Below are 72,089 nucleotides of genomic sequence, written 5' to 3'. Positions count from 1 at the left end.
AGTACTGTGTTCAATCTGCATCCTAGATTCAGTTTAAACACTAAATCAGCACTGTACTCAATCCACATAACGGATCCAATGTATACAATAAATCAGCACTGTGTTCAATCTACATCCCGGATTCAGTGTATACACTAAATCTACGCTGTGTTCATTTTACATCCCAGATTCAGTGTATACACTAAGTCACCACTGTGTTCAGTCTACATCCCGACTTCAGTGTATACACTAAATCAGCACTGTGTTCAATCCACATACCGGATCCAGTGTATACACTAAATCAGCACTGTGTTCAGTCAACATACAGGATACAGAGTATACACTTAATCAGCACTGTGTTCTATCTACATCCCGGATTCAGTGTATACACTAAATCAGCACTGTGTTCAATCCACATACCGGATCCAGTGTATACACTAAATCAGCACTGTGTTCAGTCAACATACAGGATACAGAGTATACCCTTAATCAGCACTGTGTTCAATCTACATCCCGGATTCAGTGTGTACAATAAATCAGCACTCTGCTCTGACTGCATCCAGGTTGGAATGTATGAACTAAATCTGCACTGTATTCAGCCTACACGCCGGATTCAGTGTATACGCTAATTCTGCACTGTGTTCAGTCAACATCCCGGATTCAGCGTATACGCTAAATCAGCACTGTGTTCAGTCTACATACCGGATATAGGGTATACACTAAATCAGCACTGTGTTCAATCTACATCCCGGATTCAGTGTATACACTAAATCAGCACAGTGTTCATTCTGCATCCCGGAATCAGTGTATACTCTAATTTAGCACTGTGTACAGTCGATATCCCAGATTCAGTGTATACGCTAAATCCACACAGTGTTCAATCTGCACCCTGGACTCAGTGAATATGTAAATCAGCACTGTGTTCAATCTAGATCCGGGATACAGTGTATGCACTAAATCAGCATTATATTCAGTCTGCACCCCGGATTCAGTTTATACAATAAATCAGCACTGTGTTCAGTCTACATCCAAGATCCAGATTATACACTAAATCTGCACTGTGTTCTTACTACATCCCACATTCAGTGTATACTGTCAATCAGAACTGCGTTCAATCTGCATCCGGGTTGGAATGTATACACTAAATACGCACTGTATTCAGCCTACACCCCGGATTCAGTGTATTCACTAAATCAGCACTGTGTTCAGTCTATATACCAGATACAGTGTATTCACTAAGTGAGTACTGTGCTCAGTCTACATCCCGGATTCAGTGTATACGCTAAATCAGCGCTGTGTTCAGTCCACATACCGGATCCAGTGTATACACTAAATCAGCACTGTGTTCAGTCAACATACAGGATACAGAGTATACACTTAATCAGCACTGTGTTCAATCTACATCCCGGATTCAGTGTGTACAATAAATCAGCACTGTGCTCTGACTGCATCCAGGTTTGAATGTATGAACTAAATCTGCACTGTATTCAGCCTACACGCCGGATTCAGTGTATACGCTAATTCTGCACTGTGTTCAGTCAACATCCCGGATTCAGCGTATAAGCTAAATCAGCACTGTGTTCAGTCCACATCCCGGATTCAGTGTATACGCTAAATCAGCGCTGTGTTCAGTCTACTTCCTGGATTCATTGTATACAGTCAATCAGTACTGTGTTCAATCTGCATCCTAGATTCAGTTTAAACACTAAATCAGCACTGTACTCAATCCACATAACGGATCCAATGTATACAATAAATCAGCACTGTGTTCAATCTACATCCCGGATTCAGTGTATACACTAAATCTACGCTGTGTTCATTTTACATCCCAGATTCAGTGTATACACTAAGTCACCACTGTGTTCAGTCTACATCCCGACTTCAGTGTATACACTAAATCAGCACTGTGTTCAATCCACATACCGGATCCAGTGTATACACTAAATCAGCACTGTGTTCAGTCAACATACAGGATACAGATTATACACTTAATCAGCACTGTGTTCTATCTACATCCCGGATTCAGTGTATACACTAAATCAGCACTGTGTTCAATCCACATACCGGATCCAGTGTATACACTAAATCAGCACTGTGTTCAGTCAACATACAGGATACAGAGTATACCCTTAATCAGCACTGTGTTCAATCTACATCCCGGATTCAGTGTATACAATAAATCAGCACTCTGCTCTGACTGCATCCAGGTTGGAATGTATGAACTAAATCTGCACTGTATGCAGCCTACACGCCGGATTCAGTGTATACGCTAATTCTGCACTGTGTTCAGTCAACATCCCGGATTCAGCGTATACGCTAAATCAGCACTGTGTTCAGTCTACATACCGGATATAGGGTATACACTAAATCAGCACTGTGTTCAATCTACATCCCGGATTCAGTGTATACACTAAATCAGCACAGTGTTCATTCTGCATCCCGGAATCAGTGTATACTCTAATTTAGCACTGTGTACAGTCGATATCCCAGATTCAGTGTATACGCTAAATCCACACAGTGTTCAATCTGCACCCTGGACTCAGTGAATATGTAAATCAGCACTGTGTTCAATCTAGATCCGGGATACAGTGTATGCACTAAATCAGCATTATATTCAGTCTGCACCCCGGATTCAGTTTATACAATAAATCAGCACTGTGTTCAGTCTACATCCAAGATCCAGATTATACACTAAATCTGCACTGTGTTCTTACTACATCCCACATTCAGTGTATACTGTCAATCAGAACTGCGTTCAATCTGCATCCGGGTTGGAATGTATACACTAAATACGCACTGTATTCAGCCTACACCCCGGATTCAGTGTATTCACTAAATCAGCACTGTGTTCAGTCTATATACCAGATACAGTGTATTCACTAAGTGAGCACTGTGTTCAATCTACATCCCGGATTCAGTGAATACACTAAATCAGCACTGTGTTCAATCCACATACCGGATCCAGTGTATATACTAAATCAGCACTGTGTTCAGTCAACATACAGGATACAGAGTATACACTTAATCAGCACTGTATTCAATCTACATCCCGGATTCAGTGTTTACACTAAATCAGCACTGTGTTCAATACACATACCGGATCCAGTGTATACACTAAATCAGCACTGTGTTCAGTCAACATACAGGATACAGAGTATACACTTAATCAGCACTGTGTTCAATCTACATCCCGGATTCAGTGTGTACAATAAATCAGCACTGTGCTCTGACTGCATCCAGGTTGGAATGTATGAACTAAATCTGCACTGTATTCAGCCTACACGCCGGATTCAGTGTATAAGCTAATTCTGCACTGTGTTCAGTCAACATCCCGGATTCAGCGTATACGCTAAATCAGCACTGTGTTCAGTCTACATACCGGATATAGGGTATACACTAAATCAGCACTGTGTTCAATCTACATCCCGGATTCAGTGTATACACTAAATCAGCACAGTGTTCATTCTGCATCCCGGAATCAGTGTATACTCTAATTTAGCACTGTGTACAGTCGATATCCCAGATTCAGTGTATACGCTAAATCCACACAGTGTTCAATCTGCACCCTGGACTCAGTGAATATGTAAATCAGCACTGTGTACAGTCGATATCCCAGATTCAGTGTATACGCTAAATCCACACAGTGTTCAATCTGCACCCTGGACTCAGTGAATATGTAAATCAGCACTGTGTACAGTCGATATCCCAGATTCAGTGTATACGCTAAATCCACACAGTGTTCAATCTGCACCCTGGACTCAGTGAATATGTAAATCAGCACTGTGTTCAATCTAGATCCGGGATACAGTGTATGCATTACATCAGCACTATATTCAGTCTGAACCCCGGATTTAGTTTATACAATAAATCAGCACTGTGTTCAGTCTACATCCAAGATCCAGGTTATACACTAAATCTGCACTGTGTTCTTTCTACATCCCAGATTCAGTGTATACTGTCAATCAGAACTGTGTTCAATCTGCATCCGGGTTGGAATGTATAGACTAAATACGCACTGTATTCAGCCTACAGCCCGGATTCAGTGATTACACTAAATTAGCACTGTGTTCAGTCTACATACCGGATACAGTGTATTCACTAAGTGAGCACTGTGTTCAATCTACATCCCGGATTCAGTGTATACACTAAATCAGCACTGTGTTCAATCCACATACCGGATCCAGTGTATACACTAAATCAGCACTGTGTTCAGTCTACTTCCTGGATTCATTGTATACAGTCAATCAGTACTGTGTTCAATCTGCATCCTGGATTCAGTTTAAACACTAAATCAGCACGGTACTCAATCCACATACCGGATCCAATGTATACAATAAATCAGCACTGTGTTCAATCTACATCCCAGATTCAGTGTATACACTAAGTCACCACTGTGTTCAGTCTACATCCCGACTTCAGTGTATACACTAAATCAGCACTGTGTTCAATCCACATACCGGATCCAGTGTATACACTAAGTCAGCACTGTGTTCAGTCAACATACAGGATACAGAGTATACACTTAATCAGCACTGTGTTCTATCTACATCCCGGATTCAGTGTATACACTAAATCAGCACTGTGTTCAATCCACATACCGGATCCAGTGTATACACTAAATCAGCACTGTGTTCAGTCAACATACAGGATACAGAGTATACCCTTAATCAGCACTGTGTTCAATCTACATCCCGGATTCAGTGTGCACAATAAATCAGCACTCTGCTCTGACTGCATCCAGGTTGGAATGTATGAACTAAATCTGCACTGTATTCAGCCTACACGCCGGATTCAGTGTATACGCTAATTCTGCACTGTGTTCAGTCAACATCCCGGATTCAGCGTATACGCTAAATCAGCACTGTGTTCAGTCTACATACCGGATATAGGGTATACACTAAATCAGCACTGTGTTCAATCTACATCCCGGATTCAGTGTATACACTAAATCAGCACAGTGTTCATTCTGCATCCCGGAATCAGTGTATACTCTAATTTAGCACTGTGTACAGTCGATATCCCAGATTCAGTGTATACGCTAAATCCACACAGTGTTCAATCTGCACCCTGGACTCAGTGAATATGTAAATCAGCACTGTGTTCAATCTAGATCCGGGATACAGTGTATGCACTAAATCAGCATTATATTCAGTCTGCACCCCGGATTCAGTTTATACAATAAATCAGCACTGTGTTCAGTCTACATCCAAGATCCAGATTATACACTAAATCTGCACTGTGTTCTTACTACATCCCACATTCAGTGTATACTGTCAATCAGAACTGCGTTCAATCTGCATCCGGGTTGGAATGTATACACTAAATACGCACTGTATTCAGCCTACACCCCGGATTCAGTGTATTCACTAAATCAGCACTGTGTTCAGTCTACATACCGGATACAGTGTATTCACTAAGTGAGCACTGTGTTCAATCTACATCCCGGATTCAGTGTATACACTAAATCAGCACTGTGTTCAGTCAACATACAGGATACAGAGTATACACTTAATCAGCACTGTGTTCAATCTACATCCCGGATTCAGTGTATACACTAAATCAGCACTGTGTTCAATCCACATACCGGATCCAGTATATACACTAAATCAGCACTGTGTTCAGTCAACATACAGGATACAGAGTATACACTTAATCAGCACTGTGTTCAATCTACATCCCGGATTCAGTGTGTACAATAAATCAGCACTGTGCTCTGACTGCATCCAGGTTGGAATGTATGAACTAAATCTGCACTGTATTCAGCCTACACGCCGGATTCAGTGTATACGCTAATTCTGCACTGTGTTCAGTCAACATCCCGGATTCAGCGTATACGCTAAATCAGCACTGTGTTCAGTCTACATACCGGATATAGGGTATACACTAAATCAGCACTGTGTTCAATCTACATCCCGGATTCAGTGTATACACTAAATCAGCACATTGTTCATTCTGCATCCCGGAATCAGTGTATACTCTAATTTAGCACTGTGTACAGTCGATATCCCAGATTCAGTGTATACGCTAAATCCACACAGTGTTCAATCTGCACCCTGGACTCAGTGAATATGTAAATCAGCACTGTGTTCAATCTAGATCCGGGATACAGTGTATGCATTACATCAGCACTATATTCAGTCTGAACCCCGGATTTAGTTTATACAATAAATCAGCACTGTGTTCAGTCTACATCCAAGATCCAGGTTATACACTAAATCTGCACTGTGTTCTTTCTAAATCCCAGATTCAGTGTATACTGTCAATCAGAACTATGTTCAATCTGCATCCGGGTTGGAATGTATAGACTAAATACGCACTGTATTCAGCCTACAGCCCGGACTCAGTGCATACACGAAATCAGCACTGCGTTCAGTCTAAATCCCGGATTCAGTGATTACACTAAATTAGCACTGTGCTCAGTCTACATCCCGGATTCAGTGTATACGCTAAATCAGCGCTGTGTTCAGTCCACATACCGGATCCAGTGTATACACTAAATCAGCACTGTGTTCAGTCAACATACAGGATACAGAGTATACACTTAATCAGCACTGTGTTCAATCTACATCCCGGATTCAGTGTGTACAATAAATCAGCACTGTGCTCTGACTGCATCCAGGTTTGAATGTATGAACTAAATCTGCACTGTATTCAGCCTACACGCCGGATTCAGTGTATACGCTAATTCTGCACTGTGTTCAGTCAACATCCCGGATTCAGCGTATACGCTAAATCAGCACTGTGTTCAGTCCACATCCCGGATTCAGTGTATACGCTAAATCAGCGCTGTGTTCAGTCTACTTCCTGGATTCATTGTATACAGTCAATCAGTACTGTGTTCAATCTACATCCTAGATTCAGTTTAAACACTAAATCAGCACTGTACTCAATCCACATAACGGATCCAATGTATACAATAAATCAGCACTGTGTTCAATCTACATCCCGGATTCAGTGTATACACTAAATCTACGCTGTGTTCATTTTGCATCCCAGATTCAGTGTCTACACGAAATCAGCACAGTGTTCAGCCTACAGCCCGGACTCAGTGTATACACGAAATCAGCACTGTGTTCAGTCTAAATCCCAGATTCAGTGATTACACTAAATTAGCATTTTGTTCAGTCTACATCCCGGATTCAGTGTATACACTAAATCAGCACAGTGTTCATTCTGCATCCCGGAATCAGTCTATACTCTAATTTAGCACTGTGTACAGTCGATATCCCAGATTCAGTGTATACGCTAAATCCACACAGTGTTCAATCTGCACCCTGGACTCAGTGAATATGTAAATCAGCACTGTGTTCAATCTAGATCCGGGATACAGTGTATGCATTACATCAGCACTATATTCAGTCTGAACCCCCGATTTAGTTTATACAATAAATCAGCACTGTGTTCAGTCTACATCCAAGATCCAGGTTATACACTAAATCTGCACTGTGTTCTTTCTACATCCCAGATTCAGTGTATACTGTCAATCAGAACTGTGTTCAATCTGCATCCGGGTTGGAATGTATAGACTAAATACGCACTGTATTCAGCCTACAGACAGGATTCAGTGATTACACTAAATTAGCACTGTGTTCAGTCTACATACCGGATACAGTGTATTCACTAAGTGAGCACTGTGTTCAATCTACATCCCGGATTCAGTGTATACACTAAATCAGCACTGTGTTCAGTCTACTTCCTGGATTCATTGTATACAGTCAATCAGTACTGTGTTCAATCTGCATCCTGGATTCAGTTTAAACACTAAATCAGCACTGTACTCAATCCACATACCGGATCCAATGTATACAATAAATCAGCACTGTGTTCAATCTACATCCCAGATTCAGTGTATACACTAAGTCACCACTGTGTTCAGTCTACATCCCGACTTCAGTGTATACACTAATTCAGCACTGTGTTCAATCCACATACCGGATCCAGTGTATACACTAAGTCAGCACTGTGTTCAGTCAACATACAGGATACAGAGTATACACTTAAACAGCACTGTGTTCTATCTACATCCCGGATTCAGTGTATACACTAAATCAGCACTGTGTTCAATCCACATACCGGATCCAGTGTATACACTAAATCAGCACTGTGTTCAGTCAACATACAGGATACAGAGTATACACTTAATCAGCACTGTGTTCAATCTACATCCCGGATTCAGTGTGTACAATAAATCAGCACTGTGGTCTGACTGCATCCAGGTTGGAATGTATGAACTAAATCAGCACTGTATTCAGCCTACACGCCGGATTCAGTGTATACGCTAATTCTGCACTGTGTTCAGTCAACATCCCGGATTCAGCGTATACGCTAAATCAGCACTGTGTTCAGTCTACATACCGGATACAGTGTATATACTAAGTCGCCACTGTGATCAGTCTACATCCCGAATTCAATGTATACACTAAATCAGCACTGTGTTCAGTCTACATCCCGGATTCAGTGTATACACTAAATCTACACTGTGTTCATTTTACATCCCAGATTCAGTGTCTACACGAAATCAGCACAGTGTTCAGCCTACAGCCCGGACTCAGTGTATACACGAAATCAGCACTGTGTTCAGTCTAAATCCCAGATTCAGTGATTACACTAAATTAGCATTTTGTTCAGTCTACATCCCGGATTCAGTGTATACACTAAATCAGCACAGTGTTCATTCTGCATCCCGGAATCAGTCTATACTCTAATTTAGCACTGTGTACAGTCGATATCCCAGATTCAGTGTATACGCTAAATCCACACAGTGTTCAATCTGCACCCTGGACTCAGTGAATATGTAAATCAGCACTGTGTTCAATCTAGATCCGGGATACAGTGTATGCATTACATCAGCACTATATTCAGTCTGAACCCCGGATTTAGTTTATACAATAAATCAGCACTGTGTTCAGTCTACATCCAAGATCCAAGTTATACACTTAATCAGCACTGTGTTCAATCTACATCCCGGATTCAGTGTGTACAATAAATCAGCACTGTGCTCTGACTGCATCCAGGTTTGAATGTATGAACTAAATCTGCACTGTATTCAGCCTACACGCCGGATTCAGTGTATACGCTAATTCTGCACTGTGTTCAGTCAACATCCCGGATTCAGCGTATACGCTAAATCAGCACTGTGTTCAGTCTACATCCCGGATTCAGTGTATACGCTAAATCAGCGCTGTGTTCAGTCTACTTCCTGGATTCATTGTATACAGTCAATCAGTACTGTGTTCAATCTGCATCCTAGATTCAGTTTAAACACTAAATCAGCACTGTACTCAATCCACATACCGGATCCAATGTATACAATAAATCAGCACTGTGTTCAATCTACATCCCGGATTCAGTGTATACACTAAATCTACGCTGTGTTCATTTTACATCCCAGATTCAGTGTAAACTGTCAATCAGAACTGTGTTCAATCTGCATCTGGGTTGGAATGTATAGACTAAATACGCACTGTATTCAGCCTACAGCCCGGATTCAGTGATTACACTAAATTAGCACTGTGTTCAGTCTACATACCGGATACAGTGTATTCACTAAGTGAGCACTGTGTTCAATCTACATCCCGGATTCAGTGTATACACTAAATCAGCACTGTGTTCAATCCACATACCGGATCCAGTGTATACACTAAATCAGCACTGTGTTCAGTCTACTTCCTGGATTCATTGTATACAGTCAATCACTACTGTGTTCAATCTGCATCCTGGATTCAGTTTAAACACTAAATCAGCACTGTACTCAATCCACATACCGGATCCAGTGTATACACTAAATCAGCACTGTGTTCAATCTACATCCCAGATCCAATGTATAAAATAAATCAGCACTGTGTTCAATCTACATCCCAGATTCAGTGTATACACTAAGTCACCACTGTGTTCAGTCTACATCCCGACTTCAGTGTATACACTAAATCAGCACTGTGTTCAATCCACATACCGGATCCAGTGTATACACTAAATCAGCACTGTGTTCAGTCAACATACAGGATACAGAGTATACACTTAATCAGCACTGTGTTCTATCTACATCCCGGATTCAGTGTATACACTAAATCAGCACTGTGTTCAATCCACATACCGGATCCAGTGTATACACTAAATCAGCACTGTGTTCAGTCAACATACAGGATACAGAGTATACACTTAATCAGCACTGTGTTCAATCAACATCCCGGATTCAGTGTGTACAATAAATCAGCACTGTGCTCTGACTACATCCAGGTTGGAATGTATGAACTAAATCTGCACTGTATTCAGCCTATACGCCGGATTCAGTGTATACGCTAATTCTGCACTGTGTTCAGTCAACATCCTGGATTCAGCGTATACGCTAAATCAGCACTGTGTTCAATCTACATCCCGGATTCAGTGTATACACTAAATCAGCACAGTGTTCATTCTGCATCCCGGAATCAGTGTATACTCTAATTTAGCACTGTGTACAGTCGATATCCCAGATTCAGTGTATACCCTAAATCCGCACTGTGTTCAATCTGCACCCTGGACTCAGTGAATATGTAAATCAGCACTGTGTTCAATCTAGATCCGGGATACAGTGTATGCACTAAATCAGCATTATATTCAGTCTGCACCCCGGATTCAGTTTATACAATAAATCAGCACTGTGTTCAGTCTACATCCAAGATCCAGATTATACACTAAATCTGCACTGTGTTCTTACTACATCCCACATTCAGTGTATACTGTCAATCAGAACTGCGTTCAATCTGCATCCGGGTTGGAATGTATACACTAAATACGCACTGTATTCAGCCTACACCCCGGATTCAGTGTATTCACTAAATCAGCACTGTGTTCAGTCTACATACCGGATACAGTGTATTCACTACGTGAGCACTGTGTTCAATCTACATCCCGGATTCAGTGTATACACTAAATCAGCACTGAGTTCAATCCACATACCGGATCCAGTGTATACACTAAATCAGCACTGTGTTCAGTCAACATACAGGATACAGAGTATACACTTAATCAGCACTGTGTTCAATCTACATCCCGGATTCAGTGTATACACTAAATCAGAACTGTGTTCAATCCACATACCGGATCCAGTGTATACACTAAATCAGCACTGTGTTCAGCCAACATACAGGATACAGAGTATACACTTAATCAGCACTGTGTTCAATCTACATCCCGGATTCAGTGTGTACAATAAATCAGCACTGTGCTCTGACTGCATCCAGGTTGGAATGTATGAACTAAATCTGCACTGTATTCAGCCTACACGCCGGATTCAGTGTATACGCTAATTCTGCACTGTGTTCAGTCAACATCCCGGATTCAGCATATATGCTAAATCAGCACTGTGTTCAGTCTACACGCTGGATACAGTGTATATACTAAGTCGCCACTGTGTTCAGTCAACATCCCGGATTCAGTGTATACACTAAATCAGCACTCTGTTCAGTCTACATCCCGGATTCAGTGTATACTCTAATTTAGCACTGTGTACAGTCGATATCCCAGATTCAGTGTATACGCTAAATCCGCACTGTGTTCAATCTGCACCCTGGACTCAGTGAATATGTAAATCAGCACTGTTTTCAATCTAGATCCGGGATACAGAGTATGCACTAAATCAGCACTATATTCAGTCTGCACCCCGGATTCAGTTTATACAATAAATCAGCACTGTGTTCAGTCTACATCCAAGATCCAGATTATACACTAAATCTGCACTGTGTTCTTACTACATCCCACATTCAGTGTATACTGTCAATCAGAACTGCGTTCAATCTGCATCCGGGTTGGAATGTATACACTAAATACGCACCGTATTCTGCCTACACCCCGGATTCAGTGTATTCACTAAATCAGCACTGTGTTCAGTCTACATACCGGATACAGTGTATTCACTAAGTGAGCACTGTGTTCAATCTACATCCCGGATTCAGTGTATACACTAAGTCACCACTGTGTTCAGTCTACATCCCGACTTCAGTGTATACACTAAATCAGCACTGTGTTCAATCCACATACCGGATCCAGTGTATACACTAAATCAGCACTGTGTTCAGTCAACATACAGGATACAGAGTATACACTTAATCAGCACTGTGTTCTATCTACATCCCGGATTCAGTGTATACACTAAATCAGCACTGTGTTCAATCCACATACCGGATCCAGTGTATACACTAAATCAGCACTGTGTTCAGTCAACATACAGGATACAGAGTATACACTTAATCAGCACTGTGTTCAATCAACATCCCGGATTCAGTGTGTACAATAAATCAGCACTGTGCTCTGACTACATCCAGGTTGGAATGTATGAACTAAATCTGCACTGTATTCAGCCTATACGCCGGATTCAGTGTATACGCTAATTCTGCACTGTGTTCAGTCAACATCCTGGATTCAGCGTATACGCTAAATCAGCACTGTGTTCAATCTACATCCCGGATTCAGTGTATACACTAAATCAGCACAGTGTTCATTCTGCATCCCGGAATCAGTGTATACTCTAATTTAGCACTGTGTACAGTCGATATCCCAGATTCAGTGTATACCCTAAATCCGCACTGTGTTCAATCTGCACCCTGGACTCAGTGAATATGTAAATCAGCACTGTGTTCAATCTAGATCCGGGATACAGTGTATGCACTAAATCAGCATTATATTCAGTCTGCACCCCGGATTCAGTTTATACAATAAATCAGCACTGTGTTCAGTCTACATCCAAGATCCAGATTATACACTAAATCTGCACTGTGTTCTTACTACATCCCACATTCAGTGTATACTGTCAATCAGAACTGCGTTCAATCTGCATCCGGGTTGGAATGTATACACTAAATACGCACTGTATTCAGCCTACACCCCGGATTCAGTGTATTCACTAAATCAGCACTGTGTTCAGTCTACATACCGGATACAGTGTATTCACTACGTGAGCACTGTGTTCAATCTACATCCCGGATTCAGTGTATACACTAAATCAGCACTGAGTTCAATCCACATACCGGATCCAGTGTATACACTAAATCAGCACTGTGTTCAGTCAACATACAGGATACAGAGTATACACTTAATCAGCACTGTGTTCAATCTACATCCCGGATTCAGTGTATACACTAAATCAGAACTGTGTTCAATCCACATACCGGATCCAGTGTATACACTAAATCAGCACTGTGTTCAGCCAACATACAGGATACAGAGTATACACTTAATCAGCACTGTGTTCAATCTACATCCCGGATTCAGTGTATACACTAAATCAGAACTGTGTTCAATCCACATACCGGATCCAGTGTATACACTAAATCAGCACTGTGTTCAGCCAACATACAGGATACAGAGTATACACTTAATCAGCACTGTGTTCAATCTACATCCCGGATTCAGTGTGTACAATAAATCAGCACTGTGCTCTGACTGCATCCAGGTTGGAATGTATGAACTAAATCTGCACTGTATTCAGCCTACACGCCGGATTCAGTGTATACGCTAATTCTGCACTGTGTTCAGTCAACATCCCGGATTCAGCATATATGCTAAATCAGCACTGTGTTCAGTCTACACGCTGGATACAGTGTATATACTAAGTCGCCACTGTGTTCAGTCAACATCCCGGATTCAGTGTATACACTAAATCAGCACTCTGTTCAGTCTACATCCCGGATTCAGTGTATACTCTAATTTAGCACTGTGTACAGTCGATATCCCAGATTCAGTGTATACGCTAAATCCGCACTGTGTTCAATCTGCACCCTGGACTCAGTGAATATGTAAATCAGCACTGTTTTCAATCTAGATCCGGGATACAGAGTATGCACTAAATCAGCACTATATTCAGTCTGCACCCCGGATTCAGTTTATACAATAAATCAGCACTGTGTTCAGTCTACATCCAAGATCCAGATTATACACTAAATCTGCACTGTGTTCTTACTACATCCCACATTCAGTGTATACTGTCAATCAGAACTGCATTCAATCTGCATCCGGGTTGGAATGTATACACTAAATACGCACCGTATTCTGCCTACACCCCGGATTCAGTGTATTCACTAAATCAGCACTGTGTTCAGTCTACATACCGGATACAGTGTATTCACTAAGTGAGCACTGTGTTCAATCTACATCCCGGATTCAGTGTATACACTAAGTCACCACTGTGTTCAGTCTACATCCCGACTTCAGTGTATACACTAAATCAGCACTGTGTTCAATCCACATACCGGATCCAGTGTATACACTAAATCAGCACTGTGTTCAGTCAACATACAGGATACAGAGTATACACTTAATCAGCACTGTGTTCTATCTACATCCCGGATTCAGTGTATACACTAAATCAGCACTGTGTTCAATCCACATACCGGATCCAGTGTATACACTAAATCAGCACTGTGTTCAGTCAACATACAGGATACAGAGTATACCCTTAATCAGCACTGTGTTCAATCTACATCCCGGATTCAGTGTGTACAATAAATCAGCACTGTGCTCTGACTACATCCAGGTTGGAATGTATGAACTAAATCTGCACTGTATTCAGCCTATACGCCGGATTCAGTGTATACGCTAATTCTGCACTGTGTTCAGTCAACATCCTGGATTCAGCGTATACGCTAAATCAGCACTGTGTTCAATCTACATCCCGGATTCAGTGTATACACTAAATCAGCACAGTGTTCATTCTGCATCCCGGAATCAGTGTATACTCTAATTTAGCACTGTGTACAGTCGATATCCCAGATTCAGTGTATACCCTAAATCCGCACTGTGTTCAATCTGCACCCTGGACTCAGTGAATATGTAAATCAGCACTGTGTTCAATCTAGATCCGGGATACAGTGTATGCACTAAATCAGCATTATATTCAGTCTGCACCCCGGATTCAGTTTATACAATAAATCAGCACTGTGTTCAGTCTACATCCAAGATCCAGATTATACACTAAATCTGCACTGTGTTCTTACTACATCCCACATTCAGTGTATACTGTCAATCAGAACTGCGTTCAATCTGCATCCGGGTTGGAATGTATACACTAAATACGCACTGTATTCAGCCTACACCCCGGATTCAGTGTATTCACTAAATCAGCACTGTGTTCAGTCTACATACCGGATACAGTGTATTCACTACGTGAGCACTGTGTTCAATCTACATCCCGGATTCAGTGTATACACTAAATCAGCACTGAGTTCAATCCACATACCGGATCCAGTGTATACACTAAATCAGCACTGTGTTCAGTCAACATACAGGATACAGAGTATACACTTAATCAGCACTGTGTTCAATCTACATCCCGGATTCAGTGTATACACTAAATCAGAACTGTGTTCAATCCACATACCGGATCCAGTGTATACACTAAATCAGCACTGTGTTCAGCCAACATACAGGATACAGAGTATACACTTAATCAGCACTGTGTTCAATCTACATCCCGGATTCAGTGTGTACAATAAATCAGCACTGTGCTCTGACTGCATCCAGGTTGGAATGTATGAACTAAATCTGCACTGTATTCAGCCTACACGCCGGATTCAGTGTATACGCTAATTCTGCACTGTGTTCAGTCAACATCCCGGATTCAGCATATATGCTAAATCAGCACTGTGTTCAGTCTACACGCTGGATACAGTGTATATACTAAGTCGCCACTGTGTTCAGTCAACATCCCGGATTCAGTGTATACACTAAATCAGCACTCTGTTCAGTCTACATCCCGGATTCAGTGTATACTCTAATTTAGCACTGTGTACAGTCGATATCCCAGATTCAGTGTATACGCTAAATCCGCACTGTGTTCAATCTGCACCCTGGACTCAGTGAATATGTAAATCAGCACTGTTTTCAATCTAGATCCGGGATACAGAGTATGCACTAAATCAGCACTATATTCAGTCTGCACCCCGGATTCAGTTTATACAATAAATCAGCACTGTGTTCAGTCTACATCCAAGATCCAGATTATACACTAAATCTGCACTGTGTTCTTACTACATCCCACATTCAGTGTATACTGTCAATCAGAACTGCGTTCAATCTGCATCCGGGTTGGAATGTATACACTAAATACGCACCGTATTCTGCCTACACCCCGGATTCAGTGTATTCACTAAATCAGCACTGTGTTCAGTCTACATACCGGATACAGTGTATTCACTAAGTGAGCACTGTGTTCAATCTACATCCCGGATTCAGTGTATACACTAAATCAGCACTGTGTTCAATCCACATACCGGATCCAGTGTATACACTAAATCAGCACTGTGTTCAGTCAACATACAGGATACAGAGTATACACTTAATCAGCACTGTGTTCAATCTACATCCCGGATTCAGTGTATACACTAAATCAGCACTGTGTTCAATACACATACCGGATCCAGTGTATACACTAAATCAGCACTGTGTTCAGTCAACATACAGGATACAGAGTATACACTTAATCAGCAGTGTGTTCAATCTACATCCCGGATTCAGTGTGTACAATAAATCAGCACTGTGCTCTGACTGCATCCAGGTTGGAATGTATGAACTAAATCTGCACTTTATTCAGCCTACACGCCGGATTCAGTGTATACGCTAATTCTGCACCGTGTTCAGTCAACATCCTGGATTCAGCGTATACGCTAAATCAGCACTGTGTTCAGTCTACATACCGGATATAGGGTATACACTAAATCAGCACTGTGTTCAATCTACATCCCGGATTCAGTGTATACATTAAATCAGCACAGTGTTCATTCTGCATCCCGGAATCAGTGTATACTCTAATTTAGCACTGTGTACAGTCGATATCCCAGATTCAGTGTATACGCTAAATCCGCACAGTGTTCAATCTGCACCCTGGACTCAGTGAATATGTAAATCAGCACTGTGTTCAATCTAGATCCGGGATACAGTGTATGCACTAAATCAGCATTATATTCAGTCTGCACCCCGGATTCAGTTTATACAATAAATCAGCACTGTATTCAGTCTACATCCAAGATCCAGATTATACACTAAATCTGCACTGTGTTCTTTCTACATCCCACATTCAGTGTATACTGTCAATCAGAACTGCGTTCAATCTGCATCCGGGTTGGAATGTATACACTAAATACGCACTGTATTCAGCCTACACCCCGGATTCAGTGTATTCACTAAATCAGCACTGTGTTCAGTCTACATACCGGATACAGTGTATTCACTAAGTGAGCACTGTGTTCAATCTACATCCCGGATTCAGTGTATACACTAAATCAGCACTGTGTTTAATCCACATACCGGATCCAGTGTATACACTAAATCAGCACTGTATTCAGTCAACATACAGGATACAGAGTATACACTTAATCAGCACTGTGTTCAATCTACATCCCGGATTCAGTGTATACACTAAATCAGCACTGTGTTCAATCCACATACCGGATCCAGTGTATACACTAAATCAGCACTGTGTTCAGTCAACATACAGGATACAGAGTATACACGTAATCAGCACTGTGTTCAATCTACATCCCGGATTCAATGTGTACAATAAATCAGCACTGTGCTCTGACTGCATCCAGGTTGGAATGTATGAACTAAATCTGCACTGTATTCAGCCTACACGCCGGATTCAGTGTATACGCTAATTTAGCACTGTGTACAGTCGATATCCCAGATTCAGTGTATACGCTAAATCCGCACAGTGTTCAATCTGCACCCTGGACTCAGTGAATATGTAAATCAGCACTGTGTTCAATCTAGATCCGGGATACAGTGTATGCACTAAATCAGCACTATATTCAGTCTGCACCCCGGATTCAGTTTATACAATAAATCAGCACTGTGTTCAGTCTACATCCAAGATCCAGATTATACTCTAAATCTGCACTGTGTTCTTACTACATCCCACATTCAGAGTGTACTGTCAATCAGAACTGCATTCAATCTGCATCCGGGTTGGAATGTATACACTAAATACGCACTGTATTCAGCCTACACCCCGGATTCAGTGTATTCACTAAATCAGCACTGTGTTCAGTCTACATACCGGATATAGGGTATACACTAAATCAGCACTGTGTTCAATCTACATCCCGGATTCAGTGTATACACTAAATCAGCACAGTGTTCATTCTGCATCCCGGAATCAGTGTATACTCTAATTTAGCACTGTGTACAGTCGATATCCCAGATTCAGTGTATACGCTAAATCCGCACAGTGTTCAATCTGCACCCTGGACTCAGTGAATATGTAAATCAGCACTGTGTTCAATCTAGATCCGGGATACAGTGTATGCACTAAATCAGCATTATATTCAGTCTGCACCCCGGATTCAGTTTATACAATAAATCAGCACTGTATTCAGTCTACATCCAAGATCCAGATTATACACTAAATCTGCACTGTGTTCTTACTACATCCCACATTCAGTGTATACTGTCAATCAGAACTGCGTTCAATCTGCATCCGGGTTGGAATGTATACACTAAATCAGCACTGTATTCTGTCAACATACAGGATACAGAGTATACACTTAATCAGCACTGTGTTCAATCTACATCCCGGATTCAGTGTATACACTAAATCAGAACTGTGTTCAATCCACATACCGGATCCAGTGTATACACTAAATCAGCACTGTGTTCAATCTACATCCCGGATTCAGTGTGTACAATAAATCAGCACTGTGCTCTGACTGCATCCAGGTTGGAATGTATGAACTAAATCTGCACTGTATTCAGCCTACACGCCGGATTCAGTGTATACGCTAATTCTGCACTGTGTTCAGTCAACATCTCGGATTCAGCATATATGCTAAATCAGCACTGTGTTCAGTCTACACGCTGGATACAGTGTATATACTAAGTCGCCACTGTGTTCAGTCTACATCCCGGATTCAGTGTATACGCTAAATCAAGCACTGTGTTCAATCTGCATTCTGGATTCAGTGTGTACAATAAATCAGCGCTGTGTTCAGTCTACACCCTGGATTCAGTATATACACTAAATCTGCACTGTGTTCATTTTACATCCCAGATTCAGTGTATACACGAAGTCAGCACAGTGTTCAACCTACATCCCGGATTCAGTGATTACACTAAATTAGCACTGTGTTCAGTCTACATCCCGGATGCAGTGAATACGCTAAATCAGCACTGTGTTCAGTCTACATCCCGGATTCAGTGTATACACTAAATCTACACTGTGTTCATTTTACATCCCAGATTCAGTGTCTACACGAAATCAGCACAGTGTTCAGCCTACAGCCCGGACTCAGTGTATACACGAAATCAGCACTGTGTTCAATCTACATCCCGGATTCAGTGTATACACTAAATCAGCACTGTGTTCAATCCACATCCGGATCCAGTGTATACACTAAATCAGCACTGTGTTCAGTCAACATACAGGATACAGAGTATACACTTAATCAGCACTGTGTTCAATCTACATCCCGGATTCAGTGTATACACTAAATCAGCACTGTGTTCAATCCACATAATGGATCCAGTGTATACACTAAATCAGCACTGTGTTCAGTCAACATACAGGATACAGAGTATACACTTAATCAGCACAGTGTTCATTCTGCATCCCGGAATCAGTCTATACTCTAATTTAGCACTGTGTACAGTCGATATCCCAGATTCAGTGTATACGCTAAATCCGCACAGTGTTCAATCTGCACCCTGGACTCAGTGAATATGTAAATCAGCACTGTGTTCAATCTAGATCCGGGATACAGTGTATGCACTAAATCAGCATTATATTCAGTCTGCACCCCGGATTCAGTTTATACAATAAATCAGCACTGTATTCAGTCTACATCCAAGATCCAGATTATACACTAAATCTGCACTGTGTTCTTTCTACATCCCACATTCAGTGTATACTGTCAATCAGAACTGCGTTCAATCTGCATCCGGGTTGGAATGTATACACTAAATACGCACTGTATTCAGCCTACACCCCGGATTCAGTGTATTCACTAAATCAGCACTGTGTTCAGTCTACATACCGGATACAGTGTATTCACTAAGTGAGCACTGTGTTCAATCTACATCCCGGATTCAGTGTATACACTAAATCAGCACTGTGTTTAATCCACATACCGGATCCAGTGTATACACTAAATCAGCACTGTATTCAGTCAACATACAGGATACAGAGTATACACTTAATCAGCACTGTGTTCAATCTACATCCCGGATTCAGTGTATACACTAAATCAGCACTGTGTTCAATCCACATACCGGATCCAGTGTATACACTAAATCAGCACTGTGTTCAGTCAACATACAGGATACAGAGTATACACGTAATCAGCACTGTGTTCAATCTACATCCCGGATTCAATGTGTACAATAAATCAGCACTGTGCTCTGACTGCATCCAGGTTGGAATGTATGAACTAAATCTGCACTGTATTCAGCCTACACGCCGGATTCAGTGTATACGCTAATTCTGCACTGTGTTCAGTCAACATCCCGGATTCAGCATATATGCTAAATCAGCACTCTGTTCAGTCTACACGCTGGATACAGTGTATATACTAAGTCGCCACTGTGTTCAGTCTACATCCCGGATTCAGTGTATACACTAAATCAGCACTGTGTTCAGTCTACATCCCGGATTCAGTGTATACTCTAATTTAGCACTGTGTACAGTCGATATCCCAGATTCAGTGTATACGCTAAATCCGCACAGTGTTCAATCTGCACCCTGGACTCAGTGAATATGTAAATCAGCACTGTGTTCAATCTAGATCCGGGATACAGTGTATGCACTAAATCAGCACTATATTCAGTCTGCACCCCGGATTCAGTTTATACAATAAATCAGCACTGTGTTCAGTCTACATCCAAGATCCAGATTATACTCTAAATCTGCACTGTGTTCTTACTACATCCCACATTCAGAGTGTACTGTCAATCAGAACTGCATTCAATCTGCATCCGGGTTGGAATGTATACACTAAATACGCACTGTATTCAGCCTACACCCCGGATTCAGTGTATTCACTAAATCAGCACTGTGTTCAGTCTACATACCGGATATAGGGTATACACTAAATCAGCACTGTGTTCAATCTACATCCCGGATTCAGTGTATACACTAAATCAGCACAGTGTTCATTCTGCATCCCGGAATCAGTGTATACTCTAATTTAGCACTGTGTACAGTCGATATCCCAGATTCAGTGTATACGCTAAATCCGCACAGTGTTCAATCTGCACCCTGGACTCAGTGAATATGTAAATCAGCACTGTGTTCAATCTAGATCCGGGATACAGTGTATGCACTAAATCAGCATTATATTCAGTCTGCACCCCGGATTCAGTTTATACAATAAATCAGCACTGTATTCAGTCTACATCCAAGATCCAGATTATACACTAAATCTGCACTGTGTTCTTACTACATCCCACATTCAGTGTATACTGTCAATCAGAACTGCGTTCAATCTGCATCCGGGTTGGAATGTATACACTAAATCAGCACTGTATTCTGTCAACATACAGGATACAGAGTATACACTTAATCAGCACTGTGTTCAATCTACATCCCGGATTCAGTGTATACACTAAATCAGAACTGTGTTCAATCCACATACCGGATCCAGTGTATACACTAAATCAGCACTGTGTTCAATCTACATCCCGGATTCAGTGTGTACAATAAATCAGCACTGTGCTCTGACTGCATCCAGGTTGGAATGTATGAACTAAATCTGCACTGTATTCAGCCTACACGCCGGATTCAGTGTATACGCTAATTCTGCACTGTGTTCAGTCAACATCTCGGATTCAGCATATATGCTAAATCAGCACTGTGTTCAGTCTACACGCTGGATACAGTGTATATACTAAGTCGCCACTGTGTTCAGTCTACATCCCGGATTCAGTGTATACGCTAAATCAAGCACTGTGTTCAATCTGCATTCTGGATTCAGTGTGTACAATAAATCAGCGCTGTGTTCAGTCTACACCCTGGATTCAGTATATACACTAAATCTGCACTGTGTTCATTTTACATCCCAGATTCAGTGTATACACGAAGTCAGCACAGTGTTCAACCTACATCCCGGATTCAGTGATTACACTAAATTAGCACTGTGTTCAGTCTACATCCCGGATGCAGTGAATACGCTAAATCAGCACTGTGTTCAGTCTACATCCCGGATTCAGTGTATACACTAAATCTACACTGTGTTCATTTTACATCCCAGATTCAGTGTCTACACGAAATCAGCACAGTGTTCAGCCTACAGCCCGGACTCAGTGTATACACGAAATCAGCACTGTGTTCAATCTACATCCCGGATTCAGTGTATACACTAAATCAGCACTGTGTTCAATCCACATCCGGATCCAGTGTATACACTAAATCAGCACTGTGTTCAGTCAACATACAGGATACAGAGTATACACTTAATCAGCACTGTGTTCAATCTACATCCCGGATTCAGTGTATACACTAAATCAGCACTGTGTTCAATCCACATAATGGATCCAGTGTATACACTAAATCAGCACTGTGTTCAGTCAACATACAGGATACAGAGTATACACTTAATCAGCACAGTGTTCATTCTGCATCCCGGAATCAGTCTATACTCTAATTTAGCACTGTGTACAGTCGATATCCCAGATTCAGTGTATACGCTAAATCCACACAGTGTTCAATCTGCACCCTGGACTCAGTGAATATGTAAATCAGCACTGTGTTCAATCTAGATCCGGGATACAGTGTATGCATTACATCAGCACTATATTCAGTCTGAACCCCGGATTTAGTTTATACAATAAATCAGCACTGTGTTCAGTCTACATCCAAGATCCAGGTTATACACTAAATCTGCACTGTGTTCTTTCTACATCCCAGTTTCAGTGTATACTGTCAATCAGAACTGTGTTCAATCTGCATCCAGGTTGGAATGTATAGACTAAATACGCACTGTATTCAGCCTACAGCCCGGATTCAGTGATTACACTAAATTAGCACTGTGTTCAGTCTACATACCGGATATAGTGTATTCACTAAGTGAGCACTGTGTTCAATCTACATCCCGGATTCAGTGTATACACTAAATCAGCACTGTGTTCAATCCACATACCGGATCCAGTGTATACACTAAATCAGCACTGTGTTCAGTCTACTTCCTGGATTCATTGTATACAGTCAATCAGTACTGTGTTCAATCTGCATCCTGGATTCAGTTTAAACACTAAATCAGCACTGTACTCAATCCACATACCGGATCCAATGTATACAATAAATCAGCACTGTGTTCAATCTACATCCCAGATTCAGTGTATACACTAAGTCACCACTGTGTTCAGTCTACATCCCGACTTCAGTGTATACACTAATTCAGCACTGTGTTCAATCCACATACCGGATCCAGTGTATACACTAAGTCAGCACTGTGTTCAGTCAACATACAGGATACAGAGTATACACTTAAACAGCACTGTGTTCTATCTACATCCCGGATTCAGTGTATACACTAAATCAGCACTGTGTTCAATCCACATACCGGATCCAGTGTATACACTAAATCAGCACTGTGTTCAGTCAACATACAGGATACAGAGTATACACTTAATCAGCACTGTGTTCAATCTACATCCCGGATTCAGTGTGTACAATAAATCAGCACTGTGCTCTGACTGCATCCAGGTTGGAATGTATGAACTAAATCGGCACTGTATTCAGCCTACACGCCGGATTCAGTGTATACGCTAATTCTGCACTGTGTTCAGTCAACATCCCGGATTCAGCGTATACGCTAAATCAGCACTGTGTTCAGTCTACATACCGGATACAGTGTATATACTAAGTCGCCACTGTGATCAGTCTACATCCCGAATTCAGTGTATACACTAAATCAGCACTGTGTTCAGTCTACATCCCGGATTCAGTGTATACACTAAATCTACACTGTGTTCATTTTACTTCCCAGATTCAGTGTCTACACGAAATCAGCACAGTGTTCAGCCTACAGCCCGGACTCAGTGTATACACGAAATCAGCACTGTGTTCAGTCTAAATCCCAGATTCAGTGATTACACTAAATTAGCATTTTGTTCAGTCTACATCCCGGATTCAGTGTATACACTAAATCAGCACAGTGTTCATTCTGCATCCCGGAATCAGTGTATACTCTAATTTAGCACTGTGTACAGTCGATATCCCAGATTCAGTGTATACGCTAAATCCACACAGTGTTCAATCTGCACCCTGGACTCAGTGAATATGTAAATCAGCACTGTGTTCAATCTAGATCCGGGATACAGTGTATGCATTACATCAGCACTATATTCAGTCTGAACCCCGGATTTAGTTTATACAATAAATCAGCACTGTGTTCAGTCTACATCCAAGATCCAAGTTATACACTTAATCAGCACTGTGTTCAATCTACATCCCGGATTCAGTGTGTACAATAAATCAGCACTGTGCTCTGACTGCATCCAGGTTTGAATGTATGAACTAAATCTGCACTGTATTCAGCCTACACGCCGGATTCAGTGTATACGCTAATTCTGCACTGTGTTCAGTCAACATCCCGGATTCAGCGTATACGCTAAATCAGCACTGTGTTCAGTCTACATCCCGGATTCAGTGTATACGCTAAATCAGCGCTGTGTTCAGTCTACTTCCTGGATTCATTGTATACAGTCAATCAGTACTGTGTTCAATCTGCATCCTAGATTCAGTTTAAACACTAAATCAGCACTGTACTCAATCCACATACCGGATCCAATGTATACAATAAATCAGCACTGTGTTCAATCTACATCCCGGATTCAGTGTATACACTAAATCTACGCTGTGTTCATTTTACATCCCAGATTCAGTGTATACTGTCAATCAGAACTGTGTTCAATCTGCATCTGGGTTGGAATGTATAGACTAAATACGCACTGTATTCAGCCTACAGCCCGGATTCAGTGATTACACTAAATTAGCACTGTGTTCAGTCTACATACCGGATACAGTGTATTCACTAAGTGAGCACTGTGTTCAATCTACATCCCGGATTCAGTGTATACACTAAATCAGCACTGTGATCAATCCACATACCGGATCCAGTGTATACACTAAATCAGCACTGTGTTCAGTCTACTTCCTGGATTCATTGTATACAGTCAATCACTACTGTGTTCAATCTGCATCCTGGATTCAGTTTAAACACTAAATCAGCACTGTACTCAATCCACATACCAGATCCAATGTATAAAATAAATCAGCACTGTGTTCAATCTACATCCCAGATTCAGTGTATACACTAAGTCACCACTGTGTTCAGTCTACATCCCGACTTCAGTGTATACACTAAATCAGCACTGTGTTCAATCCACATACCGGATCCAGTGTATACACTAAATCAGCACTGTGTTCAGTCAACATACAGGATACAGAGTATACACTTAATCAGCACTGTGTTCTATCTACATCCCGGATTCAGTGTATACACTAAATCAGCACTGTGTTCAATCCACATACCGGATCCAGTGTATACACTAAATCAGCACTGTGTTCAGTCAACATACAGGATACAGAGTATACACTTAATCAGCACTGTGTTCAATCTACATCCCGGATTCAGTGTGTACAATAAATCAGCACTGTGCTCTGACTACATCCAGGTTGGAATGTATGAACTAAATCTGCACTGTATTCAGCCTATACGCCGGATTCAGTGTATACGCTAATTCTGCACTGTGTTCAGTCAACATCCTGGATTCAGCGTATACGCTAAATCAGCACTGTGTTCAATCTACATCCCGGATTCAGTGTATACACTAAATCAGCACAGTGTTCATTCTGCATCCCGGAATCAGTGTATACTCTAATTTAGCACTGTGTACAGTCGATATCCCAGATTCAGTGTATACCCTAAATCCGCACTGTGTTCAATCTGCACCCTGGACTCAGTGAATATGTAAATCAGCACTGTGTTCAATCTAGATCCGGGATACAGTGTATGCACTAAATCAGCATTATATTCAGTCTGCACCCCGGATTCAGTTTATACAATAAATCAGCACTGTGTTCAGTCTACATCCAAGATCCAGATTATACACTAAATCTGCACTGTGTTCTTACTACATCCCACATTCAGTGTATACTGTCAATCAGAACTGCGTTCAATCTGCATCCTGGTTGGAATGTATACACTAAATACGCACTGTATTCAGCCTACACCCCGGATTCAGTGTATTCACTAAATCAGCACTGTGTTCAGTCTACATACCGGATACAGTGTATTCACTAAGTGAGCACTGTGTTCAATCTACATCCCGGATTCAGTGTATACACTAAATCAGCACTGAGTTCAATCCACATACCGGATCCAGTGTATACACTAAATCAGCACTGTGTTCAGTCAACATACAGGATACAGAGTATACACTTAATCAGCACTGTGTTCAATCTACATCCCGGATTCAGTGTATACACTAAATCAGAACTGTGTTCAATCCACATACCGGATCCAGTGTATACACTAAATCAGCACTGTGTTCAGCCAACATACAGGATACAGAGTATACACTTAATCAGCACTGTGTTCAATCTACATCCCGGATTCAGTGTGTACAATAAATCAGCACTGTGCTCTGACTGCATCCAGGTTGGAATGTATGAACTAAATCTGCACTGTATTCAGCCTACACGCCGGATTCAGTGTATACGCTAATTCTGCACTGTGTTCAGTCAACATCCCGGATTCAGCATATATGCTAAATCAGCACTGTGTTCAGTCTACACGCTGGATACAGTGTATATACTAAGTCGCCACTGTGTTCAGTCAACATCCCGGATTCAGTGTATACACTAAATCAGCACTCTGTTCAGTCTACATCCCGGATTCAGTGTATACTCTAATTTAGCACTGTGTACAGTCGATATCCCAGATTCAGTGTATACGCTAAATCCGCACTGTGTTCAATCTGCACCCTGGACTCAGTGAATATGTAAATCAGCACTGTGTTCAATCTAGATCCGGGATACAGAGTATGCACTAAATCAGCACTATATTCAGCCTGCACCCCGGATTCAGTTTATACAATAAATCAGCACTGTGTTCAGTCTACATCCAAGATCCAGATTATACACTAAATCTGCACTGTGTTCTTACTACATCCCACATTCAGTGTATACTGTCAATCAGAACTGCGTTCAATCTGCATCCGGGTTGGAATGTATACACTAAATACGCACCGTATTCTGCCTACACCCCGGATTCAGTGTATTCACTAAATCAGCACTGTGTTCAGTCTACATACTGGATACAGTGTATTCACTAAGTGAGCACTGTGTTCAATCTACATCCCGGATTCAGTGTATACACTAAATCAGCACTGTGTTCAATCCACATACCGGATCCAGTGTATACACTAAATCAGCACTGTGTTCAGTCAACATACAGGATACAGAGTATACACTTAATCAGCACTGTGTTCAATCTACATCCCGGATTCAGTGTATACACTAAATCAGCACTGTGTTCAATACACATACCGGATCCAGTGTATACACTAAATCAGCACTGTGTTCAGTCAACATACAGGATACAGAGTATACACTTAATCAGCAGTGTGTTCAATCTACATCCCGGATTCAGTGTGTACAATAAATCAGCACTGTGCTCTGACTGCATCCAGGTTGGAATGTATGAACTAAATCTGCACTTTATTCAGCCTACACGCCGGATTCAGTGTATACGCTAATTCTGCACCGTGTTCAGTCAACATCCTGGATTCAGCGTATACGCTAAATCAGCACTGTGTTCAGTCTACATACCGGATATAGGGTATACACTAACTCAGCACTGTGTTCAATCTACATCCCGGATTCAGTGTATACATTAAATCAGCACAGTGTTCATTCTGCATCCCGGAATCAGTGTATACTCTAATTTAGCACTGTGTACAGTCGATATCCCAGATTCAGTGTATACGCTAAATCCGCACAGTGTTCAATCTGCACCCTGGACTCAGTGAATATGTAAATCAGCACTGTGTTCAATCTAGATCCGGGATACAGTGTATGCACTAAATCAGCATTATATTCAGTCTGCACCCCGGATTCAGTTTATACAATAAATCAGCACTGTATTCAGTCTACATCCAAGATCCAGATTATACACTAAATCTGCACTGTGTTCTTTCTACATCCCACATTCAGTGTATACTGTCAATCAGAACTGCGTTCAATCTGCATCCGGGTTGGAATGTATACACTAAATACGCACTGTATTCAGCCTACACCCCGGATTCAGTGTATTCACTAAATCAGCACTGTGTTCAGTCTACATACCGGATACAGTGTATTCACTAAGTGAGCACTGTGTTCAATCTACATCCCGGATTCAGTGTATACACTAAATCAGCACTGTGTTTAATCCACATACCGGATCCAGTGTATACACTAAATCAGCACTGTATTCAGTCAACATACAGGATACAGAGTATACACTTAATCAGCACTGTGTTCAATCTACATCCCGGATTCAGTGTATACACTAAATCAGCACTGTGTTCAATCCACATACCGGATCCAGTATATACACTAAATCAGCACTGTGTTCAGTCAACATACAGGATACAGAGTATACACGTAATCAGCACTGTGTTCAATCTACATCCCGGATTCAATGTGTACAATAAATCAGCACTGTGCTCTGACTGCATCCAGGTTGGAATGTATGAACTAAATCTGCACTGTATTCAGCCTACACGCCGGATTCAGTGTATACGCTAATTCTGCACTGTGTTCAGTCAACATCCCGGATTCAGCATATATGCTAAATCAGCACTCTGTTCAGTCTACACGCTGGATACAGTGTATATACTAAGTCGCCACTGTGTTCAGTCTACATCCCGGATTCAGTGTATACACTAAATCAGCACTGTGTTCAGTCTACATCCCGGATTCAGTGTATACTCTAATTTAGCACTGTGTACAGTCGATATCCCAGATTCAGTGTATACGCTAAATCCGCACAGTGTTCAATCTGCACCCTGGACTCAGTGAATATGTAAATCAGCACTGTGTTCAATCTAGATCCGGGATACAGTGTATGCACTAAATCAGCACTATATTCAGTCTGCACCCCGGATTCAGTTTATACAATAAATCAGCACTGTGTTCAGTCTACATCCAAGATCCAGATTATACTCTAAATCTGCACTGTGTTCTTACTACATCCCACATTCAGAGTATACTGTCAATCAGAACTGCATTCAATCTGCATCCGGGTTGGAATGTATACACTAAATAAGCACTGTATTCAGCCTACACCCCGGATTCAGTGTATTCACTAAATCAGCACTGTGTTCAGTATACATACCGGATATAGGGTATACACTAAATCAGCACTGTGTTCAATCTACATCCCGGATTCAGTGTATACACTAAATCAGCACAGTGTTCATTCTGCATCCCGGAATCAGTGTATACTCTAATTTAGCACTGTGTACAGTCGATATCCCAGATTCAGTGTATACGCTAAATCCGCACAGTGTTCAATCTGCAACCTGGACTCAGTGAATATGTAAATCAGCACTGTGTTCAATCTAGATCCGGGATGCAGTGTATGCACTAAATCAGCATTATATTCAGTCTGCACCCCGGATTCAGTTTATACAATAAATCAGCACTGTATTCAGTCTACATCCAAGATCCAGATTATACACTAAATCTGCACTGTGTTCTTACTACATCCCACATTCAGTGTATACTGTCAATCAGAACTGCGTTCAATCTGCATCCGGGTTGGAATGTATACACTAAATCAGCACTGTATTCAGTCAACATACAGGATACAGAGTATACACTTAATCAGCACTGTGTTCAATCTACATCCCGGATTCAGTGTATACACTAAATCAGAACTGTGTTCAATCCACATACCGGATCCAGTGTATACACTAAATCAGCACTGTGTTCAATCTACATCCCGGATTCAGTGTGTACAATAAATCAGCACTGTGCTCTGACTGCATCCAGGTTGGAATGTATGAAGTAAATCTGCACTGTATTCAGCCTACACGCCGGATTCAGTGTATACGCTAATTCTGCACTGTGTTCAGTCAACATCCCGGATTCAGCATATATGCTAAATCAGCACTGTGTTCAGTCTACACGCTGGATACAGTGTATATACTAAGTCGCCACTGTGTTCAGTCTACATCCCGGATTCAGTGTATACGCTAAATCAAGCACTGTGTTCAATCTGCATTCTGGATTCAGTGTGTACAATAAATCAGCGCTGTGTTCAGTCTACACCCTGGATTCAGTATATACACTAAATCTGCACTGTGTTCATTTTACATCCCAGATTCAGTGTATACACGAAGTCAGCACAGTGTTCAACCTACATCCCGGATTCAGTGATTACACTAAATTAGCACTGTGTTCAGTCTACATCCCGGATGCAGTGAATACGCTAAATCAGCACTGTGTTCAGTCTACATCCCGGATTCAGTGTATACACTAAATCTACACTGTGTCCATTTTACATCCCAGATTCAGTGTCTACACGAAATCAGCACAGTGTTCAGCCTACAGCCCGGACTCAGTGTATACACGAAATCAGCACTGTGTTCAATCTACATCCCGGATTCAGTGTATACACTAAATCAGCACTGTGTTCAATCCACATCCGGATCCAGTGTATACACTAAATCAGCACTGTGTTCAGTCAACATACAGGATACAGAGTATACACTTAATCAGCACTGTGTTCAATCTACATCCCGGATTCAGTGTATACACTAAATCAGCACTGTGTTCAATCCACATAATGGATCCAGTGTATACACTAAATCAGCACTGTGTTCAGTCAACATACAGGATACAGAGTATACACTTAATCAGCACTGTGCTCAATCTACATCCCGGATTCAGTGTGTACAATAAATCAGCACTGTGCTCTGACTGCATCCAGGTTGGAATGTATGAACTAAATCTGCACTGTATTCAGCCTACTCGCCGGATTCAGTGTATACGCTAATTCTGCACTGTGTCCAGTCAACATCCCGGATTCAGCTTATACGCTAAATCAGCACTGTGTTCAGTCTTCACGCCGGATACAGTATATATACTAAGTCGCCACTGTATTCAGTCTACATCCCGGATTCAGTGTATACACTAAATCAGCACTGTGTTCAGTCTACATCCCGGATTCAGTGTATACACTAAATCTACACTGTGTTCATTTTACATCCCAGATTCAGTGTCTACACGAAATCAGCACAGTGTTCAGCCTACAGCCCGGACTCAGCGTATACACGAAATCAGCACTGTGTTCAGTCTAAATCCCAGATTCAGTGATTACACTAAATTAGCATTCTGTTCAGTCTACATCCCGGATTCAGTGTATTCACTAAATCAGCACTGTGTTCAGTCTACATACCGGATACAGTGTATTCACTAAGTGAGCACTGTGTTCAATCTACATCCCGGATTCAGTGTATACACAAAATCAGCACTGTGTTCAATCCACATACCGGATCCAGTGTATACACTAAATCAGCACTGTGTTCAGTCAACATACAGGATACAGAGTATACACTTAATCAGCACTGTGTTCAATCTACATCCCGGATTCAGTGTATACACTATATCAGCACTGTGTTCAATCCACATACCGGATCCAGTGTATACACTAAATCAGCACTGTGGTCAATCCACATACCGGATCCAGTGTATACACTAAATCAGCGCTGTGTTCAGTCTACACCCTGGATTCAGTATATACACTAAATCTGCACTGTGTTCATTTTACATCCCAGATTCAGTGCATACACGAAATCAGCACTGTGTTCAGTCTAAATCCCGGATTCAGTGATTACACTAAATTAGCACTGTGTTCAGTCTACATCCCGGATTCAGTGTATACGCTAAATCAGCGCTGTGTTCAGTCTACTTCCTGGATTCATTGTATACAGTCAATCAGTACTGTGTTCAATCTGCATCCTGGATTCAGTTTAAACACTAAATCAGCACTGTACTCAATCCACATACCGGATCCAATGTATACAATAAATCAGCACTGTGTTCAATCTACATCCCGGATTCAGTGTATACACTAAATCTACGCTGTGTTCATTTTACATCCCAGATTCAGTGTATACACTAAGTCACCACTGTGTTCAGTCTACATCCCGACTTCAGTGTATACACTAAATCAGCACTGTGTTCAATCCACATACCGGATCCAGTGTATACACTAAATCAGCACTGTGTTCAGTCAACATACAGGATACAGAGTACACACTTAATCAGCACTGTGTTCAATCTACATCCCGGATTCAGTGTATCCACTAAATCAGCACTGTGTTCAATCCACATACCGGATCCAGTGTATACACTAAATCAGCACTGTGTTCAGTCAACATACAGGATACAGAGTATACACATAATCAGCACTGTGTTCAATCTACATCCCGGATTCAGTGTGTACAATAAATCAGCACTGTGCTCTGACTGCATCCAGGTTGGAATGTATGAACTAAATCTGCACTGTATTCAGCCTACACGCCGGATTCAGTGTATACGCTAATTCTGCACTGTGTTCAGTCAACATCCCGGATTCAGCGTATACGCTAAATCAGCACTGTGTTCAGTCTACATACCGGATATAGGGTATACACTAAATCAGCACTGTGTTCAATCTACATCCCGGATTCACTGTATACACTAAATCAGCACAGTGTTCATTCTGCATCCCGGAATCAGTGTATACTCTAATTTAGCACTGAGTACAGTCGATATCCCAGATTCAGTGTATACGCTAAATCCACACAGTGTTCAATCTGCACCCTGGACTCAGTGAATATGTAAATCAGCACTGTGTTCAATCTAGATCCGGGATACAGTGTATGCACTAAATCAGCATTATATTCAGTCTGCACACCGGATTCAGTTTATACAATAAATCAGCACTGTGCTCTGACTGCATCCAGGTTGGAATGTATGAACTAAATCTGCACTGTATTCAGCCTACACGCCGGATTCAGTGTATACGCTAATTCTGCACTGTGTTCAGTCAACATCCCGGATTCAGCATATACGCTAAATCAGCACTGTGTTCAGTCTACATGCCGGATACAGAGTATATACTAAGTCGCCACTGTATTCAGTCTACATCCCGGATTCAGTGTATACACTAAATCAGCACTGTGTACAGTCTACATCCCGGATTCAGTGTATACTCTAATTTAGCACTGTGTACAGTCGATATCCCAGATTCAGTGTATACGCTAAATCCGCACAGTGTTCAATCTGCACCCTGGACACAGTGAATATGTAAATCAGCACTGTGTTCAATCTAGATCCAGGATACAATGTATGCACTAAATCAGCACTATATTCAGTCTGCACCCCGGATTCAGTTTATACAATAAATCAGCACTGTGTTCAGTCTACATCCAAGATCCAGATTATAAACTAAATCTGCACTGTGTTCTTACTACATCCCACATTCAGTGTATACTGTCAATCAGAACTGCATTCAATCTGCATCCGGGTTGGAATGTGTACACTAAATACGCACTGTATTCAGCCTACACTCCGGATTCAGTGTATTCACTAAATCAGCACTGTGTTCAGTCTACATACCGGATACAGTGTATTCACTAAGTGAGCACTGTGTTCAATCTACATCCCGGATTCAGTGTATACACTAAATCAGCACTGTGTTCAATCCACATACCGGATCCAGTGTATACACTAAATCAGCACTGTGTTCAGTCAACATACAGGATACAGAGTATACACTTAATCAGCACTGTGTTCAGTCAACATCCCGGATTCAGCGTATATGCTAAATCAAGCACTGTGTTCAATCTGCATTCTGGATTCAGTGTGTACAATAAATCAGCGCTGTGTTCAGTCTACACCCTGGATTCAGTATATACACTAAATCTGCACTGTGTTCATTTTACATCCCAGATTCAGTGTATACACGAAGTCAGCACAGTGTTCAACCTACATCCCGGATTCAGTGATTACACTAAATTAGCACGGTGTTCAGTCTACATCCCGGATGCAGTGAATACGCTAAATCAGCGCTGCGTTCAGTCTACTTCCCGGATTCATTGTATACAGTCAATCAGTACTGTGTTCAATCTGCATCCTGGATTCAGTGTATACACTAAATCTACACTGCATTCATTTTACATCCCAGATTCAGTGTATACAATAAATCAGCACTGTGTTCAGACTGCATCCGGGTTGGTATGTATACACTAAATCCGCACTGTATTCAGCCTACACGCCGGATACAGTGTATATACTAAGTCGCCACTGTGTTCAGTCTACATCCCGGATTCAGTGTAGACACTAAATCAGCACTGTGTTCAGTCTACATCCAGGATTCAGTGTATACACTAAATCTACACTGTGTTCATTTTACATCCCAGATTCAGTGTCTACACGAAATCAGCACAGTGTTCAGCCTACAGCCCGGACTCAGTGTATTCACTAAATCAGCACTGTGTTCAGTCTACATACCGGATACAGTGTATACATGAAATCAGCACTGTGTTCAATCTACATTCCGGATTCAGTGTATACACTAAATCAGCACTGTGTTCAATCCACATACCGGATCCAATGTATACACTAAATCAGCACTGTGTTCAGTCAACATACAGGATACAAAGTACACACTTAATCAGCACTGTGTTCAATCTACATCCCGGATTCAGTGTATACACTAAATCAGCACTGTGTTCAATCCACATACCTAATCCAGTGTATACACTAAATCAGCACTGTGTTCAGTCAACATACAGGATACAGAGTATACACTTAATCAGCACTGTGCTCAATCTACATCCCGGATTCAGTGTGTACAATAAATCAGCACTGTGCTCTGACTGCATCCAGGTTGGAATGTATGAACTAAATCTGCACTATATTCAGCCTACACGCCGGTTTCAGTGTATACGCTAATTCTGCACTGTGTTCAGTCAACATCCCGGATTCAGCTTATACGCTAAATCAGCACTGTGTTCAGTCTACACGCCGGATACAGTGTATATACTAAGTCGCCACTGTGTTCAGTCTACATCCCGGATTCAGTGTATACACTAAATCAGCACTGTGTTCAGTCTACATCCCGGATTCAGTGTATACACTAAATCTACACTGTGTTCATTTTACATCCCAGATTCAGTGTCTACACGAAATCAGCACAGTGTTCAGCCTACAGCCCGGACTCAGTGTATACACGAAATCAGCACTGTGTTCAGTCTAAATCCCAGATTCAGTGATTACACTAAATTAGCATTCTGTTCAGTCTACATCCCGGATTCAGTGTATACACTAAATCAGCACAGTGTTCATTCTGCATCCCGGAATCAGTGTATACTCTAATTTAGCACTGTGTACAGTCGATATCCCAGATTCAGTGTATACGCTAAATCCGCACAGTGTTCAATCTGCACCCTGGACTCAGTGAATATGTAAATCAGCACTGTGTTCAATCTGGATCCGGGATACAGTGTATGCACTAAATCAGCACTATATTCAGTCTGCACCCCGGATTCAGTTTATACAATAAATCAGCACTGTGTTCAGTCTACGTCCAAGATCCAGATTATACACGAAATCTGCACTGTGTTCTTACTACATCCCACATTCAGTGTATACTGTCAATCAGAACTGCGTTCAATCTGCATCCGGGTTGGAATGTATACACTAAATACACACTGTATTCAGCCTACACCCCGGATTCAGTGTAGTCACTAAATCAGCACTGTGTTCAGTCTACATACCGCATACAGTGTATTCACTAAGTGAGCACTGTGTTCAATCTACATCCCGGATTCAGTGTATACACTAAATCAGCACTGTGTTCAATCCACATACCGGATCCAGTGTATACACTAAATCAGCACTGTGTTCAGTCAACATACAGGATACAGAGTATACACTTAATCAGCACTGTGTTCAATCTACATCCCGGATTCAGTGTATACACTAAATCAGCACTGTGTTCAATCCACATACCGGATCCAGTGTATACACTAAATCAGCACTGTGTTCAGTCAACATACAGGATACAGAGTATACACTTAATCAGCACTGTGTTCAATCTACATCCCGGATTCAGTGTGTACAATAAATCAGCACTGTGCTCTGACTGCATCCAGGTTGGAATGTATGAACTAAATCTGCACTGTATTCAGCTTACACGCCGGATTCAGTGTATACGCTAATTCTGCACTGTGTTCAGTCAACATCCCGGATTCAGCGTATACGCTAAATCAGCACTGTGTTCAGTCTACATCCCGGATTCAGTGTATACACTAAATCTACACTGTGTTCATTTTACATCCCAGATTCAGTGTCTACACGAAATCAGCACAGTGTTCAGCCTACAGCCCGGACTCAGTGTATACACGAAATCAGCACTGTGTTCAGTCTAAATCCCAGATTCAGTGATTACACTAAATTAGCATTCTGTTCAGTCTACATCCCGGATTCAGTGTATACACTAAATCAGCACAGTGTTCATTCTGCATCCCGTAATCAGTGTATACTCTAATTTAGCACTGTGTACAGTCGATATCCCAGATTCAGTGTATACGCTAAATCCGCACAGTGTTCAATCTGCTCCCTGGACTCAGTGAATATGTAAATCAGCACTGTGTTCAATCTAGATCCGGGATACAGTGTATGCACTAAATCAGCACTATATTCAGTCTGCACCCCGGATTCAGTTTATACAATAAATCAGCACTGTGTTCAGTCTACATCCAAGATCCAGATTATACACTAAATCTGCACTGTGTTCTTACTACATCCCACATTCAGTGTATACTGTCAATCAGAACTGCGTTCAATCTGCATCCGGGTTGGAATGTATACACTAAATACGCACTGTATTCAGCCTACACCCCGGATTCAGTGTATTCACTAAATCAGCACTGTGTTCAGTCTACATACCGGATACAGTGTATTCACTAAGTGAGCACTGTGTTCAATCTACATCCCGGATTCAGTGTATACACTAAATCAGCACTGTGTTCAATCCACATACCGGATCCAGTGTATACACTAAATCAGCACTGTGTTCAGTCAACATACAGGATACAGAGTATACACTTAATCTTCACTGTGTTCAATCTACATCCCGGATTCAGTGTATACACTAAATCAGCACTGTGTTCAGTCAACATACAGGATACAGAGTATACACTTAATCAGCACTGTGTTCAATCTACATCCCGGATTCAGTGTATACACTAAATCAGCACTGTGTTCAATCCACATACCGGATCCAGTGTATACACTAAATCAGCGCTGTGTTCAGTCTACACCCTGGATTCAGTATATACACTAAATCTGCACTGTGTTCATTTTACATCCCAGATTCAGTGCATACACGAAATCAGCAGTGTGTTCAGTCTAAATCCCGGATTCAGTGATTACACTAAATTAGCACTGTGTTCAGTCTACATCCCGGATTCAGTGTATACGCTAAATCAGCGCTGCGTTCCGTCTACTTCCTGGATTCATTGTATACAGTCAATCAGTACTGTGTTCAATCTGCATCCTGGATTCAGTTTAAACACTAAATCAGCACTATACTCAATCCACATACCGGATCCAATGTATACAATAAATCAGCACTGTGTTCAATCTACATCCCGGATTCAGTGTATACACTAAATCTACGCTGTGTTCATTTTACATCCCAGATTCAGTGTATACACTAAGTCACCACTGTGTTCAGTCTACATCCCGACTTCAGTGTATACACTAAATCAGCACTGTGTTCAATCCACATACCGGATCCAGTGTATACACTAAATCAGCACTGTGTTCAGTCAACATACAGGATACAGAGTACACACTTAATCAGCACTGTGTTCAATCTACATCCCGGATTCAGTGTATACACTAAATCAGCACTGCGTTCAATCCACATACCGGATCCAGTGTATACACTAAATCAGCACTGTGTTCAGTCAACATACAGGATACAGAGTATACACTTAATCAGCACTGTGTTCAATCTACATCCCGGATTCAGTGTGTCCAATAAATCAGCACTGTGCTCTGACTGCATCCAGGTTGGAATGTATGAACTAAATCTGCACTGTATTCAGCCTACACGCCGGATTCAGTGTATACGCTAATTCTGCACTGTGTTCAGTCAACATCCCAGATTCAGCGTATACGCTAAATCAGCACTGTGTTCAGTCTACATACCGGATATAGGGTATACACTAAATCAGCACTGTGTTCAATCTACATCCCGGATTCAGTGTATACACTAAATCAGCACAGTGTTCATTCTGCATCCCGGAATCAGTGTATACTCTAATTTAGCACTGTGTACAGTCGATATCCCAGATTCAGTGTATACGCTAAATCCACACAGTGTTCAATCTGCACCCTGGACTCAGTGAATATGTAAATCAGCACTGTGTTCAATCTAGATCCAGGATACAGTGTATGCACTAAATCAGCATTATATTCAGTCTGCACCCCGGATTCAGTTTATACAATAAATCAGCACTGTGTTCAGTCTACATCCAAGATCCAGATTATACACTAAATCCTACATTACTACATTACTACATCCCACATTCAGTGTGTACTGTCAATCAGAACTGCGTTCAATCTGCATCCGGGTTGGAATGTATACACTAAGTACGCACTGTATTCAGCCTACACCCCGGATTCAGTGTATTCACTAAATCAGCACTGTGTTCCATCTACATCCCGGATTCAGTGTATACACTAAATCAGCACTGTGTTCAATCGACATACCGGATCCAGTGTATACACTAAATCAGCACTGTGTTCAGTCAACATACAGGATACAGAGTATACACTTAATCAGCACTGTGTTCAATCTACATCCCGGATTCAGTGTATACACTAAATCAGCACTGTGTTCAATCCACATACCGGATCCAGTGTATACACTAAATCAGCACTGTGTTCAGTCAACATACAGGATACAGAGTATACACTTAATCAGCACTGTGTTCAATCTACATCCCAGATTCAGTGTATACACTAAATCAGCACTGTGTTCAGTCAACATACAGGATACAGAGTATACACTTAATCAGCACTGTGTTCAATCTACTTCCCGGATTCATTGTATACAGTCAATCAGTACTGTGTTCAATCCACATACCGGATCCAGTGCATACACTAAATCAGCACTGTGTTCAGTCAACATACAGGATACAGAGTATACACTTAATCAGCGCTGTGTTCAGTCTACACCCTGGATTCAGTATATACACTAAATCGCAACGTGTTCATTTTACATCCCAGATTCAGTGTATACACGAAGTCAGCACAGTATTCAACCTACATCCCGGATTCAGTGATTACACTAAATTAGCACTGTATTCAGTCTACATCCTGGATGCAGTGAATATGCTAAATCAGGGCTGCGTTCAGTCTACTTCCCGGATTCATTGTATACAGTCAATCAGTACTGTGTTCAATCCACATACCGGATCCAGTGCATACACTAAATCAGCACTGTGTTCAGTCAACATACAGGATACAGAGTATACACTTAATCAGCACTGTGTTCAATCTACATCCCGGATTCAGTGTGTACAATAAATCAGCACTGTGCTCTGACTGCATCCAGGTTGGAATGTATGAACTAAATCTGCACTGTATTCAGCCTACACGCCGGATTCAGTGTATATGCTAATTCTGCACTGTGTTCAGTCAACATCCCGGATTCAGCGTATACGCTAAATCAGCACTGTGTTCAGTCTACATACCGGATATAGGGTAAACACTAAATCAGCACTGTGTTCAATCTACATCCCGGATTCACTGTATACACTAAATCAGCACAGTGTTCATTCTGCATCCCGGAATCAGTGTATACTCTAATTTAGCACTGAGTACAGTCGATATCCCAGATTCAGTGTATACGCTAAATCCACACAGTGTTCAATCTGCACCCTGGACTCAGTGAATATGTAAATCAGCAATGTGTTCAATCTAGATCCGGGATACAGTGTATGCACTAAATCAGCATTATATTCAGTCTGCACCCCGGATTCAGTTTATACAATAAATCAGCACTGTGCTCTGACTGCATCCAGGTTGGAATGTATGAACTAAATCTGCACTGTATTCAGCCTACACGCCGGATTCAGTGTATACGCTAATTCTGCACTGTGTTCAGTCAACATCCCGGATTCAGCGTATACGCTAAATCAGCACTGTGTTCAGTCTACATACCGGATATAGGGTATACACTAAATCAGCACTGTGTTCAATCTACATCCCGGATTCAGTGTATACAGTAAATCAGCACAGTGTTTATTCTGCATCCCGGCATCAGTGTATACTCTAATTTAGCACTGTGTACAGTCGATATCCCAGATTCAGTGTATACGCTAAATCCACACAGTGTTCAATCTGCACCCTGGACTCAGTGAATATGTAAATCAGCACTGTGTTCAATCTAGATCCAGGATACAGTGTATGCACTAAATCAGCATTATATTCAGTCTGCACCCCGGATTCAGTTTATACAATAAATCAGCACTGTGTTCAGTCTACATCCAAGATCCAGATTATACACTAAATCTGCACTGTGTTCTTACTACATCCCACATTCAGTGTATACTGTCAATCAGAACTGCGTTCAATCTGCATCCGGGTTGGAATGTATACACTAAGTACGCACTGTATTCAGCCTACACCCCGGATTCAGTGTATTCACTAAATCAGCACTGTGTTCAGTCTACATACCGGATACAGTGTATTCACTAAGTGAGCACTGTGTTCAATCTACATCCCGGATTCAGTGTATACACTAAATCAGCACTGTGTTCAATCCACATACCGGATCCAGTGTATACACTAAATCAGCACTGTGTTCAGTCAACATACAGGATACAGAGTATACACTTAATCAGCTCTGTGTTCAATCTACATCCCGGATTCAGTGTATACACTAAATCAGCACTGTGTTCAATCCACATACCGGATCCAGTGTATATACTAAATCAGCACTGTGTTCAGTCAACATACAGGATACAGAGTATACACTTAATCAGCACTGTGTTCAATCTACATCCCGGATTCAGTGTATACAATAAATCAGCACTGTGCTCTGACTGCATCCAGGTTGGAATGTATGAACTAAATCTGCACTGTATTCAGCTTACACGCCGGATTCAGTGTATACGCTAATTCTGCACTGTGTTCAGTCAACATCCCGGATTCAGCGTATACGCTAAATCAGCACTGTGTTCAGTCTACATACCGGATATAGGGTATACACTAAATCAGCACTGTGTTCAGTCAACATACAGAATACAGAGTATACACTTAATCAGCACTGTGTTCAATCTACATCCCGGATTCAGTGTATACACTAAATCAGCACTGTGTTCAGTCAACATACAGGATACAGAGTATACACTTAATCAGCACTGTGTTCAATCTACATACCGGATCCAGTGTATACACTAAATCAGCGCTGTGTTCAGTCTACACCTTGGATTCAGTATATACACTAAATCTGCACTGTGTTCATTTTACATCCCAGATTCAGTGCATACACGAAATCAGCACTGTGTTCTGTCTAAATCCCGGATTCAGTGATTACACTAAATTAGCACTGTGTTCAGTCTACATCCCGGATTCAGTGTATACGCTAAATCAGCGCTGTGTTCAGTCTACTTCCTGGATTCATTGTATACAGTCAATCAGTACTGTGTTCAATCTGCATCCTGGATTCAGTTTAAACACTAAATCAGCACTGTACTCAATCCACATACGGGATCCAATGTATACAATAAATCAGCACTGTGTTCAATCTACATCCCGGATTCAGTGTATACACTAAATCTACGCTGTGTTCATTTTACATCCCAGATTCAGTGTATACACTAAGTCACCACTGTGTTCAGTCTACATCCCGACTTCAGTGTATACACTAAATCAGCACTGTGTTCAATCCACATACCGGATCCAGTGTATACACTAAATCAGCACTGTGTTCAGTCAACATACAGGATACAGAGTACACACTTAATCAGCACTGTGTTCAATCTACATCCCGGATTCAGTGTATACACTAAATCAGCACTGTGTTCAATCCACATACCGGATCCAGTGTATACACTAAATCAGCACTGTGTTCAGTCAACATACAGGATACAGAGTATACACTTAATCAGCACTGTGTTCAATCTACATCCCGGATTCAGTGTGTACAATAAATCAGCACTGTGCTCTGACTGCATCCAGGTTGGAATGTATGAACTAAATCTGCACTGTATTCAGCCTACACGCCGGATTCAGTGTATATGCTAATTCTGCACTGTGTTCAGTCAACATCCCGGATTCAGCGTATACGCTAAATCAGCACTGTGTTCAGTCTACATACCGGATATAGGGTATACACTAAATCAGCACTGTGTTCAATCTACATCCCGGATTCACTGTATACACTAAATCAGCACAGTGTTCATTCTGCATCCCGGAATCAGTGTATACTCTAATTTAGCACTGAGTACAGTCGATATCCCAGATTCAGTGTATACGCTAAATCCACACAGTGTTCAATCTGCACCCTGGACTCAGTGAATATGTAAATCAGCAATGTGTTCAATCTAGATCCGGGATACAGTGTATGCACTAAATCAGCATTATATTCAGTCTGCACCCCGGATTCAGTTTATACAATAAATCAGCACTGTGCTCTGACTGCATCCAGGTTGGAATGTATGAACTAAATCTGCACTGTATTCAGCCTACACGCCGGATTCAGTGTATACGCTAATTCTGCACTGTGTTCAGACAACATCCCGGATTCAGCGTATACGCTAAATCAGCACTGTGTTCAGTCTACATACCGGATATAGGGTATACAATAAATCAGCACTGTTCAATCTACATCCCGGATTCAGTGTATACAGTAAATCAGCACAGTGTTTATTCTGCATCCCGGAATCAGTGTATACTCTAATTTAGCACTGTGTACAGTCGATATCCCAGATTCAGTGTATACGATAAATCCACACAGTGTTCAATCTGCACCCTGGACTCAGTGAATATGTAAATCAGCACTGTGTTCAATCTAGATCCAGGATACAGTGTATGCACTAAATCAGCATTATATTCAGTCTGCACCCCGGATTCAGTTTATACAATAAATCAGCACTGTGTTCAGTCTACATCCAAGATCCAGATTATACACTAAATCTGCACTGTGTTCTTACTACATCCCACATTCAGTGTATACTGTCAATCAGAACTGCGTTCAATCTGCATCCGGGTTGGAATGTATACACTAAGTACGCACTGTATTCAGCCTACACCCCGGATTCAGTGTATTCACTAAATCAGCACTGTGTTCAGTCTACATACCGGATACAGTGTATTCACTACGTGAGCACTGTGTTCAATCTACATCCCGGATTCAGTGTATACACTAAATCAGCACTGTGTTCAATCCACATACCGGATCCAGTGTATACACTAAATCAGCACTGTGTTCAGTCAACATACAGGATACAGAGTATACACTTAATCAGCACTGTGTTCAATTTACATCCCGGATTCAGTGTATACACTAAATCAGCACTGTGTTCAATCCACATACCGGATCCAGTGTATACACTAAATCAGCACTGTGTTCAGTCAACATACAGGATACAGAGTATACACTTAATCAGCACTGTGTTCAATCTACATCCCGGATTCAGTGTGTACAATAAATCAGCACTGTGCTCTGACTGCATCCAGGTTGGAATGTATGAACTAAATCTGCACTGTATTCAGCTTACACGCCGGATTCAGTGTATACGCTATTTCTGCACTGTGTTCAGTCAACATCCCGGATTCAGCGTATACGCTAAATCAGCACTGTGTTCAGTCTACACGCCGGATACAGTGTATATACTAAGTCGTCACTGTGTTCAGTCTACATCCCGGATTCAGTGTATACACTAAATCAGCACTGTGTTCAGTCTACATCCCGGATTCAGTGTATACACTAAATCTACACTGTGTTCATTTTACATCCCAGATTCAGTGTCTACACGAAATCAGCACAGTGTTCAGCCTACAGCCCGGACTCAGTGTATACACGAAATCAGCACTGTGTTCAGTCTAAATCCCAGATTCAGTGATTACACTAAATTAGCATTCTGTTCAGTCTACATCCCGGATTCAGTGTATACACTAAATCAGCACAGTGTTCATTCTGCATCCCGTAATCAGTGTATACTCTAATTTAGCACTGTGTACAGTCGATATCCCAGATTCAGTGTATACGCTAAATCCGCACAGTGTTCAATCTGCTCCCTGGACTCAGTGAATATGTAAATCAGCACTGTGTTCAATCTAGATCCGGGATACAGTGTATGCACTAAATCAGCACTATATTCAGTCTGCACCCCGGATTCAGTGTATTCACTAAATCAGCACTGTGTTCAGTCTACACCCCGGATACAGTGTATTCACTAAATCAGCACTGTGTTCAGTCTACATACCGGATACAGTGTATTCACTAAGTGAGCACTGTGTTCAATCTACATCCCGGATTCAGTGTATACACTAAATCAGCACTGTGTTCAATCCACATACCGGATCCAGTGTATACACTAAATCAGCACTGTGTTCAGTCAACATACAGGATACAGAATATACACTTAATCAGCACTGTGTTCAATCTACATCCCGGATTCAGTGTATACACTAAATCAGCACTGTGTTCAGTCAACATACAGGATACAGAGTATACACTTAATCAGCACTGTGTTCAATCTACATCCCGGATTCAGTGTATACACTAAATCAGCACTGTGTTCAATCCACATACCGGATCCAGTGTATACACTAAATCAGCGCTGTGTTCAGTCTACACCCTGGATTCAGTATATACACTAAATCTGCACTGTGTTTATTTTACATCCCAGATTCAGTGCATACACGAAATCAGCACTGTGTTCAGTCTAAATCCCGGATTCAGTGATTACACTAAATTAGCACTGTGTTCAGTCTACATCCCGGATTCAGTGTATCCGCTAAATCAGCGCTGTGTTCCGTCTACTTCCTGGATTCATTGTATACAGTCAATCAGTACTGTGTTCAATCTGCATCCTGGATTCAGTTTAAACACTAAATCAGCACTGTACTCAATCCACATACCGGATCCAATGTATACAATAAATCAGCACTGTGTTCAATCTACATCCCGGATTCAGTGTATACACTAAATCTACGCTGTGTTCATTTTACATCCCAGATTCAGTGTATACACTAAGTCACCACTGTGTTCAGTCTACATCCCGACTTCAGTGTATACACTAAATCAGCACTGTGTTCAATCCACATACCGGATCCAGTGTATACACTAAATCAGCACTGTGTTCAGTCAACATACAGGATACACAGTACACACTTAATCAGCACTGTGTTCAATCTACATCCCGGATTCAGTGTATACACTAAATCAGCACTGCGTTCAATCCACATACCGGATCCAGTGTATACACTAAATCAGCACTGTGTTCAGTCAACATACAGGATACAGAGTATACACTTAATCAGCACTGTGTTCAATCTACATCCCGGATTCAGTGTGTCCAATAAATCAGCACTGTGCTCTGACTGCATCCAGGTTGGAATGTATGAACTAAATCTGCACTGTATTCAGCCTACACACCGGATTCAGAGTATACGCTAATTCTGCACTGTGTTCAGTCAACATCCCGGATTCAGCGTATACGCTAAATCAGCACTGTGTTCAGTCTACATACCGGATATAGGGTATACACTAAATCAGCACTGTGTTCAATCTACATCCCGGATTCAGTGTATACACTAAATCAGCACAGTGTTCATTCTGCATCCCGGAATCAGTGTATACTCTAATTTAGCACTGTGTACAGTCGATATCCCAGATTCAGTGTATACGCTAAATCCACACAGTGTTCAATCTGCACCCTGGACTCAGTGAATATGTAAATCAGCACTGTGTTCAATCTAGATCCAGGATACAGTGTATGCACTAAATCAGCATTATATTCAGTCTGCACCCCGGATTCAGTTTATACAATAAATCAGCACTGTGTTCAGTCTACATCCAAGATCCAGATTATACACTAAATCCTACATTACTACATCCCACATTCAGTGTGTACTGTCAATCAGAACTGCGTTCAATCTGCATCCGGGTTGGAATGTATACACTAAGTACGCACTGTATTCAGCCTACACCCCGGATTCAGTGTATTCACTAAATCAGCACTGTGTTCAGTCTACATACCGGATACAGTGTATTCACTAAGTGAGCACTGTGTTCAATCTACATCCCGGATTCAGTGTATACACTAAATCAGCACTGTGTTCAATCCACATACCGGATCCAGTGTATACACTAAATCAGCACTGTGTTCAGTCAACATACAGGATACAGAGTATACACTTAATCAGCACTGTGTTCAATCTACATCCCGGATTCAGTGTATACACTAAATCAGCACTGTGTTCAGTCAACATACAGGATACAGAGTATACACTTAATCAGCACTGTGTTCAATCTACATCCCGGATTCAGTGTATACACTAAATCAGCACTGTGTTCAATCCACATACCGGATCCAGTGTATACACTTAATCACCACTGTGTTCAGTCAACATCCCGGATTCAGCGTATACGCTAAATCAAGCACTGTGTTCAATCTGCATTCTGGATTCAGTGTGTACAATAAATCAGCGCTGTGTTCAGTCTACACCCTGGATTCAGTATATACACTAAATCTGCACTGTGTTCTTACTACATCCCACATTCAGTGTATACTGTCAATCAGAACTGCGTTCAATCTGCATCCGGGTTGGAATGTATACACTAAATACGCACTGTATTCAGCCTACACCCCGGATTCAGTGTATTCACTAAATCAGCACTGTGTTCAGTCTACATACCGGATACAGTGTATTCACTAAGTGAGCACTGTGTTCAATCTACATCCCGGATTCAGTGTATACAGTAAATCAGCACAGTGTTCAATCCACATACCGGATCCAGTGTATACACTAAATCAGCACTGTGTTCAGTCAACATACAGGATACAGAGTATACACTTAATCAGCACTGTGTTCAGTCAACATCCCGGATTCAGCGTATACGCTAAATCAAGCACTGTGTTCAATCTGCATTCTGGATTCAGTGTGTACAATAAATCAGCGCTGTGTTCAGTCTACACCCTGGATTCAGTATATACACTAAATCTGCACTGTGTTCATTTTACATCCCAGATTCAGTGTATACACGAAGTCAGCACAGTGTTCAACCTACATCCCGGATTCAGTGATTACACTAAATTAGCACTGTGTTCAGTCTACATCCCGGATGCAGTGAATACGCTAAATCAGCGCTGCGTTCAGTCTACTTCCCGGATTCATTGTATACAGTCAATCAGTACTGTGTTCAATCTGCATCCTGGATTCAGTGTATACACTAAATCTACACTGCATTCATTTTACATCCCAGATTCAGTGTATACAATAAATCAGCACTGTGTTCAGACTGCATCCGGGTTGGTATGTATACACTAAATCCGCACTGTATTCAGCCTACACGCCGGATACACTGTATATACTAAGTCGCCACTGTGTTCAGTCTACATCCCGGATTCAGTGTATACACTAAATCAGCACTGTGTTCAGTCTACATCCCGGATTCAGTGTATACACTAAATCTACACTGTGTTCATTTTACATCCCAGATTCAGTGTCTACACGAAATCAGCACAGTGTTCAGCCTACAGCCCGGACTCAGTGTATTCACTAAATCAGCACTGTGTTCAGTCTACATACCGGATACAGTGTATACATGAAATCAGCACTGTGTTCAATCTACATCCCGGATTCAGTGTATACACTAAATCAGCACTGTGTTCAATCCACATACCGGATCCAGTGTATACACTAAATCAGCACTGTGTTCAGTCAACATACAGGATACAGAGTACACACTTAATCAGCACTGTGTTCAATCTACATCCCGGATTCAGTGTATACACTAAATCAGCACTGTGTTCAATCCACATACCGGATCCAGTGTATACACTAAATCAGCACTGTGTTCATTCAACATACAGGATACAGAGTATACACTTAATCAGCACTGTGCTCAATCTACATCCCGGATTCAGTGTGTACAATAAATCAGCACTGTGCTCTGACTGCATCCAGGTTGGAATGTATGAACTAAATCTGCACTGTATTCAGCCTACACGCCGGATTCAGTGTATACGCTAATTCTGCACTGTGTTCAGTCAACATCCCGGATTCAGCTTATACGCTAAATCAGCACTGTGTTCAGTCTACACGCCGGATACAGTGTATATACTAAGTCGCCACTGTGTTCAGTCTACATCCCGGATTCAGTGTATACACTAAATCAGCACTGTGTTCAGTCTACATCCCGGATTCAGTGTATACACTAAATCTACACTGTGTTCATTTTACATCCCAGATTCAGTGTCTACACGAAATCAGCACAGTGTTCAGCCTACAGCCCGGACTCAGTGTATACACGAAATCAGCACTGTGTTCAGTCTAAATCCCAGATTCAGTGTATTCACTAAGTGAGCACTGTGTTCAATCTACATCCCGGATTCAGTGTATACACTAAATCAGCACTGTGTTCAATCCACATACCGGATCCAGTGTATACACTAAATCAGCACTGTGTTCAGTCAACATACAGGATACAGAGTATACACTTAATCAGCACTGTGTTCAATCTACATCCCGGATTCAGTGTATACACTAAATCAGCACTGTTTTCAGTCAACATACAGGATACAGAGTATACACTTAATCAGCACTGTGTTCAATCTACATACCGGATCCAGTGTATACACTAAATCAGCGCTGTGTTCAGTCTACACCCTGGATTCAGTATATACACTAAATCTGCACTGTGTTCATTTTACATCCCAGATTCAGTGCATACACGATATCAGCACTGTGTTCAGTCTAAATCCCGGATTCAGTGATTACACTAAATTAGCACTGTGTTCAGTCTACATCCCGGATTCAGTGTATACGCTAAATCAGCGCTGTGTTCAGTCTACTTCCTGGATTCATTGTATACAGTCAATCAGTACTGTGTTCAATCTGCATCCTGGATTCAGTTTAAACACTAAATCAGCACTGTACTCAATCCACATACCGGATCCAATGTATACAATAAATCAGCACTGTGTTCAATCTACGTCCCGGATTCAGTGTATACACTAAATCTACGCTGTGTTCATTTTACATCCCAGATTCAGTGTATACACTAAGTCACCACTGTGTTCAGTCTACATCCCGACTTCAGTGTATACACTAAATCAGCACTGTGTTCAGTCAACATACAGGATACAGAGTACACACTTAATCAGCACTGTGTTCAATCTACATCCCGGATTCAGTGTATACACTAAATCAGCACTGTGTTCAATCCACATACCGGATCCAGTGTATACACTAAATCAGCACTGTGTTCAGTCAACATACAGGATACAGAGTACACACTTAATCAGCACTGTGTTCAATCTACATCCCGGATTCAGTGTATACACTAAATCAGCACTGTGTTCAATCCACATACCGGATCCAGTGTATACACTAAATCAGCACTGTGTTCAGTCAACGTACAGGATACAGAGTATACACTTAATCAGCACTGTGTTCAATCTACATCCCGGATTCAGTGTGTACAATAAATCAGCACTGTGCTCTGACTGCATCCAGGTTGGAATGTATGAACTAAATCTGCACTGTATTCAGCCTACACGCCGGATTCAGTGTATATGCTAATTCTGCACTGTGTTCAGTCAACATCCCGGATTCAGCGTATACGCTAAATCAGGACTGTGTTCAGTCTACATACCGGATATAGGGTATACACTAAATCAGCACTGTGTTCAATCTACATCCCGGATTCACTGTATACACTAAATCAGCACAGTGTTCATTCTGCATCCCGGAATCAGTGTATACTCTAATTTAGCACTGAGTACAGTCAATATGCCAGATTCAGTGTATACGCTAAATCCACACAGTGTTCAATCTGCACCCTGGACTCAGTGAATATGTAAATAGGCACTGTGTTCAAACTAGATCCGGGATACAGTGTATGCAATAAATCAGCATTATATTCAGTCTGCACCCCGGATTCAGTTTATACAATAAATCAGCACTGTGCTCTGACTGCATCCAGGTTGGAATGTATGAACTAAATCTGCACTGTATTCAGCCTACACGTCGGATTCAGTGTATACGCTAATTCTGCACTGTGTTCAGTCAACATCCCGGATTCAGCGTATACGCTAAATCAGCACTGTGTTCAGTCTACATACCGGATATAGGGTATACACTAAATCAGCACTGTGTTCAATCTACATCCCGGATTCAGTGTATACACTAAATCAGCACAGTGTTCATTCTGCATCCCGGAATCAGTGTATACTCTAATTTAGCACTGTGTACAGTCGATATCCCAGATTCAGTGTATACGCTAAATCCACACAGTGTTCAATCTGCACCCTGGACTCAGTGAATATGTAAATCAGCACTGTGTTCAATCTAGATCCAGGATACAGTGTATGCACTAAATCAGCATTATATTCAGTCTGCACCCCGGATTCAGTTTATACAATAAATCAGCACTGTGTTCAGTCTACATCCAAGATCCAGATTATACACTAAATCTGCACTGTGTTCTTACTACATCCCACATTCAGTGTATACTGTCAATCAGAACTGCGTTCAATCTGCATCCGGGTTGGAATGTATACACTAAGTACGCACTGTATTCAGCCTACACCCCGGATTCAGTGTATTCACTAAATCAGCACTGTGTTCAGTCTACATACCGGATACAGCGTATTCACTAAGTGAGCACTGTGTTCAATCTACATCCCGGATTCAGTGTATACAGTAAATCAGCACAGTGTTCATTCTGCATCCCGGAATCAGTGTATACTCTAATTTAGCACTGTGTACAGTCGATATCCCAGATTCAGTGTATACACTAAATCCACACAGTGTTCAATCTGCACCCTGGACTCAGTGAATATGTAAATCAGCACTGTGTTCAATCTAGATCCAGGATACAGTGTATGCACTAAATCAGCATTATATTCAGTATGCACCCCGGATTCAGTTTATACAATAAATCAGCACTGTGTTCAGTCTACATCCAAGATCCAGATTATACACTAAATCTGCACTGTGTTCTTACTACATCCCACATTCAGTGTATACTGTCAATCAGAACTGCGTTCAATCTGCATCCGGGTTGGAATGTATACACTAAGTACGCACTGTATTCAGCCTACACCCCGGATTCAGTGTATACACTAAATCAGCACTGTGTTCAGTCAACATACAGGATACAGAGTATACACTTAATCAGCACTGTGTTCAATCTACATCCCGGATTCAGTGTATACACTAAATCAGCACTGTGTTCAATCCACATACCGGATCCAGTGTATACACTAAATCAGCACTGTGTTCAGTCAACATACAGGATACAGAGTATACACTTAATCAGCACTGTGTTCAATCTACATCCCGGATTCAGTGTGTCCAATAAATCAGCACTGTGCTCTGACTGCATTCAGGTTGGAATGTATGAACTAAATCTGCACTGTATTCAGCTTACACGCCGGATTCAGTGTATACGCTAATTCTGCACTGTGTTCAGTCAACATCCCGGATTCAGCGTATACGCTAAATCAGCACTGTGTTCAGTCTGCACGCCGTATACAGTGTATATACTAAGTCGTCACTGTGTTCAGTCTACATCCCGGATTCAGTGTATACACTAAATCAGCACTGTGTTCAGTCTACATCCCGGATTCAGTGTATACACTAAATCTACACTGTGTTCATTTTACATCCCAGATTCAGTGTCTACACGAAATCAGCACAGTGTTCAGCCTACAGCCCGGACTCAGTGTATACACGAAATCAGCACTGTGTTCAGTCTAAATCCCAGATTCAGTGATTACACTAAATTAGCATTCTGTTCAGTCTACATCCCGGATTCAGTGTATACACTAAATAAGCACAGTGTTCATTCTGCATCCCGGAATCAGTGTATACTCTAATTTAGCACTGTGTACAGTCGATATCCCAGATTCAGTGTATACGCTAAATCCGCACAGTGTTCAATCTGCTCCCTGGACTCAGTGAATATGTAAATCAGCACTGTGTTCAATCTCGATCCGGGATACAGTGTATGCACTAAATCAGCACTATATTCAGTCTGCACCCCGGATTCAGTTTATACAATAAATCAGCACTGTGTTCAGTCTACATCCAAGATCCAGATTATACACTAAATATGCACTGTGTTCTTACTACATCCCACATTCAGTGTATACTGTCAATCAGAACTGCGTTCAATCTGCATCCGGGTTGGAATGTATACACTAAATACGCACTGTATTCAGCCTACACCCTGGATTCAGTGTATTCACTAAATCAGCACTGTGTTCAGTCTACATACCGGATACAGTGTATTCACTAAGTGAGCACTGTGTTCAATCTACATCCCGGATTCAGTGTATACACTAAATCAGCACTGTGTTCAATCCACATACCGGATCCAGTGTATACACTAAATCAGCACTGTGTTCAGTCAACTTACAGGATACAGAGTATACACTTAATCAGCACTGTGTTCAATCTACATCCCAGATTCAGTGTATACACTAAATCAGCACTGTGTTCAGTCAACATACAGGATACAGAGTATACACTTAATCAGCACTGTGTTCAATCTACATCCCGGATTCAGTGTATACACTAAATCAGCACTGTGTTCAATCCACATACCGGATCCAGTGTATACACTAAATCAGCGCTGTGTTCAGTCTACACCCTGGATTCAGTATATACACTAAATCTGCACTGTGTTCATTTTACATCCCAGATTCAGTGCATACACAAAATCAGCACTGTGTTCAGTCTAAATCCCGGATTCAGTGATTACACTAAATTAGCACTGTGTTCAGTCTACATCCCGGATTCAGTGTATTCACTAAATCAGCACTGTGTTCAGTCTACATACCGGATACACTGTATACACTAAGTGAGCACTGTGTTCAATCTACATCCCGGATTCAGTGTATACACTAAATCAGCACTGTGTTCAATCCACATACCGGATCCAGTGTATACACTAAATCAGCACTGTGTTCAGTCAACTTACAGGATACAGAGTATACACTTAATCAGCACTGTGTTCAATCTACATCCCGGATTCAGTGTATACACTAAATCAGCACTGTGTTCAGTCAACATACAGGATACAGAGTATACACTTAATCAGCACTGTGTTCAATCTACATCCCGGATTCAGTGTATACACTAAATCAGCGCTGTGTTCAGTCTACACCCTGGATTCAGTATATACACTAAATCTGCACTGTGTTCATTTTACATCCCAGATTCAGTGCATACACAAAATCAGCACTGTGTTCAGTCTAAATCCCGGATTCAGTGATTACACTAAATTAGCACTGTGTTCAGTCTACATCCCGGATTCAGTGTATACGCTAAATCAGCGCTGTGTTCCGTCTACTTCCTGGATTCATTGTATACAGTCAATCAGTACTGTGTTCAATCTGCATCCTGGATTCAGTTTAAACACTAAATCAGCACTGTACTCAATCCACATACCGGATCCAATGTATACAATAAATCAGCACCGTGTTCAATCTACATCCCGGATTCAGTGTATACACTAAATCTACGCTGTGTTCATTTTACATCCCAGATTCAGTGTATACACTAAGTCACCACTGTGTTCAGTCTACATCCCGACTTCAGTGTATACACTAAATCAGCACTGTGTTCAATCCACATACCGGATCCAGTGTATACACTAAATCAGCACTGTGTTCAGTCAACATACAGGATACAGAGTACACACTTAATCAGCACTGTGTTCAATCTACATCCCGGATTCAGTGTATACACTAAATCAGCACTGCGTTCAATCCACATACCGGATCCAGTGTATACACTAAATCAGCACTGTGTTCAGTCAACATACAGGATACAGAGTATACACTTAATCAGCACTGTGTTCAATCTACATCCCGGATTCAGTGTGTCCAATAAATCAGCACTGTGCTCTGACTGCATCCAGGTTGGAATGTATGAACTAAATCTGCACTGTATTCAGCCTACACGCCGGATTCAGTGTATACGCTCATTCTGCACTGTGTTCAGTCAACATCCCGGATTCAGCGTATACGCTAAATCAGCACTGTGTTCAGTCTACATACCGGATATAGGGTATACACTAAATCAGCACTGTGTTCAATCTACATCCCGGATTCAGTGTATACACTAAATCAGCACAGTGTTCATTCTGCATCTCGGAATCAGTGTATACTCTAATTTAGCACTGTGTACAGTCGATATCCCAGATTCAGTGTATACGCTAAATCCACACAGTGTTCAATCTGCACCCTGGACTCAGTGAATATGTAAATCAGCACTGTGTTCAATCCACATACCGGATCCAGTGTATACACTAAATCAGCGCTGTGTTCAGTCTACACCCTGGATTCAGTATATACACTAAATCTGCACTGTGTTCATTTTACATCCCAGATTCAGTGCATACACGATATCAGCACTGTGTTCAGTCTAAATCCCGGATTCAGTGATTACACTAAATTAGCACTGTGTTCAGTCTACATCCCGGATTCAGTGTATACGCTAAATCAGCGCTCTGTTCAGTCTACTTCCTGGATTCATTGTATACAGTCAATCAGTACTGTGTTCAATCTGCATCCTGGATTCAGTTTAAACACTAAATCAGCACTGTACTCAATCCACATACCGGATCCAAAGTATACAATAAATCAGCACTGTGTTCAATCTACGTCCCGGATTCAGTGTATACACTAAATCTGCACTGTGTTCATTTTACATCCCAGATTCAGTGTATACTGTCAATCAGAACTGCGTTCAATCTGCATCCGGGTTGGAATGTATACACTAAATACGCACTGTATTCAGCCTACACCCCGGATTCAGTGTATTCACTAAATCAGCACTGTGTTCAGTCTACATACCGGATACAGTGTATTCACTAAGTGAGCACTGTGTTCAATCTACATCCCGGATTCAGTGTATACACTAAATCAGCACTGTGTTCAATCCACATACCGGATCCAGTGTATACACTAAATCAGCACTGTGTTCAGTCAACTTACAGGATACAGAGTATACACTTAATCAGCACTGTGTTCAATCTACATCCCGGATTCAGTGTATACACTAAATCAGCACTGTGTTCAGTCAACATACAGGATACAGAGTATACACTTAATCAGCACTGTGTTCAATCTACATCCCGGATTCAGTGTATACACTAAATCAGCACTGTGTTCAATCCACATACCGGATCCAGTGTATACACTAAATCAGCGCTGTGTTCAGTCTACACCCTGGATTCAGTATATACACTAAATCTGCACTGTGTTCATTTTACATCCCAGATTCAGTGCATACACAAAATCAGCACTGTGTTCAGTCTAAATCCCGGATTCAGTGATTACACTAAATTAGCACTGTGTTCAGTCTACATCCCGGATTCAGTGTATTCACTAAATCAGCACTGTGTTCAGTCTACATACCGGATACAGTGTATTCACTAAGTGAGCACTGTGTTCAATCTACATCCCGGATTCAGTGTATACACTAAATCAGCACTGTGTTCAATCCACATACCGGATCCAGTGTATACACTAAATCAGCACTGTGTTCAGTCAACTTACAGGATACAGAGTATACACTTAATCAGCACTGTGTTCAATCTACATCCCGGATTCAGTGTATACACTAAATCAGCACTGTGTTCAGTCAACATACAGGATACAGAGTATACACTTAATCAGCACTGTGTTCAATCTACATCCCGGATTCAGTGTATACACTAAATCAGCGCTGTGTTCAGTCTACACCCTGGATTCAGTATATACACTAAATCTGCACTGTGTTCATTTTACATCCCAGATTCAGTGCATACACAAAATCAGCACTGTGTTCAGTCTAAATCCCGGATTCAGTGATTACACTAAATTAGCACTGTGTTCAGTCTACATCCCGGATTCAGTGTATACGCTAAATCAGCGCTGTGTTCCGTCTACTTCCTGGATTCATTGTATACAGTCAATCAGTACTGTGTTCAATCTGCATCCTGGATTCAGTTTAAACACTAAATCAGCACTGTACTCAATCCACATACCGGATCCAATGTATACAATAAATCAGCACCGTGTTCAATCTACATCCCGGATTCAGTGTATACACTAAATCTACGCTGTGTTCATTTTACATCCCAGATTCAGTGTATACACTAAGTCACCACTGTGTTCAGTCTACATCCCGACTTCAGTGTATACACTAAATCAGCACTGTGTTCAATCCACATACCGGATCCAGTGTATACACTAAATCAGCACTGTGTTCAGTCAACATACAGGATACAGAGTACACACTTAATCAGCACTGTGTTCAATCTACATCCCGGATTCAGTGTATACACTAAATCAGCACTGCGTTCAATCCACATACCGGATCCAGTGTATACACTAAATCAGCACTGTGTTCAGTCAACATACAGGATACAGAGTATACACTTAATCAGCACTGTGTTCAATCTACATCCCGGATTCAGTGTGTCCAATAAATCAGCACTGTGCTCTGACTGCATCCAGGTTGGAATGTATGAACTAAATCTGCACTGTATTCAGCCTACACGCCGGATTCAGTGTATACGCTCATTCTGCACTGTGTTCAGTCAACATCCCGGATTCAGCGTATACGCTAAATCAGCACTGTGTTCAGTCTACATACCGGATATAGGGTATACACTAAATCAGCACTGTGTTCAATCTACATCCCGGATTCAGTGTATACACTAAATCAGCACAGTGTTCATTCTGCATCTCGGAATCAGTGTATACTCTAATTTAGCACTGTGTACAGTCGATATCCCAGATTCAGTGTATACGCTAAATCCACACGGTGTTCAATCTGCACCCTGGACTCAGTGAATATGTAAATCAGCACTGTGTTCAATCCACATACCGGATCCAGTGTATACACTAAATCAGCGCTGTGTTCAGTCTACACCCTGGATTCAGTGTATACTGTCAATCAGAACTGTGTTCAATCTGCATCCGGGTTGGAATGTATAGACTAAATACGCACTGTATTCAGCCTACAGCCCGGACTCAGTGCATACACGAAATCAGCACTGTGTTCAGTCTAAATCCCGGATTCAGTGATTACACTAAATTAGCACTGTGTTCAGTCTAAATCCCAGATTCAGTGATTACACTAAATTAGCACTCTGTTCAGTCTACATCCCGGATTCAGTGTATACACTAAATCAGCACAGTGTTCATTCTGCATACCGGAATCAGTGTATACTCTAATTTAGCACTGTGTACAGTCGATATCCCAGATTCAGTGTATACGCTAAATCCGCACAGTGTTCAATCTGCACCCTGGACTCAGTGAATATGTAAATCAGCACTGTGTTCAATCTAGATCCGGGATACAGTGTATGCACTAAATCAGCACTATAATCAGTCTGCACCCCGGATTCAGTTTATACAATAAATCAGCACTGTACTCAATCCACATACCGGATCCAATGTATACAATAAAGCAGCACTGTGTTCAATCTACATCCCGGATTCAGTGTATACATTAAATCTACGCTGTGTTCATTTTACATCCCAGATTCAGTGTATACACTAAGTCACCACTGTGTTCAGTCTACATCCCGACTTCAGTGTATACACTAAATCAGCACTGTGTTCAGTCTACATCCCGGATTCAGTGTATACACAAAATCAGCACTGTGTTCAGTCTAAATCCCGGATTCAGTGATTACACTAAATTAGCACTGCTTTCAGTCTACATACAGGATACAGAGCATACACTAAATCAGCACTGTGTTCAATCTTCATCCCAGATTCAGTGTGAACAATAAATCAGCACTGTGTTCAGACTGCATCCGGGTTGGAACGTATAAACTAAATCTGCACTGTATTCAGCCTAAACGCCGGATTCAGTGTATGCGCTAATTCTGCACTGTGTTCAGTCAACATCCCGGATTCAGTGTATACACTAAATCAGCACTGTGTTCAGTCTAAATCCCAGATTCAGTGATTACACTAAATTAGCACTCTGTTCAGTCTACATCCCGGATTCAGTGTATACACTAAATCAGCACTGTGTTCAATCCACATACCGGATCCAGTGTATACACTAAATCAGCACTGTGTTCAGTCAACATACAGGATACAGAGTATACACTTAATCAGCACTGTGTTCAATCTACATCCCGGATTCAGTGTGTACAATAAATCAGCACTGTGCTCTGACTGCATCCAGGTTGGAATGTATGAACTAAATCTGCACTGTATTCAGCCTACACGCCGGAATCAGTGTATACGCTAATTCTGCACTGTGTTCAGTCAACATCCCGGATTCAGCGTATACGCTAAATCAGCACTGTGTTCAGTCTACATACCGGATATAGGGTATACACTAAATCAGCACTGTGTTCAATCTACATCCAGGATTCAGTGTATACACTAAATCAGCACAGTGTACATTCTGCATCCCGGAATCAGTGTATACTCTAATTTAGCACTGTGTACAGTCGATATCCCAGAATCAGTGTATACGCTAAATCCACACAGTGTTCAATCTGCATCCTGGACTCAGTGAATATGTAAATCAGCACTGTGTTCAATCTAGATCCGGGATACAATGTATGCACTAAATCAGCATTATATTCAGTCTGCACCCCGGATTCAGTTTATACAATAAATCAGCACTGTGTTCAGTCTACATCCAAGATCCAGATTGTACACTAAATCTGCACTGTGTTCTTACTACATTCCACATTCAGTGTATACTGTCAATCAGAACTGCGTTCAATCTGCATCCGGGTTGGAATGTATACACTAAATACGCACTGTATTCAGCCTACACCCCGGATTCAGTGTATTCACTAAATCAGCACTGTGTTCAGTCTACATACCGGATACAGTGTATTCACTAAGTGAGCACTGTGTTCAATCTACATCCCGGATTCAGTGTATACACTAAATCAGCACTGTGTTCAATCCACATACCGGATCCAGTGTATACACTAAATCAGCACTGTGTTCAGTCAAAATACAGGATACAGAGTATACACTTAATCAGCACTGTGTTCAATCTACATTCCGGATTCAGTGTATACACTAAATCAGCACTGTGTTCAATCCACATACCGGATCCAGTGTATACACTAAATCAGCACTGTGTTCAGTCAACATACAGGATACAGAGTATACACTTAATCAGCACTGTGTTCAATCTACATCCCGGATTCAGTGTGTACAATAAATCAGCACTGTGCTCTGACTGCATCCAGGTTGGAATGTATGAACTAAATCTGCACTGTATTCAGCTTACACGCCGGATTCAGTGTATACGCTAATTCTGCACTGTGTTCAGTCAACATCCCGGATTCAGCGTATACGCTAAATCAGCACTGTGTTCAGTCTACACGCCGGATACAGTGTATATAGTAAGTCGCCACTGTGTTCAGTCTACATCCCGGATTCAGTGTATACACTAAATCAGCACTGTTTTCAGTCTACATCCCGGATTCAGTGTATACACTAAATCTACACTGTGTTCATTTTACATCCCAGATTCAGTGTCTACACGAAATCAGCACAGTGTTCAGCCTACAGCCCGAACTCAGTGTATACACGAAATCAGCACTGTGTTCAGTCTAAATCCCAGATTCAGTGATTACACTAAATCAGCATTCTGTTCAGTCTACATCCCGGATTCAGTGTATACACTAAATCAGCACTGTGTTCAATCCACATACCGGATCCAGTGTATACACTAAATCAGCACTGTGTTCAGTCTACTTCCTGGATTCATTGTATACAGTCAATCAGTACTGTGTTCAATCTGCATCCTGGATTCAGTTTAAACACTAAATCAGCACTGTACTCAATCCACATACGGGATCCAATGTATACAATAAATCAGCACTGTGTTCAATCTACATCCCGGATTCAGTGTATACACTAAATCTACGCTGTGTTCATTTTACATCCCAGATTCAGTGTATACACTAAGTCACCACTGTGTTCAGTCTACATCCCGACTTCAGTGTATACACTAAATCAGCACTGTGTTCAGTCTACATCCCGGATTCAGTGTATACACAAAATCAGCACTGTGTTCAGTCTAAATCCCGGATTCAGTGATTACACTAAATTAGCACTGCGTTCAGCCTACATACAGGATACAGAGCATACACTAAATCAGCACTGTGTTCAATCTACATCCCAGATTCAGCGTGAACAATAAATCAGCACTGTGTTCAGAATGCATCCGGGTTGGAACGTATAAACTAAATCTGCACTGTATTCAGCCTACACGCCGGATTCAGTGTATGCGCTAATTCTGCACTGTGTTCAGTCAACATCCCGGATTCAGTGTATACACTAAATCAGCACTGTGTTCAGTCTAAATCCCAGATTCAGTGATTACACTAAATTAGCACTCTGTTCAGTCTACATCCCGGATTCAGTGTATACACTAAATCAGCACTGTGTTCAATCCACATACCGGATCCAGTGTATACACTAAATCAGCACTGTGTTCAGTCAACATACAGGATACAGAGTATACACTTAATCAGCACTGTGTTCAATCTACATCCCGGATTCAGTGTGTACAATAAATCAGCACTGTGCTCTGACTGCATCCAGGTTGGAATGTATGAACTAAATCTGCACTGTATTCAGCCTACACGCCGGATTCAGTGTATACGCTAATTCTGCACTGTGTTCAGTCAACATCCCGGATTCAGCGTATACGCTAAATCAGCACTGTGTTCAGTCTACATACCGGATATAGGGTATACACTAAATCAGCACTGTGTTCAATCTACATCCCGGATTCAGTGTATACACTAAATCAGAACAGTGTTCATTCTGCATCCCGGAATCAGTGTATACTCTAATTTAGCACTGTGTACAGTCGATATCCCAGAATCAGTGTATACGCTAAATCCGCACAGTGTTCAATCTGCACCCTGGACTCAGTGAATATGTAAATCAGCACTGTGTTCACTCTAGATCCGGGATACAGTGTATGCACTAAATCAGCATTATATTCAGTCTGCACCCCGGATTCAGTTTATACAATAAATCAGCACTGTGTTCAGTCTACATCCAGGATCCAGATTGTACACTAAATCTGCACTGTGTTCTTACTACATTCCACATTCAGTGTATACTGTCAATCAGAACTGTGTTCAATCTGCATCCGGGTTGGAATGTATACACTAAATACGCACTGTATTCAGCCTACACCCCGGATTCAGTGTATTCACTAAATCAGCACTTTGTTCAGTCTACATACCGGATACAGTGTATTCACTAAGTGAGCACTGTGTTCAATCTACATCCCGGATTCAGTGTATACACTAAATCAGCACTGTGTTCAATCCACATACCGGATCCAGTGTATACACTAAATCAGCACTGTGTTCAGTCAAAATACAGGATACAGAGTATACACTTAATCAGCACTGTGTTCAATCTACATTCCGGATTCAGTGTATACACTAAATCAGCACTGTGTTCAATCCACATACCGGATCCAGTGTATACACTAAATCAGCACTGTGTTCAGTCAACATACAGGATACAGAGTATACACTTAATCAGCACTGTGTTCAATCTACATCCCGGATTCAGTGTGTACAATAAATCAGCACTGTGCTCTGACTGCATCCAGGTTGGAATGTATGAACTAAATCTGCACTGTATTCAGCTTACACGCCGGATTCAGTGTATACGCTAATTCTGCACTGTGTTCAGTCAACATCCCGGATTCAGCGTATACGCTAAATCAGTACTGTGTTCAGTCTACACGCCGGATACAGTGTATATAGTAAGTCGCCACTGTGTTCAGTCTACATCCCGGATTCAGTGTATACACTAAATCAGCACTGTTTTCAGTCTACATACCGGATTCAGTGTATACACTAAATCTACACTGTGTTCATTTTACATCCCAGATTCAGTGTCTACACGAAATCAGCACAGTGTTCAGCCTACAGCCCGGACTCAGTGTATACACGAAATCAGCACTGTGTTCAGTCTAAATCCCAGATTCAGTGATTACACTAAATTAGCATTCTGTTCAGTCTACATCCCGGATTCAGTGTATACACTAAATCAGCACAGTGTTCATTCTGCATCCCGGAATCAGTGTATACTCTAATTTAGCACTGTGTACAGTCGATATCCCAGATTCAGTGTATACGCTAAATCCGCACAGTGTTCAATCTGTACCCTGGACTCAGTGAATATGTAAATCAGCACTGTGTTCAATCTAGATCCGGGATACAGTGTATGCACTAAATCAGCACTATATTCAGTCTGCACCCCGGATTCAGTTTATACAATAAATCAGCACTGTGTTCAGTCTACATCCAAGATCCAGATTATACACTAAATCTGCACTGTGTTCTTACTACATCCCACATTCAGTGTATACTGTCAATCAGAACTGTGTTCAATCTGCATCCGGGTTGGAATGTATAGACTAAATACGCACTGTATTCAGCCTACAGCCCGGACTCAGTGCATACACGAAATCAGCACTGTGTTCAGTCTAAATCCCGGATTCAGTGATTACACTAAATTAGCACTGTGTTCAGTCTAAATCCCAGATTCAGTGATTACACTAAATTAGCACTCTGTTCAGTCTACGTCACGGATTCAGTGTATACACTAAATCAGCACAGTGTTCATTCTGCATCCCGGAATCAGTGTATACTCTAATTTAGCACTGTGTACAGTCGATATCCCAGATTCAGTGTATACGCTAAATCCGCACAGAGTTCAATCTGCACCCTGGACTCAGTGAATATGTAAATCAGCACTGTGTTCAATCTAGATCCGGGATACAGTGTATGCACTAAATCAGCACTATAATCAGTCTGCACCCCGGATTCAGTTTATACAATAAATCAGCACTGTACTCAATCCACATACCGGATCCAATGTATACAATAAATCAGCACTGTGTTCATTTTACATCCCAGATTCAGTGTCTACACGAAATCAGCACAGTGTTCAGCCTACAGCCCGGACTCAGTGTATACACGAAATCAGCACTGTGTTCAGTCTAAATCCCAGATTCAGTGATTACACTAAATTAGCACTGTGTTCAGTCTACATCCCGACTTCAGTGTATACACTAAATCAGCACTGTGTTCAGTCTACATCCCGGCTTCAGTGTATACACAAAATCAGCACTGTGTTCAGTCTAAATCCCGGATTCAGTGATTACACTAAATTAGCACTGCGTTCAGTCTACATACAGGATACAGAGCATACACTAAATCAGCACTGTGTTCAATCTACATCCCAGATTCAGCATGAACAATAAATCAGCACTGTGTTCAGACTGCATCCGGGTTGGAACGTATAAACTAAATCTGCACTGTATTCAGCCTACACGCCGGATTCAGTGTATGCGCTAATTCTGTACTGTGTTCAGTCAACATCCCGGATTCAGTGTATACACTAAATCAGCACTGTGTTCAGTCTAAATCCCAGATTCAGTGATTACAATAAATTAGCACTCTGTTCAGTCTACATCCCGGATTCAGTGTATACACTAAATCAGCACTGTGTTCAATCCACATACCGGATCCAGTGTATACACTAAATCAGCACTGTGTTCAATCTACATCCCGGATTCAGTGTATACACTAAATCAGCACTGTGTTCAATCCACATACCGGATCCAGTGTATACACTAAATCAGCACTGTGTTCAGTCAAAATACAGGATACAGAGTATACACTTAATCAGCACTGTGTTCAATCTACATTCCGGATTCAGTGTATACACTAAATCAGCACTGTGTTCAATCCACATACCGGATCCAGTGTATACACTAAATCAGCACTGTGTTCAGTCAACATACAGGATACAGAGTATACACTTAATCAGCACTGTGTTCAATCTACATCCCGGATTCAGTGTGTACAATAAATCAGCACTGTGCTCTGACTGCATCCAGGTTGGAATGTATGAACTAAATCTGCACTGTATTCAGCTTACACTCCGGATTCAGTGTATACGCTAATTCTGCACTGTGTTCAGTCAACATCCCGGATTCAGCGTATACGCTAAATCAGCACTGTGTTCAGTCTACACGCCGGATACAGTGTATATAGTAAGTCGCCACTGTGTTCAGTCTACATCCCGGATTCAGTGTATACACTAAATCAGCACTGTTTTCAGTCTACATCCCGGATTCAGTGATTACACTAAATTAGCACTGTGTTCAGTCTAAATCCCAGATTCAATGATTACACTAAATTAGCACTCTGTTCAGTGTATACACTAAATCAGCACAGTGTTCATTCTGCATCCCGGAATCAGTGTATACTCTAATTTAGCACTGTGTACAGTCGATATCCCAGATTCAGTGTATACGCTAAATCCGCACAATGTTCAATCTGCACCCTGGACTCAGTGAATATGTAAATCAGCAATGTGTTCAATCTAGATCCGGGATACAGTGTATGCACTAAATCAGCACTATATTCAGTCTGCACCCCGGATTCAGTTTATACAATAAATCAGCACTGTGTTCAGTCTACATCCAAGATCCAGATTATACACTAAATCTGCACTGTGTTCTTACTACATCCCACATTCAGTGTATACTGTCAATCAGAACTGTGTTCAATCTGCATCCGGGTTGGAATGTATAGACTAAATACGCACTGTATTCAGCCTACAGCCCGGACTCAGTGCATACACGAAATCAGCACTGTGTTCAGTCTAAATCCCGGATTCAGTGATTACACTAAATTAGCACTGTGTTCAGTCTAAATCCCAGATTCAGTGATTACACTAAATTAGCACTCTGTTCAGTCTACGTCACGGATTCAGTGTATACACTAAATCAGCACAGTGTTCATTCTGCATCCCGGAATCAGTGTATACTCTAATTTAGCACTGTGTACAGTCGATATCCCAGATTCAGTGTATACGCTAAATCCGCACAGAGTTCAATCTGCACCCTGGACTCAGTGAATATGTAAATCAGCACTGTGTTCAATCTAGATCCGGGATACAGTGTATGCACTAAATCAGCACTATAATCAGTCTGCACCCCGGATTCAGTTTATACAATAAATCAGCACTGTACTCAATCCACATACCGGATCCAATGTATACAATAAATCAGCACTGTGTTCATTTTACATCCCAGATTCAGTGTCTACACGAAATCAGCACAGTGTTCAGCCTACAGCCCGGACTCAGTGTATACACGAAATCAGCACTGTGTTCAGTCTAAATCCCAGATTCAGTGATTACACTAAATTAGCACTGTGTTCAGTCTACATCCCGACTTCAGTGTATACACTAAATCAGCACTGTGTTCAGTCTACATCCCGGATTCAGTGTATACACAAAATCAGCACTGTGTTCAGTCTAAATCCCGGATTCAGTGATTACACTAAATTAGCACTGCGTTCAGTCTACATACAGGATACAGAGCATACACTAAATCAGCACTGTGTTCAATCTACATCCCAGATTCAGCATGAACAATAAATCAGCACTGTGTTCAGACTGCATCCGGGTTGGAACGTATAAACTAAATCTGCACTGTATTCAGCCTACACGCCGGATTCAGTGTATGCGCTAATTCTGTACTGTGTTCAGTCAACATCCCGGATTCAGTGTATACACTAAATCAGCACTGTGTTCAGTCTAAATCCCAGATTCAGTGATTACAATAAATTAGCACTCTGTTCAGTCTACATCCCGGATTCAGTGTATACACTAAATCAGCACTGTGTTCAATCCACATACCGGATCCAGTGTATACACTAAATCAGCACTGTGTTCAATCTACATCCCGGATTCAGTGTATACACTAAATCAGCACTGTGTTCAATCCACATACCGGATCCAGTGTATACACTAAATCAGCACTGTGTTCAGTCAAAATACAGGATACAGAGTATACACTTAATCAGCACTGTGTTCAATCTACATTCCGGATTCAGTGTATACACTAAATCAGCACTGTGTTCAATCCACATACCGGATCCAGTGTATACACTAAATCAGCACTGTGTTCAGTCAACATACAGGATACAGAGTATACACTTAATCAGCACTGTGTTCAATCTACATCCCGGATTCAGTGTGTACAATAAATCAGCACTGTGCTCTGACTGCATCCAGGTTGGAATGTATGAACTAAATCTGCACTGTATTCAGCTTACACTCCGGATTCAGTGTATACGCTAATTCTGCACTGTGTTCAGTCAACATCCCGGATTCAGCGTATACGCTAAATCAGCACTGTGTTCAGTCTACACGCCGGATACAGTGTATATAGTAAGTCGCCACTGTGTTCAGTCTACATCCCGGATTCAGTGTATACACTAAATCAGCACTGTTTTCAGTCTACATCCCGGATTCAGTGATTACACTAAATTAGCACTGTGTTCAGTCTAAATCCCAGATTCAATGATTACACTAAATTAGCACTCTGTTCAGTCGATATCCCAGATTCAGTGTATACGCTAAATCCGCACAGAGTTCAATCTGCACCCTGGACTCAGTGAATATGTAAATCAGCAATGTGTTCAATCTAGATCCGGGATACAGTGTATGCACTAAATCAGCACTATAATCAGTCTGCACCCCGGATTCAGTTTATACAATAAATCAGCACTGTACTCAATCCACATACCGGATCCAATGTATACAATAAATCAGCACTGTGTTCAATCTACATCCCGGATTCAGTGTATACACTAAATCTACGCTGTGTTCATTTTACATCCCAGATTCAGTGCATACACTAAGTCACCACTGTGTTCAGTCTACATCCCGACTTCAGTGTATACACTAAATCAGCACTGTGTTCAGTCTACATCCCGGATACAGTGTATACACAAAATCAGCACTGTGTTCAGTCTAAATCCCGGATTCAGTGATTACACTAAATTAGCACTGCGTTCAGTCTACATACAGGATACTGAGCATACACTAAATCAGCACTGTGTTCAATCTACATCCCAGATTCAGCGTGAACAATAAATCAGCACTGTGTTCAGACTGCATCCGGGTTGGAACGTATAAACTAAATCTGCACTGTATTCAGCCTACACGCCGGATTCAGTGTATGCGCTAATTCTGCACTGTGTTCAGTCAACATCCCGGATTCAGTGTATACACTAAATCAGCACTGTGTTCAGTCTAAATCCCAGATTCAGTGATTACACTAAATTAGCACTCTGTTCAGTCTACATCCCGGATTCAGTGTATACACTAAATCAGCACTGTGTTCAATCCACATACCGGATCCAGTGTATACACTAAATCAGCACTGTGTTCAGTCAACATACAGGATACAGAGTATACACTTAATCAGCACTGTGTTCAATCTACATCCCGGATTCAGTGTGTACAATAAATCAGCACTGTGCTCTGACTGCATCCAGGTTGGAATATATGAACTAAATCTGCACTGTATTCAGCCTACACGCCGGATTCAGTGTATACGCTAATTCTGCACTGTGTTCAGTCAACATCCCGGATTCAGCGTATACGCTAAATCAGCACTGTGTTCAGTCTACATACCGGATATAGGGTATACACTAAATCAGCACTGTGTTCAATCTACATCCCGGATTCAGTGTATACACTAAATCAGCACAGTGTTCATTCTGCATCCCGGAATCAGTGTATACTCTAATTTAGCACTGAGTACAGTCGATATCCCAGATTCAGTGTATACGCTAAATCCACACAGTGTTCAATCTGCACCCTGAACTCAGTGAATATGTAAATCAGCACTGTGTTCAATCTAGATCCGGGATACAGTGTATGCACTAAATCAGCATTATATTCAGTCTGCACCCCGGATTCAGTTTATACAATAAATCAGCACTGTGCTCTGACTGCATCCAGGTTGGAATGTATGAACTAAATCTGCACTGTATTCTGCCTACACGCCGGATTCAGTGTATACGCTAATTCTGCACTGTGTTCAGTCAACATCCCGGATTCAGCGTATACGCTAAATCAGCACTGTGTTCAGTCTACATACCGGATATAGGGTATACACTAAATCAGCACTGTGTTCAATCTACATCCCGGATTCAGTGTATACCCTAAATCAGCAAAGTGTTCATTCTGCATCCCGGAATCAGTGTACACTCTAATTTAGCACTGTGTACAGTCGATATCCCAGATTCAGTGTATACGCTAAATCCACACAGTGTTCAATCTGCACCCTGGACTCAGTGAATATGTAAATCAGCACTGTGTTCAATCTAGATCCAGGATACAGTGTATGCACTAAATCAGCATTATATTCAGTCTGCACCCCGGATTCAGTTTATACAATAAATCAGCACTGTGTTCAGTCTACATCCAAGATCCAGATTATACACTAAATCTGCACTGTGTTCTTACTACATCCCACATTCAGTGTATACTGTCAATCAGAACTGCGTTCAATCTGCATCCGGGTTGGAATGTATACACAAAGTACGCACTGTATTCAGTCTACATCCCGGATTCTGTGTATACACTAAATCAGCACTGTGTTCAATCCACATACCTGATCCAGTGTATACACTAAATCAGCACTGAGTTCAGTCAACATACAGGATACAGAGTATACACTTAATCAGCACTGTGTTCAATCTACATCCCGGATTCAGTGTGTACAATAAATCAGCACTGTGCTCTGACTGCATCCAGGTTGGAATGTATGAACTAAATCTGCACTGTATTCAGCTTACACGCCGGATTCAGTGTATACGCTAATTCTGCACTGTGTTCAGTCAACATCCCGGATTCAGCGTACACGCTAAATTAGCACTGTGTTCAGTCTACACGCCGGATACAGTGTATATACTAAGTTGCCACTGTGTTCAGTCTACATCCCGGATTCAGTGTATACACTAAATCAGCACTGTGTTCATTTTACATCCCAGATTCAGTGTCTACACGAAATCAGCACAGTGTTCAGCCTACAGCCCGGACTCAGTGTATACACGAAATCAGCACTGTGTTCAGTCTAAATCCCAGATTCAGTGATTACACTAAATTAGCATTCTGTTCAGTCTACATCCCGGATTCAGTGTATACACTAAATCAGCACAGTGTTCATTCTGCATCCCGGAATCAGTGTATACTCTAATTTAGCACTGTGTACAGTCGATATCCCAGATTCAGTGTATACGCTAAATCCGCACAGTGTTCAATCTGCACCCTGGACTCAGTGAATATGTAAATCAGCACTGTGTTCAATCTAGATCCGGGATACAGTGTATGCACTAAATCAGCACTATATTCAGTCTGCACCCCGGATTCAGTTTATACAATAAATCAGCACTGTGTTCAGTCTACATCCAAGATCCAGGTTATACACTAAATCTGCACTGTGTTCTTTCTACATCCCAGATTCAGTGTATACTGTCAATCAGAACTGCGTTCAATCTGCATCCGGGTTGGAATGTATACACTAACTACGCACTGTATTCAGCCTACACCCCGGATTCAGTGTATTCAACTAAATCAGCACTGTGTTCAGTCTACATACCGGATACAGTGTATTCACTAAGTGAGCACTGTGTTCAATCTACATCCCGGATTCAGTGTATACACTAAATCAGCACTGTGTTCAATCCACATACCGGATCCAGTGTATACACAAAATCAGCACTGTGTTCAGTCAACATACAGGATACAGAGTATACACTTAATCAGCACTGTGTTCCATCTACATCCTGGATTCAGTGTATACACTAAATCAGCACTGTGTTCAATCCACATACCGGATCCAGTGTATACACTAAATCAGCACTGTGTTCAGTCAACATACAGGATACAGAGGATACACTTAATCAGCACTGTGGTCAATCTACATCCCGGATTCAGTGTGTACAATAAATCAGCACTGTGCTCTGACTGCATCCAGGTTGGAATGTATGAACTAAATCTGCACTGTATTCAGCCTACACGCCGGATTCAGTGTATACGCTAATTCTGCACTGTGTTCAGTCAACATCCCGGATTCAGCGTATACGCTAAATCAGCACTGTGTTCAGTCTACATACCGGATATAGGGTATACACTAAATCAGCACAGTGTTCATTCTGCATCCCGGAATCAGTGTGTACTCTAATTTAGCACTGTGATCAGTCGATATCCCAGATTCAGTGTATACGCTAAATCCACACAGTGTTCAATCTGCAACCTGGACTCAGTGAATATGTAAATCAGCACTGTGTTCAATCTAGATCCGGGATACAGTGTATGCATTACATCAGCACTATATTCATTCTGAACCCCGGATTTAGTTTATACAATAAATCAGCACTGTGTTCAGTCTACATCCAAGATCCAGGTTATACACTAAATCTGCACTGTGTTCTTTCTACATCCCAGATTCAGTGTATACTGTCAATCAGAACTGTGTTCAATCTGCATCCGGGTTGGAATGTATAGACTAAATACGCACTGTATTCAGCCTACAGCCCGGACTCAGTGCATACACGAAATCAGCACTGTGTTCAGTCTAAATCCCGGATTCAGTGATTACACTAAATTAGCACTGTGTTCAGTCTAAATCCCAGATTCAGTGATTACACTAAATTAGCACTCTGTTCAGTCTACATCCCGGATTCAGTGTATACACTAAATCAGCACTGTGTTCAATCCACATACCGGATCCAGTGTATACACTAAATCAGCACTGTGTTCAGTCAACATACAGGATACAGAGTATACACTTAATCAGCACTGTGTTCAATCTACATCCCGGATTCAGTGTGTACAATAAATCAGCACTGTGCTCTGACTGCATCCAGGTTGGAATGTATGAACTAAATCTGCACTGTATTCAGCTTACACGCCGGATTCAGTGTATACGCTAATTCTGCACTGTGTTCAGTCAACATCCCGGATTCAGCGTATAAGCTAAATCAGCACTGTGTTCAGTCTACATACCGGATATAGGGTATACACTAAATCAGCACTGTGTTCAATCTACATCCCGGATTCAGTGTATACACTAAATCAGCACAGTGTTCATTCTGCATCCCGGAATCAGTGTATACTCTAATTTAGCACTGTGTACAGTCGATATCCCAGATTCAGTGTATACGCTAAATCCGCACAGTGTTCAATCTGCACCCTGGACTCAGTGAATATGTAAATCAGCACTGTGTTCAATCTAGATCCGGGATACAGTGTATGCACTAAATCAGCATTACATTCAGTCTGCACCCCGGATTCAGTTTATACAATAAATCGCACTGTGTTCAGTCTACATCCAAGATCCAGATTATACACTAAATCTGCACTGTGTTCTTACTACATTCCACATTCAGTGTATACTGTCAATCAGAACTGCGTTCAATCTGCATCCGGGTTGGAATGTATACACTAAATACGCACTGTATTCAGCCTACACCCCGGATTCAGTGTATTCACTAAATCAGCACTGTGTTCAGTCTACATACCGGATACAGTGTATTCACTAAGTGAGCACTGTGTTCAATCTACATCCCGGATTCAGTGTATGCACTAAATCAGCACTGTGTTCAATCCCCATACTGGATCCAGTGTATACAGTAAATCAGCACTGTGTTCAGTCAACATACAGGATACAGAGTATACACTTAATCAGCACTGTGTTCAATCTACATTCCGGATTCAGTGTATACACTAAATCAACACTGTGTTCAATCCACATACCGGATCCAGTGTATACACTAAATCAGCACTGTGTTCAGTCAACATACAGGATACAGAGTATACACTAAATCAGCACTGTGTTCAATCTACATCCCGGATTCAGTGTGTACAATAAATCAGCACTGTGCTCTGACTGCATCCAGGTTGGAATGTATGAACTAAATCTGCACTGTATTCAGCCTACACGCCGG

The sequence above is a fragment of the Hypanus sabinus genome, chromosome 20 (assembly GCF_030144855.1).
Source record: "Hypanus sabinus isolate sHypSab1 chromosome 20, sHypSab1.hap1, whole genome shotgun sequence".
Lineage (NCBI taxonomy): Eukaryota > Metazoa > Chordata > Chondrichthyes > Myliobatiformes > Dasyatidae > Hypanus > Hypanus sabinus.
This window is presented reverse-complemented; position numbering follows the sequence as displayed.